General features: G+C 58.8%; 4 protein-coding genes across 15 annotated transcripts; all 4 read left to right on the forward strand.

The window, feature by feature from the left end:
* Nucleotides 1–863: 863 nt before the first annotated feature.
* On the forward strand, nt 864–5,765 carry SAXO5 (stabilizer of axonemal microtubules 5). Its single transcript, XM_070067511.2, has 8 exons — nt 864–1,578; nt 2,700–2,803; nt 2,888–2,988; nt 3,202–3,314; nt 3,394–3,503; nt 3,659–3,860; nt 4,438–4,523; nt 4,890–5,765. Exons 1-8 carry the CDS (start codon nt 1,011–1,013, stop codon nt 5,115–5,117), a joined length of 1,512 nt encoding a protein of 503 aa, XP_069923612.1. The 5' UTR covers nt 864–1,010; the 3' UTR covers nt 5,118–5,765.
* Nucleotides 5,766–13,465: 7,700 nt separating this feature from the next.
* ZNF358 (zinc finger protein 358) lies at nt 13,466–17,106 on the forward strand. 3 transcript variants are annotated; one of them, XM_070067508.1, is made up of 3 exons: nt 13,486–13,740; nt 15,053–15,137; nt 15,356–17,106. In XM_070067508.1, exons 2-3 carry the CDS (start codon nt 15,065–15,067, stop codon nt 17,032–17,034), a joined length of 1,752 nt encoding a protein of 583 aa, XP_069923609.1. In that variant the 5' UTR covers nt 13,486–13,740; nt 15,053–15,064; the 3' UTR covers nt 17,035–17,106. The 3 variants fall into 3 exon arrangements, with proteins under 3 accessions (XP_069923611.1, XP_069923609.1, XP_069923610.1); XM_070067509.1 differs by having other exon boundaries at nt 13,654–13,740; nt 14,899–15,137; XM_070067510.2 differs by lacking the exon at nt 15,053–15,137 and having other exon boundaries at nt 13,466–13,740.
* Nucleotides 17,107–18,784: 1,678 nt separating this feature from the next.
* MCOLN1 (mucolipin TRP cation channel 1) lies at nt 18,785–28,706 on the forward strand. Of its 2 annotated transcripts, none has more exons than XM_002722009.6 (14): nt 18,785–18,944; nt 21,615–21,820; nt 22,584–22,751; nt 22,829–22,994; nt 23,672–23,780; nt 24,029–24,125; nt 24,224–24,323; nt 24,602–24,708; nt 24,796–24,945; nt 25,026–25,127; nt 25,444–25,566; nt 26,167–26,382; nt 28,220–28,344; nt 28,424–28,706. In XM_002722009.6, the coding sequence occupies exons 1-14, from the start codon at nt 18,914–18,916 to the stop codon at nt 28,458–28,460; spliced, it is 1,737 nt and encodes a 578-aa protein (XP_002722055.1). In that variant the 5' UTR covers nt 18,785–18,913; the 3' UTR covers nt 28,461–28,706. The 2 variants fall into 2 exon arrangements, with proteins under 2 accessions (XP_002722055.1, XP_089172392.1); XM_089316266.1 differs by having other exon boundaries at nt 18,821–18,944; nt 22,861–22,994.
* A 201-nt stretch (nt 28,707–28,907) lies between these two features.
* Nucleotides 28,908–49,346, forward strand: PNPLA6 (patatin like domain 6, lysophospholipase). 9 transcript variants are annotated; one of them, XM_051835521.3, is made up of 34 exons: nt 28,908–29,082; nt 29,998–30,066; nt 30,403–30,490; nt 30,641–30,723; nt 30,905–31,002; nt 33,081–33,221; nt 33,307–33,466; nt 33,666–33,746; nt 33,946–34,074; nt 34,333–34,413; nt 34,492–34,654; nt 34,844–34,990; nt 35,209–35,318; nt 35,411–35,578; nt 35,667–35,744; nt 40,078–40,283; nt 40,535–40,666; nt 40,755–40,878; nt 41,114–41,227; nt 41,429–41,504; nt 42,771–42,914; nt 43,072–43,135; nt 43,396–43,564; nt 43,715–43,897; nt 44,021–44,139; nt 44,302–44,458; nt 44,719–44,835; nt 44,916–44,985; nt 45,341–45,457; nt 47,172–47,473; nt 48,146–48,262; nt 48,439–48,535; nt 48,619–48,728; nt 49,063–49,346. In XM_051835521.3, the coding sequence occupies exons 2-34, from the start codon at nt 30,040–30,042 to the stop codon at nt 49,135–49,137; spliced, it is 4,047 nt and encodes a 1,348-aa protein (XP_051691481.1). In that variant the 5' UTR covers nt 28,908–29,082; nt 29,998–30,039; the 3' UTR covers nt 49,138–49,346. The 9 variants fall into 9 exon arrangements, with proteins under 9 accessions (XP_051691481.1, XP_051691483.1, XP_051691485.1 ...); XM_051835523.3 differs by having other exon boundaries at nt 28,909–29,082; nt 34,907–34,990; XM_051835525.3 differs by having other exon boundaries at nt 28,909–29,082; nt 34,907–34,990; nt 42,774–42,914.
* The last annotated feature ends 17,032 nt before the right edge of the window (nt 49,347–66,378 follow it).

Genomic DNA, 66,378 nt, shown 5'->3' on the forward strand with positions numbered 1-66,378 from the left:
CCAGAGGTGCTGGGGGACCATTGTGACAGCATCCACAGGGAAGCCCTGGGAGTCACAGTGGGCGTGGCTAGGCCACACTTGGGCAGCGTGGAAAGCACATATGAGAGAGAGGCCAGGGTCGCAGCAAGACCCAGGGTCCTGCCTATAGCCCAGCGGGAGCTGTCAGTAGCCCTGCACTATCTCTTGAGGTGAGTGCTTGTCCCTGATGAGCAGACAGGGAAACTGAGGCTGGGAGGGGTTTAGTGACTTGTTCCCTGCTTGTAATCTCAGGTATCAGAATCTCTCATAAACCGTTTTGGAGCCATCATCTTCTTTAAAAAGATATATTTATTTAGGGGTGCTGTGGCATAGTAGGTTAAGCATCTGCCTGCGGCGCTGGCATCCCATATGGGCACTGGTTCAAGTCCCGGCTGCTCCACTTCCAGTCCAGCTCTTTGCTATGGCCTGGGAAAGCAGTCTCGTGGGAGACTGGAAGAAGATCCTGGCTCCTGGCTTCACATTGGCTCAGCTCCAGCCGTTGTAGCCATCTGGGGAGGGAACCAGCAGATGGAAGACTCTCTTCTCTCCTTCTTCCTGTCTGTAATTCTGCCTCTCAAGTAAATAAGTACATCTTTAAAAAACAAAAAAGATATATTTATTTGAAAGGCAGAGTTACCAAGAGAGAGGCAGAGACAGAGAACTTCCATCGCTGGTTCACTCCCCAAGTGGCTGCAACAGCGAGGGCTGGGCCAGGCCAAAGCCAGGAGCCAGGAGCTCCATATTGGTCACCCACATGGGTGGCAGGAGCCCAAGCAATTGGCCCATCGCCAGCTGCCTCCCAGGGGTATTAGCGGGGAGTTGGGTCGAAGTGGAGCAGCCGGGACTAGAACCAGCACCCATCTCGGGCCGTGTGTGCTAATTTCTGTGTGCTTTCCCTAGCGCAGGCGCAGACGCTGATCCAGTTTCCCACGCGATCCCCGGCTCCCAGCGCGGGCCCCGCACACAGGAAGGAGTACAAGGCGGCCTGCGCCATGGCCGCGGGCGCCCTGCCGCCATGCAGCACGTGGCTGCGGGATTTCCTCAGGGCGTCACACTTCTCCCTAGGGCCCGACCTGCGGCTGCACCGCGGCGACCTGCACTCCAGGTCGCACTACGACTTCCCGGCCTACCCGCACGCCTCCCGGGCACAGCCCAGCCCGCCGTCACCACCCTCGCCACTGCTCCACGTGGACACGCGCTGGGCGGGCGAGGTCCACGTGCCGGAGACGCGCCGCGCATTCCCGCCACCGAGCACGCCTTCCGCGCAAATGGTGCAGGAGCAGGCTCGGGAGCGTGCGCTCGCCCTGGGCGCCAGCCACGTGCGCGCTCCCGAGGGCGCGCGAGCCCGCACGGGCATCTCCACCGCGCGCGCCACCTACGGCTGGCCCGAGCCGCCCGCTAGCGCGCACGAGCAGATCCGCGGCGCGCGTCTCCTCTTCGACCGCGACTCAGTGCCGCCGGGAGACCCCGAGAAGCTGCGTTTCCCGCTCACCACGTACCGGGCGCTGTTTCCCCCCTACGACCCGTGCCTGCAGCCCCGCATGCCCTGCTACCACCTGGGTGAGCGCGGGCCCCGGCACGCACTCTGCCTTCCCCCTTACCAGAGGGACGCTTGGCCTTGTCTCGAAAAGCATTTCTGGGCCTGCGCCGTGGCTCACTAGGCTAATCCTCCTCCTTGCGGCGCCGGCACACCGGGTTCTAGTCCCGGTCGGGGCGCCGGATTCTGTCCCGGTTGCCCCTCTTCCAGGCCAGCTCTCTGCTGTGGCCAGGGAGTGCAGTGGAGGATGGCCCAAGTGTTTGGGCCCTGCACCCCATGGGAGACCAGGAGAAGCACCTGGCTCCTGCCTTCGGATCAGCGCGATGTGCCGGCCACAGCGCGCCGGCCGCGGCGACCATTGGAGGGTGAACCAACGGCAAAGGAAGACCTTTCTCTCTGTCTCTCTCTCTCTCACTGTCCACTCTGCCTGTTAAAAAATAAATAAACAAAAAGAAAAGCATTTCTGGTTGCCACCACTGTCGGGAGTGGGGTCCAAGTGCAGGCAGTGCTGCTGTGTCCTGGGGGGCGGCCCCTGCAACAGAGAATTGGCCAGTTTCAGATGGGAATCGTTCCCAACTCAGGGAGGTCCCACGCCACCCAAGCGCCCCAAGCCTCAGTCTCTCCTCATCTGTAAAGTGGGTGCAATCACAGGGCCCAGCTTCTGCATATTGTCATTTTCATGAATTTTTTTTAAATATTTATTTATTTGAAAGTCAGAGTTTCACAGAGAGAGAAGGAGAGGCAGAGAGAGAAAGAGGTCTTCCATCCGCTGGTTCACTCCCCAATTGGCCGCAACGGCCAGAGCTGTGCCGATCCGAAGCCAGGAGCTTCTTCTGGGTCTCTCATGCAGGTGCAGGCCCAAGGACTTGGGCCATCTTCCACTGTTTTCCCAGAGCATAGCAGAGAGCTGGATTGGAAGTGGAGCAGCCAGGATTCGAACCAGCGCCCATATGGGATGCCGGCGCTGCAGGTGGCGGCTTTACCCGCTCCGCCACAGCACTGGCCCCATTTTTATGAATTTCTAATGTTTCCTAAACATCAGAACACTTCCAGGCCAGGAATCAAATGCCAGGGGGCCGAAGGCCTCAAGGACTCATTCCACTGCTTGCTGTCTCTCTCTCCTCTCCCTTTGGCCCATTCCCAGGGGGCCCAAACACCCTCAAGTGGGACTACTGGAACCGAGACAAAACCACCTACCAGAGACTGTTCCAGGCCCTGCCGGGTCCCCCCGCCCTGATGTGTAAAAGGGTAAATTCAGGCTGGGCTGGGCGGCTGGGGGAGGCAGCAGTGGGGGCCGGGTGGACTGGCCTTCCTATCCTTGCCTACCCACAGGCCTCCTCCAGCGTGCAACTGGGAGACAGCAAAATCGGCTACGGACCCCTGTGTTCTGAGCAGAAAGAGTTCTACAGGCCCCAAGACCTACCCCCCGACAGGTACGGGGTGGGGGGCACTGCCACACCACCAAGATGGGACAACTGGCTTCCAGGAGCATGTGGGGAGTGCCACCTAGGGCTCCAGGCAACCCCACTTTGTGTCAGAGCTCCCACTATTGGTGCAGCCAAGGCTTGGCCAACAGGCACCCCCGCCCACCCCCCTTTCCCGTGGGCTGTGAGGGCCTGCACGGATCTTCTTGAAATCACCTGAAGGTATGACAAGGCCCAGGCGGTGGCCCACAACCAGAACGTGAGCATTCGTCCCGGAGACAGCCGCTTCCTCCGCAGGACCACCAAGGCCGAGCACTTCCGAGCCCCGGAGCCAGGTGAGCGGCGCTGCCCGCCCGGCCCCGGAGTCCGCCGCGGGGTCCGCCAGCCGCTCAGTGCCCACCATGTTGCCAGCAGAGCCTGTCGTGCTTCACCGAGATACGACTCCCGAGTCGCACATCCTGGAAGGGAACTGGCACCCTGGTCCCGGCAGCCTGGAAACCTCCACGCAGCGCTTCTATGGCCAGGTCAGTGGGCTGAGCGCAGGCCCTGAGGTGGACGCAGGAAGCTGGGCCTGGATCCGGGCAGGGCAGTCCCGTGCGGGCCTGCGCGGCACCTGCTGCCTCCCTCGCACTGGGCCCCGGGACACCAGCGCTTCCCAGGATTTCCTGTGGTCCTACAGCCGCCGCCCCCGACCCAGCCGCCCAGCCGCCACCTGAGCCATGACAGGTTGCAGGATCACGTGATCCTGGGAGACGCGAAGCTACTTGGCCACTTCTTCCAGACCACCATGGGCTCGGACTACTTGCCCTCAGATAAGGGGCGGCCAGAGAGAGCACCCAACCTCCACTTGATGAAGAGCAAAATATGGGAGAAGATCCCTGGTGAGCGCGGCCCCGCCCACCCCGGAAAGCCCCGCAGTGTTCATCTCTGACCCCGCCTCATCAGGGCTCTGGCCCCGCCTCCAACCGGTCCTGCCTCTCCCCATCACAGCTGTGGCCCCGCCCCACCCCTCACAGCTCTGAGCCCGCCCCTAGCCAGTCCAGCCCCAACAGCTCTGGGCCCACCCTCAGCCAGTCCCACCCTGGTCCATCACGGCTGTGGCCCCGCCCCATCCAGTCCCATCCCACTCCTGGCCTAACCTTGGTTCAACCTCCCAAAGGGATAAATCCTACCCCAAGAATTTTACCCAATCGTGACCATGCCTCTCACCGCACGGTGGCACCGCCCCCTTAATGGCTCCGCCTCTGACCTGGCCATAGCGGGGGGTCCTTTTCCCCCACTGCCCTTAACCAACCTTAACCCTTCCTCTTCTGTGGCTCCACCTCCTGGCCCAGCCTCCAGACTCATCCTGCTCCCCACCCCACCCAACCTGCTGCTCCTAATCCATCCTTCACCCTTGTCCCCGACCCTTAGTCTCCCACATCCCTCAACCCGGCCCCCTTCCACCCGAATTTCCAGAACCGGACTTTTTAACCACGAACCAGAAGATGATTAAGGCACACAGAGCAGCCCCAGCCTCCACCACGGAAGACATGCTGCAGCGGGTGAGGGAAGGTGGCCCCCAAGTCAGTGTAGCATTGTCTCGGGGTGACCAAACCTTCACTCAAGGTCGTAGGGAGCTGCCTTGCCCCCAGGATCCCATCAGGCTTGAGGTTCATTTAGAGTTACCTAAGATCACCCCAGCCTTGGGGTCATTCCAGGGGGCACCCCTGCTTTCTCTCCAACTTCTCGTCCAGTTCCTGGGTCAGCCCAGAGAGGGAGGGATCCCTTTTGCCCAATCCCCAGCAGAACTTGGCTGAGCCTTTCCCTGTTCTGATCCCCCCAAAGTGGTTCAGGGACCGTGGGGGTGGCCAGAGCGGGTCAGCCGCCCTCCAGGCTGCCCTGACACGCCGCCTGCCATGACCCCACAGAACAAGTACAGCCACGTGGAGCCGCCGCTGGGTGGACAGCGCTTTTTCTCAACTCAGTACACAGATGAGTTTCCCTTCAAGTACCAGGGCCCAACGGTGCTGAGACAGAGCAAGATACAAGAGAGCCATGTGCCCTTGGGCACGCCTCGCCGCTCGGGCTGCCTGGGTGAGAAGGTGGACCCTCGAGCCCCCCAGTCCCAAATGTACCCATGCCCCAGCCAGCAGTAAACGCCAGCTCAGCAGCCTCCCGCTCCTCCCTGTTAGTGAGGCACCAGACGGGAGGGGCTGGAGGAGGGCCTGCAAGGGCGAGAATGATGCCCCTGGGGAAGCCCTGCATGCCTGCACGGGTTGCTCGGTGCACTGAGACCCGTGTCACGGGGAAGAATGGAGGCTCCTGGCGCTTGATGGACACGTTCCACACCCTGCACCGTGGTCCCAGGCAAGGCGTTGGGTCTCAGTTGACTCCTCTGGGAAATGGAGCTAAGTGGTAACTCTTGGATTCGATTGTCATCTATGAGAAAGGTATGGGTGCCTCTCACTGTGTGTGGTGTGTGTTTGTGTGTGTGTGTGTGTGTGTGTGTATGGCTGGATCTGGAGGGAGAGCTTCCCTTCTGATGACGAAGGTGAGGCAGGCAGAGGAAGGAGCTCTTGGTCTAGGAGAGACCAGGTAGGGCTGAAGACGGCATCGCTGAGAAGGACCCATCGTTTTCCTCCCCCGTGGGCAGACTCAGGGAGCTGAGTGGTGCATCGACTGCTCACCAAGGTCAGAGCACCAGGCCCAGGAGCAAATCCACAAGACCCACCAGGGCATGAGCAGGTCCAATAAAAGGGGTAGGTGTTCAGGCAGCGAAAAAGCAAACAGGGTTGATAGGTGGAGGGCGGAGCAGGGCCCTGGAGCCCCTGGGTCACGGGGCTCCATGAGAACCAGGACCTTGGACAGCGTCCAGTGTTTAAGGTGTGGGATCATGTTGGGGGGGGGCGGGGATAGGCTGGGCCTCGGTGGCCACACCTAGAGTGTGCCTCCCTGTAGACTGCTGAGCATCCAGTTACAGTGAGTGAACTCGACTCTCTAGAACCTACAGTCACACCTCCAAAGACCAAAGCCCCCAGTCCCACGTCAGTTCTTCAAGGCCAGGTCATGATTGCCACAGAAGGGGCAGCTCTGGGGACAAGCTGAGCCCGTGGTTGCTCTCATGATGTCAGCTTCTGGCCACAGAACTCCTCTTCTTGCTTCCCCTAAAGATATTTAGATGGCTTAGGTATCTGGGCCCCTGCCACCCACATGGGAGACCCAGATGGAGCATGGGAGACCCGGATGGAGCTCCCAGCTTCTGGCTTCAGCCTGGCCCAGCCCTGGCTGTTGTGGGCATTTGGGTAGTGAACCAGCAGATGGAATGTCTCCCTCTTTGTCTTTTTTTTTTTTTTACAGGCAGAGTGGACAGTGAGAGAGACAGACAGAGAGAAAGGTCTTCCTTTTCCGTTGGTTCACCCTCCAATGGCCGCCGCGGCCGGCGCTCTGTGGCCAGCGCACTGCGCTGATCCGAAGCCAGGAGCCAGGTGCTTCTCCTGGTCTCCCATGGGGTGCAGGGCCCAAGCACTTGGGCCATCCTCCACTGCTCTCCCGGGCCATAGCAGAGAGCTGGCCTGGAAGAGGGGCAACCGGGACAGAATCTGGTGCCCCATCAGGACTAGAACCCGTTGTGCCGGCGCCGCAAGGCAGAGGATTAGCCTAGTGAGCCACGGCGCCAGCCTCCCTCTTTGTCTTTCAAATACAATGAAAACAAACATTTAGAGACGTCTTGCATGAGATTCTGTTGAGGTACCATGTGATAAACTAAAGATTTCTCTATCTCGGCACTAGCAACGCCTTGCAAATCTGTCCTGTGCATTGTGGGATGGTTAGCTTCATCTCTGTCCTCCATCCCATAGACATCAGTAGCATGTCTTCCTCCTGGTTGTGACAACCAGAGTGTCTCCAGATACTGACAAATGCGCCTGAAGTGGTGGGAGGGTGTGAGGTGCTGTCCTGGTAGGAAACCGGTGATGAAGCTGGCTGACCAGCCTACTAAAACAGAAAGGCTTTGCCTTCTTGCCTTGCCTGCCAGGAAGCTGAGGAAGCTTACTTTGGTGTTCAGGTCCATGTAGCTCTGGTCACAGAATTATTTGCCCTCCTGTTTTGTCCCAGGAATGATCTAAATCTCTTAGGTATACCAGATTTTAAACAATGGGTAAGAGTTAAAAAGAGCCATATTTCAGCATATATGAGAAGTAGGAAAATTACCTTCAAAAATAAACATCAGGCCGGCGCTGCAGCTCACTAGGCTAATCCTCCGCCTGTGGCGCCAGCACTCCAGGTTCTAGTCCCCGTTGGGGTGCCAGTCCTGTCCCGGTTGCTCCTCTTCCAGTCCAGCTCTCTGCTGTGGCCTGAGAGTGCAGTGGAGGATGGCCCAAGTCCTTGGGCCCTGCACCCGCATGGGAGACCTGGCTCCTGGCTTCAGATTGGTGCAGCGCGCTGGCCGTAGCAGCCATTTGGGGGGTGAACCAACGGAAGGAAGACCTTTCTCTCTCTCTCTCACTAACTCTGCCTGTCAAAATAAATAAATAAATAAATAAATAAATAAATAAATAAATAAATAAGCAAGCATCATCCAGCCGCAGAATTCAGCCCTGTCATTCACTGGTTTTCTGTCCTTTTTTTTTTTAATATATATATATAAGGTTTTTGTTGTTTTTTTTTTTTTTTAATTTGAAAGAGTTACAGAGAGAGTTAAAGCCAGAGAGCAAGAGAGGTCTTCCATCCACTGGTTCACTCCCCAAATGGCTGAAACAGCCAGAGCTGAGCTGATCCAAAGCCAGGAGCCAGGAGCTTCTTCCAGGTCTCCCACGCAGGTGTAGGGGCCCAAACACTTAGACTATCTTGTACTACTTTCCAAGACCATAGCAGAGAACTGGATTGGAAGTGGAGCAGCCGGGGCTTTAATCCACTGTGCCACAGTGCCAGCCCCCAGCTTTCTGTTCTTGACAAGCGACTTCAAGCTCCACCCTTCATTTTTCCTTATCTGTACAATGGGCATGGCCATGGTCTCTTTCGTAGAGGGAGTACAAGGATTGTTTAAATAAAATGGGCTTTTGCGTTGGAAAGGGCCCACCATTGGCGGCAGCTCAGCGAACGCTGCCCACCTGAGCTCATACCTTTGGTCATTTCTGTTGCAAAAGAGACAGAAACCAAACTCTAGCCTGCTCAAGCCAAAAGGGATGACGACTAGGTCTCGCATCAGGATTATGTCTCCCTCTACATCTCTCACTTCTGTGTCTCCCACCCCCCAACCAAACTGGAACACAGAAAGACACCAGTGGATCCAAGGAAGGAATCCCCCTCCCCCACCATATTGGAATGCAACAAACAGGCCAAGCCACGGGGCCCAGCAGAATGGGGGCCTGCGATTGGTTGGGCCGGCTCACTAGCTCGGGCTGGATTATTTGGTTTCTCCAAATTCAGCGAGACCTTTGCATCTGGGGCCCAACCTGGCAGGGTCCCGTCTCCTAGCAACAGACCTGCGTGGATCTTGCTCCCATTACAATCTTCCTAGCAAAAATAACAGTTTCGTGGTAGGCAGGGAATGTTCGGTGTTTGGGACTAGCCCAGGACCTGCCATGTGCCCTGGTTCTCCCAGGAGCCCAATCTTACCACCTCCTCCTTCTGGATTGCAGAATTCAGCTCTGGCAAACTCACAAAACCAAGCAGAAGGCAGCCACTGCTTTCCTAAGGAGCAGAGGTAAAACCTGGTGACTTTCTTGACAGGCCTGGTTGAAGGCTTCCAGCATCCTGCGCTTTTTCTCTGAAGCCCCTGCAACCATGGGCGACACCAGATCAGAGAGCTGAAACAGAACAGACCTCAATTTATTTATTTTTTTTTATTTTTTATTTTTGACAGGCAGAGTGGACAGTGAGAGAGAGAGACAGAGAGAAAGGTCTTCCTTTGCCGTTGGTTCACCCTCCAATGGCCGCCGCGGCCGGCGCGCTGCAGCCGGCACACCGCGCTGATCCGATGGCAGGAGCCAGGAGCCAGGTGCTTTTCCTGGTCTCCCATGGGGTGCAGGGCCCAAGCACCTGGGCCATCCTCCACTGCACTCCCTGGCCACAGCAGAGAGCTGGCCAGAACAGACCTCAATTTAAAGAGCGGTTTTTCTTCCACGAAACAGATTTCTAATTTCCTGGGAAAGGCGCTGCCATGTACATCCAGATAGGTCGTGCACTGCACAAATCTAGGGAGTGCCATTCATTTGATGCAAGTTCATGAATGGGGCCAGTGTTTTGGCATAGTGAGTAGAGCCACCTGTAGTGCCAGCTTCCCATGTGGGCACTGGTTCTCGTGTCCCGGCTGCTCCACTTCTGATCCAACTCCCTGCTAATGGCCTGGGAGAAGCAGCAGAGGACGGCCCAAGTGCTTGAGCCCCTACTACTCACAAGGAGACCTGGAAGAAGCTCCTGGCTTGGCCTGGACTACTCCTGGCCAATGCAACTATCTGGGAAGTGAACCAGCAGATGGAAGATATCTCTCTCTCTCTCTCTCTCTTTCTCTCTCTCTCTCTCTGTGTGTGTGTGTGTGCACCTGCATATCTCCCTCTTTCTGTAACTCTGATTTTCTTTTCTTTTTTAAAGATTTATTTGAAAGTCAGAGTTAAACACAGAGAGAAGGAGAGGCAGAGAGAGAGAGAGAGAGAGGTCTTCCATCCACCGTTTCACTCCACAATTGGCCTCAATGGCAGGGGCTGTGCTGATCCAAAGCCAAGAGCCAGGAGCTTCTTCTAGGTCTCCCATGCAGGTACAGGGGCCCAAGGACTTGGGCCATCCTCTATTGCTTCCCAGGCCATAGCAGAGAGCTGGATCAAAGTGGAGCAGATGGGACTCGAACAGGCACCCATATGGGATGCTAGCACTGCAGGTGGCGGCTTTTAACCGCTATGCCACAGCGCCAGCCTGATTTTCAAACACAAAAATTTTTTTTTTAATTCATGAATTTGATGGTCCCGGCTCTCTCTGATCTCTTAGTAAATTCTACATGTTTTTAGATATTTATTTATTTATTTGAAAGAGTTACAGAGACAGAGATCTTCCACCCATTGGTATACTCCCAAGATGGTCCCAACAGCCAGGGCTGGGCCATGTGGGTCTCCCACATGGGTGGCAGGGGCTCAGACTCTCAGACCATCTTTGCTGCTTTCCTCAGGCCATTAGCAGGAAGCTAGATCAGAAGCGGAGCAGCTGGTACACAAATTGGTGCCCATAAGGGAGGCCAGCGTCCAGACAGTGACTTTACCTGCTACATCACAGCATTGGCTCAGCCAGTTCTACATTTTAAGTTATTTTCGCCAATACCCTTCTCTTTCCATATGCTAATTTCTAAATTATTCAAGACTGCAAGGGGTAGAACCCCATGAAAACTACTTCAAACACCTAGGAGAGGGGCTCTTGTTGCGGTGTAGTGGGTTAAGCTGCCACCTGCGACACTTGCATCCCATATGAGCACCAGTTCTAGTCCCAGCTGCTCCGCTTCCAATCCAGCTCCCTGCTAATGCCCCTGTGAAGGCAATGGAGGATGACCCAAGTGGTTGGGTCCCTGCCACCCACATGGGAATCCCAGATGGCGTTCTGGGCTCCTGGCTTCAGCCTGGTCCAGCCTAAGCTGGAGTGAGCCGGGACATAGAAAACCTCTCCCCATCCCCCTCCCTCTCTCTCTTTCAATAAATAAATAAATCTTATTTTTGAGAAAAGTATAGAAGATGAATAAAGAGAAAGTTACTGATACTGATGTTGTGGCACAGGGGGTGAAGCTGCCACCTGTGGCACTGACATCCCATGTGGGTCCTGGTTCAAGTCGTGGCTGCTCCACTTCCAGTCCAGCTCCCTGCTGATGGCCTGGGAAGGCAGCAGAGGATGGCCAAAGTCCTTGGGCCCCTGCACCCACATGGGAGACCCAGAAGAAGCTCCTGGCTCCTGGCTCTGGACCAGCCCAGCTCTGGCCCTTACAGCCATTTCGGAAGTGAACCAGCAGATGAAAGACTTTTCTCTCTGTAACTCTGACTTTCAAATAAATATTTTTTTTTAAAAAAGAGGAGATTTATTGGTTCATAATCCTGGAAAGAAAGAGGGCTCTGGCTTCAGGTGTGGCTAGATCCAGGAGCTCAACCCATGTAGTCGGGCTTGCTCTCCGATCCGCCTCTACATCCCAGTGTAGACCCCTGCAGATTGGTCTTTGGAATGACTGGGGAAGGTAGCTACGGGCAGAACGACGCCCTGGGATCACGGAGGAAGACTTATCAGCCTCCAGCTTACATCCTCATCGCCCACTCAATCATTGTGCCCAGGGAACGGGCGCCAGTAAATCCAGATCCACACGGCAGCGGGGAGCTGCTCTAGACTCCGCTCCAGCTGGGAGAGTGCAGAAGGCTCCGCAAAGGGGACGCAAGGCACTGAGGCAGAGACGGAGCAGGCAGAAACAAATGTTACTCATAGCCGGCGCCGCGGCTCACTAGGCTGATCCTCCGCCTAGCGGCGCCGGCACACGGGGTTCTAGTCCCGGTCAGGGCGCCGGATTCTGTCCCGGTTGCCCCTCTTCCAGGCCAGCTCTCTGCTGTGGCCAGGGAGTGCAGTGGAGGATGGTCCAGGTGCTTGGGCCCTGCACCCCATGGGAGACCAGGAAAAGCTCCTGGCTCCTGCCATCGGATCAGCACAGTGCGCCGGCCGCAGCGCGCCAGCCGCGGCGGCCATTGAGGCCGCGCCAGCCGCGGCGGCCATTGAGGCCGCGGCGGCCATTGGAGGGCCGGCCGCGGCGGCCATTGAGGCCGCGGCGGCCATTGGAGGGTGAACCAGCGGCAAAGGAAGACCTTTCTCTCTGTCTCTCTCTCACTGTCCACTCTGCCTGTCAAAAAAAAAAAAAAAAAAAAAAAAACAAATGTTACTCATAACGAGATTGCCCTGCCGTCTGCAGGTGAGGAACCAGCGATGTCTCCAACTGAAGCCCTCTCCTGTCACTCACCTGCTGCGGGCTCCCAGAAAGGTGGACAACAGGGCTCTGGTTCTCCAGAAAGGTGGACAACAGGGCTCTGGTTGTGAGTCCAACTGGAAGATCTAGAAGGTTCCTGGAGGCCTGGTTTGTGCAGGGTGGTCTGTATGTGAGGGTAGGTGGGTGGTATTAAAACCTACCTGCCAGGGCTGGCGCTGTGGTGTAGTGGGTTAAGCTGCTGCCTACAACACAGGCATCCCATATGGGCACTGGTTCAAGTCCCAGCTGCTCTGCTTCCAATCCAGTTCCCTGCTAATGGCCGGGGAAAGCAGTGGAAGGTGGCCCAAGTACTTGGGGCCCTATACCCATGTGGGAGACCTGGATGGAGCTCCTGACACCTGGCTTTGGCTCAGTCCAGTCCTGGCCATTGGGCAGATGTGAGCTCTGTCCATTTGCCTCTCAAATAACTAATTAAAAACCACCTGTAGTTTTTTTTTTTTTTTAAGCCTACATAGCTTGTTTCACAAGGGAGATCAAATACCAGGGAGTTGGGGGCAAATGGGCTTCTTGGAGAATTCGGGTGTGTGCAGGTGTTTAGGGGAGACCTGATGCAGGTCTGGGGCATGCAAGAAGCAGGTGGGTGACTGGGATTTCGGTGGCTGTTTTAATCCGGAGCCAGGAGGTTGGCCACCAGGCTGGAACCATCCATCCGCAAGAAGCGGCAGTCACTTGTGGGAGCCAAGAGAGGGGTGTGTGTGTGTGTTCATTTTCGTGGTTGCAGTGTCCTTGTCTGTATCTCGGGGCAGGCACGGTCACAGAGAGGCCTTGTCTGATCATTGTTGATATTCCGTGACCGTTGTTTGTGTTTGGTCCAGAACATCTCGGCCTAGCTGCCAGCTGCCGGGGGCGGGGGTGGGGGCAGCTGTTCATCTGCGAGTCTCCAGGTGGGGTTGAGACAGGGCCCTGGGGTGGGGGCCCTATCTTAACTCTCCAGAAAATCCACACCGGCCTCAGGCACCTGGAGTCTTCCAGGGAACACAGCAGCCCGGGTAGGAGCCGGGAACGCTAAGGGAGAGTAACCCCTCTCCCACCTCTGTTCTGCGGCAGGTGTTACAGAGGGGTCACCCGTCATGGGGGCCGGGGGAGCTGCCACTATTTTAAAAATGGGGGGTCGGGGGAGAACTTTTGGATGAAGCAGAGAGATGCTTGGAGACCGAGCCGACTTGCAAGGCAGGTCTGCCAGAGCTATGTCGTGTGTGCTGTCTTTTGGACAAAGACACGGGCAGGAGGCAGAGACAAAGAGGGAGGGTAGAGAAAGCGCCAGGAGCAGAGGCAAAGAGGCTGAAACAGAGATGGGCAGAGATGGAGACAAGGGGGTACAGAGAAACAGACGGGACAGACAGACAGGAGCAGAGATGGAGAGACAGGGATGAGACACAGGGGCAGAGAGAGAGACAGAGAGGGGCAGAGAGGGGCAGAGCCAGGGCCCGGGCCCAGCGGCTGAGGGAGGCGCGACAGCGGCCGCGGGGCCGGCGCGGGCCGGCGGGCGCGGCGCACACAAAGGCGCGGCCGCGCGGCCGGGGCGGCCGGGCCGGGACAAAGGCTGGCCCGGGGGGCGGGGGCAGCGATGGCGACGGCCGCGGCGGGCGCGGGCGAACTACAAGTCCCAGCAGCTCCCGCTGCGGCCCTCGGCCGGCCCCTCTCGCTCCCCGGGAGCGCCTGGCGGGGCCGCTGGGCCGAGGGGGCCGCCGGCGGGGCTGGCGGGCGGGGGGCTTCCTGCGGGCCCGGGGGGCGCCGGCGGCCGGCGCGGGCGCGGCGGGCCGGGCAGGGGCGAGGGGCGCCGGGTGAGTGTCCCCGCGAGTGGACCGGGCCGGGCCGGGCGGGGGGCGGCGCGGGGGCCCCGGCGCGGGGCGCGGCGCTGGGGGCGACCTCTATTCGCCCCGGGGCCCGGCGGGCGGGGTCGCGGGCGAGCGAGGAGGGGGCTGGACGCGCCGCTCCCGCCGCTGCGGCCCGGGGGCAGAGCCCTGCGCTGGGGGCCTTCGATCGCGAGGGGCGGGGGTGGGGGGTGCCCCTCCCCAGGAAGCGATCGAGAGCCCCCTCCCCTCTTGGAATCCAGGAGCACCCCGCGTCCCGTATTGTCCCCCCCCCACCTCCAGCCTGGGGTGGGAGGAGTTCAGGCGGCCTTTTTCCCAAGGGGGAACCTCTTACCCCCAAGACTCCAGCTATTGTTCCCCACCCCCTTCAGCTTTGGGGTCTTCGTCCCGGGTGGTGACTGGGGATGCTCCCCAGGGACTCAAAAAAGACCCAGTGGTTGCAGCTGAGAAATGGGGATTTGGGGGGCCCCTTTCCCAGGAGGCAATCAGGTTTCTCTGTTCCCTCCAGGAGCCCAGGTATTGTCCTCACATCTTCCAACCCAGGAGGGTCTGGGTTGAGACCACCCAGAAACCCGGCCCTGTCAGTGGTGGGGTTGAGGTTCAGCGTGTGCCCCCTGCAAGCCAGAGTTCCTAGGAACAGGTCCGTCCTCTTTAATGCTTGTGTCCACCCCAACGTCAAGCCGGGGATGGACAGCGCAAGGCATCTCCCCCTTGGGAGCTCCCCCCACACCTCCCTGCCTACCCCTCCTCATGGGGTCAGTCACTCAGGATTCTCCCCTTCCAAGGGGATGGCCCTGGGGGTTCCCCCCAAGAATCCATGAGGGACCCCAAGAATGAGTTCCCTCCATTCTGTAGCTGGGGGGTCCAAATTCAGGGTCTTTGAGCTCACTGCTGGCCTCGTCTTGCTGGCTGTGGGGTCTCTGGGTCTCCTTGCTTCCTGTTTCCCTACCAGGAGGGGCCCCCTGTGTGGTTTCCCCATCAGCTTTCAGCCTCCTCTGTTTCAGGCAGCAAATCGCCCTCCACCAGCTCTGAGGTCTGGAATTCAGGCTGGCGCGGCCCCAGGAGGCAGCCCCAGTCCTCAAGACACTGGTTAAAAGATGTCATCTGTCCCCCATTTGTACCCCCCAGTCATAGGCTGCAGAGCTCAGGACACTCAGGAACCCCCAAACCTGCCCCCGCCACCTGTGGGCCAGGAATTCAGAAGCCCTGCCTCCCGCTTGCTACTCCACACACCCACTCCAGTCCAGGGAGCCGGAAGAACCCAAGATTCTGTCTTCCCTAGGAGGAGGCCAGGATGGAGAAGGGGGCGGAGCCGTGGAGATGGGCACTGGAGACCCCTGGTGCTGGCGCCCGTGACTTGCATCCAGGTTCGGAGCTGTCCCACCCTATCCCACTTGCTCTTTGTCTGGGGCAAGCCAGAATTTCCCTAGAACTGGGAGGATGCATATGCATGGGGTTGTAGTTTCCGAAGGCAGGGCTGCTGGGAGGTGGCTAGGTCCCCTCTCCCATCCTAGCCTCCACAAGGCACCCCTGGTTGGTTGGCCAGAACCTACCTGCAGGACCCACCCTCTGCGTGCCCCTGCAGAACCTGCCCCGGAAGCAGCGGGCACTTCCACGCCTGGGATGCGGCGGCGCTCGGTCCTGGTCAGGAACCCAGGCCACAGGGGCCTGAGGCGAGTCCGTGAAGAGCTGGATTCTGACACCGAAGACCCGGGCCCCCACCGGCAAGATCTGGACCCAGTTTCTGCAGAGCCAGGGCCTGATGCTGACGACCTCAACACTGTCTCCGGAGCCCTGGAGCCCACCACCGAGGGCCTGGACCCGGATATCCAAGCTCCAGGCTCCACGCTGGGGGACCGTGACTCGGGTCCCCAAGATCTCGACCCCATGTCTTCAAGTTTCGACCTGGATCCGGATGTCATTGGCCCTGTCCCCCTCGTCCTCGACCCTGACCATGACACCCTCAGCCCCGACGCGTCCGATGTGGACCCCCTGGCTTCCAGCCTCTCCGACAGCCCCCAGGTCCTGGCCACCAGCCCCGCCGTGCTCCCCGCCCCCGCCAGCCCGCCCCGGCCCTTCTCCTGCCCCGACTGCGGGCGAGCCTTCCGCCGCAGCTCGGGGCTGAGCCAGCACCGCCGCACCCATAGCGGGGAGAAGCCGTACCGCTGCCCCGACTGCGGCAAGTCTTTCAGCCACGGCGCCACGCTGGCGCAGCATCGCGGTATCCACACCGGCGCGCGGCCGTACCAGTGCGCGGCCTGCGGCAAAGCCTTCGGCTGGCGCTCCACGCTGCTGAAGCACCGCAGCAGCCACAGCGGGGAGAAGCCGCACCACTGCCCTGTGTGCGGCAAGGCCTTCGGCCACGGCTCGCTGCTGGCGCAGCACCTGCGCACGCACGGCGGCCCGCGGCCCCACAAGTGCCCTGTTTGCGCCAAGGGCTTCGGGCAGGGCTCGGCGTTGCTGAAGCACCTGCGCACGCACACGGGCGAGCGCCCCTACCCGTGCCCGCAGTGCGGCAAGGCGTTCGGCCAGAGCTCGGCGCTGCTGCAGCACCAGCGCACGCACACGGCCGAGCGCCCCTACCGCTGCCCGCACTGCGGCAAGGCGTTCGGCCAGAGCTCCAACCTGCAGCACCACCTGCGCATCCACACGGGCGAGCGGCCCTACGCCTGCCCGCACTGCTCCAAGGCCTTTGGGCAGAGCTCGGCGCTGCTGCAGCACCTCCACGTGCACTCCGGCGAGCGCCCCTACCGCTGCCAGCTCTGTGGCAAGGCGTTCGGCCAAGCCTCCAGCCTCACCAAGCACAAGCGGGTGCACGAAGGCGCTGCTGCAGCTGCCGCCGCCGCCGCTGCCGCTGCTGCCGCAGGCCTGAACCTGGGGCCTGGCCTGAGCCGGGCGTCCGGGACCAGGCCGGGGCAGGTCTCCCTCCTGGGTCCCGAAGCCGTCTCTGTGCTCAGCTCCAGCCTGGGTTCCAGCTCCAGCCTTGACCCTGATCTGGGCGCTGACCACAACCCCAGCTCGGAAGCCCTCCCTGGCTCCAGATCCACTCCCAGCCCTGAGCCTGTGGAATTGTCTGACCCCAAGCCTGGCCCAGATGCTGAGCCTGACCTGGTGCCCAGCCCTGACCCTAAATCTGATCCTGGTCCTGTGCCCAGCCCTGACCCCTGCTCTCCCACCCATGACACTGTCAGCCCAGCCCTCCCTTCTGGCGAGAGTCCTGAGTGGGTACAGGAGCAAGGGGCACTGCTGGGGCCTGATGGCTGAGGGGGGCGCCAGCATCCGCCGGGGGCCTGGGGAGGTCATGTGTTGTGCAGTTAGTAAAACCCTCCCACCGCCGCCCGGCTCCGAGTCGTGCCTTGCTGTTTCTTTCTCCCCTGCTGCATGGTCCCAAGCTCTGCAGATGGGAGGGTGTGGCCAGGACCAGCCATGCATCTGCAGCCTCCCCTGACCCCCTGACTTCCTCCACAAGCTCTCACACAAGTTAATCTCACTCTCTGCCCCAAACCCTGCCCTCCCACGCAGATCTGGCCACCTCCGTGGGCGGGAGACCAGCCTTGCAAATGCCCTGAGCAAGATCCTCTTGCTTTGGCTCTCCCAGGAAGGCTGGAGTTTCTGGCATGTTGACAGTCTACGGGCTGACAAAGGACACAATACCCTGCCCTCTCTGAGCCCCTTAGCTCACCCCTTGCCCTTGGAAACTCAGGAGCTCACGTTCTAGGTACAACACTGGACAAAAGGAGATAGCCCATTTTTGTGCTTAACAAATGTTGATCACGGTGGGGGGGGGGTCTCAGCAGGGCTGAAGATGGGGGGGTCTTCATCCTGACACAGCTCACACATCAAACTCACAAAAATACAGGGCAAGCGTTCGAACTTGTGATTAAGACACCAGGAAGCCCACTCTCCCTGCTGGAGTACTGGACTCCATCCCCAGCTCCGGTTCCTGATTCCAGCTTCCCGCTAAACACAGGCCCTGGGAGGCAGCGGTGAGGGCTCAAATAGCAGAGCCTCCCATGGAGTGGACCTGGGTTGAGTTCCTGGCTGCTGCCTGTGCTGGACACTTGGAGTGGACCAGAGGATGCAAGCGAACACTCTGCCTCTCAAACAAGCAATGTCAGGGAATGGTACCTTCCAGCAGAAGCATGGCAAGATTTCGGATCTGAATTTGGGGAGGCATCCCAGTACCACTCACTGAACCACCACTTCTGTTACCCAAACCCTGTGAAGTGCTCTTGCATTTTCTCATCGCATTCTCTCAGCAGGAAATGGAGTATCCTCAGTTCACAAACAAGGGAACCAAAGCTCAAGGAGTCTTACGAATTCTGGCAGCACCCCAACACAGCCAGCATTGTCTGTCCTCCAGAGCCTGTATTCTCAGCAGCTGTGCAAAGGCCCTGGGGCCACCAAGGGAGCTAGACCCCAGGGCCCTCAAAGGAGGGGATGAGGAGTAGGCTTGTCTTTCCAGAGCAATGAGGTGAACTGAGTTCTTTGAGGGTGTCCTGCTGGAAGGTGGAGAGTGAGGAGGAGGGGTGCAGAGCCGGGCTGGGGTGAGAGCTGAGCTCACTGCAAGGGCCCAGGCCGGGAGGCGGGAGAGTATGTGGTCCTACTTGGTCTATTATTCAGGAGATAGGGTTTGCTGACAGTGCCAGGAGAGAGGCAAGGCTTTCTTGGAGGAAGGCAGACCTGAGACAGGACGCACAGAGGGTGAGGGGTCAAGCTCTGGCCGTGGAAGTCATGAGCTCGGCACAGGGAGCCAGGATGGAGCCAATTCTTGCAACGCTCAGAGCCAACTCAGAGCCAGCCCATCCCCCCCCCCCCCCAGCGACCGTCGGGGCTAGGACCGCACGACCGTCTCCGACCCGCAAGCTGCCGTCGACGAATCACGCATGCGCGTTGCTCCGGCCCGGGGCGGGAGGGGGGAAGAGGGCGTGTGTCGTGGCGCCGGGGGCGTGGCTTGGATTCGATCACGTGGGAGTCCCTTGGGGGTGCCCGGATCACGTGACCGCGCAGCGCGGGTCAGCTGACCCCTCAGGGTTTGAAGCGGGGCCGCGAGGGAGCGAGGCCGCAGTGACAGCGGCGGGCGCTCGGACCCAGGCTGCCCCGCCGCGCGCGCCCGCCCGCGCCCCGCGCTCCCCGGCCCGGCATGGCAGCCCCCGCGGGCTCGCGCGGCTCAGGTGAGGGCGCGCGCGGTGTCGCCGGTCCCCGAGCGCGGGCGGCGGAGCTCCCGGTCCACGGCGCCGACCTCTCGGCGTCCGCCAGGGGCGAGGCGAAGACGGGCAAACGCCTCCGAGAGGCTGGGCGGCGGATGGGCGGCTGCCTTCCGACCTTAGGCGGCGGGGGCGCTCCCGGGCCCGTGCTGTCAGAGTTTCCGAACTCAGGCCGGGGGTCCCAGGGCTGCCACTCGCTGAACTTGGCTGGAATTCAGCTTTGCAGAAACTCAGCCCCAGCCGAGACGCCAGCGAGAGGCGGGGCAAAGGCTCAGCTTCTCCCAACTCCAGCGGAGGGCTGCTCAATTTCGGATCTCCAGACTCGGGCTGTGGGTGCCATGCCTTGGGGAGACTAGGGGAAAGCCCCCTGGTGCTGGGCTCAGCGCCGGAGCTGGCCAGGGACAGCTGATAGGCTGTGATGCCGGGGAAGGAGGCAGGGCCCGCCTTCTGGCGTCCCTTCTCCCGGCTTGTAAACAACCACTGTGGCATCCAAGCTCTGGAAGGAGGAGCTGGGCCCTTCCTGCAGACAGATGGGGAGCTGCCCCAGTGTGTCCTGACACCCTGGCCCCAGCAGGAGATGGGATGCTCCCAGCCGGGCTGCAGGGGCTGTGTCAGGCAGAGGGCAGGCTGGCCGTGACCCTCTCGGGCTGGAAGGAGATAAGCAACACTCAGACAGCTTCTGTTGGCCGCAGAGGGGCTGAGGAGCCTACCCCCGGCAGATCGGAAGTGGAGCAGCCAGGACTTGAACTGGCGCCCATATGGGATGCCAGCACTGCAGGCGGTGGCTTTACCCACTACACCACAGTGTGTGCCCACACACCCCCATCTCTCTCTTTTTTTTTTTTTTTAAACGTTTTAATGTTTGAGAGAGAGAGAGATCTTCCATTGGCTGGTTCACTTCCCAAATGCCCGCACTAGTTGGGGGTGGGGAGCCACGCCAATGTCAGGGCCCTAGAACTCCATCTGGGTCTCCCACATGGGTGTCAGGGACCCAATCCTCGAGTCATCACTGCTGTCTCCCAAGGTGCACATCGGCGGGAAGCTGGCCTGGAAGCGGACCTGGGGCTGGAACCTAAGCACTCTGATATGGGACGTGGGGGTCCCCGGTGGCGGCTCGTGCTCGTCCGCCCCCACTCCCCCAGCGTCACAGTGACTGTGGCAGTGGCAGTGACCGAGCAGGGACCCCTTCGGTGTCCTGACAACTGTTGTTGCACCTCGTGCCTCTTGGTTGTACTTGCTGGATGAAGACCTTAGGGAGGCAGGGGTGGGGACGGGTGCCACCTGCTGGGGGAGTGGCGGGTCTGGAACTTGATCCTGGGGCTCTGTGACTTCCAGGAATCCATGCTCTTAAGGAAGATGACGTGAGCTTCCAGCAAATGCGTCGCGTGGTCATTACTGCTGTTGTCAGTCACGCTCCGGCAGGCCTGTGGCTTGTGCGCGGGGCCGCCGCACGGGCCACGTTGTGATGGGGGCGAAGGTCATCCTTTGGGTATTTGTCCAGAGCAAAGTGGAATACGGGCTGCACTCTGGGCTTGTGCCTGCCGCCTGGAATTGGCACGAGCCCAGGGCTCTCGGATGCCCTGCGAGGAGCCAGGGGAAGCAGTCGTTTCCTTGTCACGAGTCCCCGGCAGGCGCGTTGAGGGGATGTTGTGACATCTGCCACGTACCAGCTCGTGCCGAACGCTGTATACGCTGTCCCGTGAGAGGTGACCATTGCCCCATTCTGCAGATGAGGAAGTGAAGGCAGAGAGAACTGGTGAGCATTGGTGCCGGGAACCAGACTGGGGCCTTCTGACGTGCACATCTGGCTCACCACCTCTGCGCAGGCCTGCTGCAGCAAGCCAGGACGTGTGGCCGGTTTTCTGGACGTCTCAAAGTGCCTCTTTATCTAGATCATCTTTGTTTAAAAAAATTATTTATTTGAAAGGCAGAATGACAGTGAGAGACAGTGAGAGAGATCTGCTGGTTCACTCCCCAAATGATCACAATAGCCAGGGCTGGGCCAGGCCAAAGCCAAGATCCTGGAACTCCATCCAGGTCTCCCACGTGGGTGGAAAAGGCCCAACTACGTGGGCCACTCCCTGCTGCTTTCCCCGGAGCACTGGCAGAGAGCTGGATTGGAAGCAGAGCAGCTGGGACTCGAACCAGCGTCTGATATGGGGTGCCCGCGTTGCAAGCATTGCTTTAATTGGCCAAGCTCCAGCATCTTGGGGAAGGGGGAAGGAGGCAGAGGAATTTGTCCAGGACTTTTTTTTTTTTCTGAAGGTTTGTTTATTTATTTGAAAGAGTTACAGAGAGAGAGGGAGAGATAAAAAGATCTTTCATCCCTTGGTTCACTCCTCAAATGCCTGCAACAGCTGGAGCCAGGCCAGACCAAAGCCCAGAGCCAGGAACTCCATCTGGGTCTCCCATGTAGGTGGCATTTACCCAAGTACTTGGGTCATCGTCGGCTGCTTCCCCAGGCACATTAGCAGGGAGCTGGATCGGAAGTGGAACAGCGGGGACTCAAACCGGTGCCCAGTCAGCCGCTTAACCCACTGCACCACAATGCCAGCCCTTTGCCCAGGTCTTGAGTTGAGCCTGTGGCAGGCGGGGCTGCCTAAGCCTGGTTTTCACTGCCCTCCCCTGTTCCCACAGAGACGGAGCGGCTCCTGACCCCCAACCCTGGGTATGGGACCCAGGCGGGGCCTCCAGTGGCCCCTCCTACCCCCCCAGAGGAGGAGGACCTGCGTCGCCGCCTCAAGTACTTTTTCATGAGTCCTTGCGACAAGTTCAGAGCCAAGGGACGCAAGCCCTGCAAGCTGATGCTGCAGGTGGTCAAGATCCTGGTGGTCACCGTGCAGGTGAGACGCGCCCCCCCCTCCCCGAAGGAGCTCCTTGGAACAGGAACCCGGTCCGCCCCCACTCCCCCAGCGTCACAGTGACTGTGGCAGTGACAAAGCAGGGACCTCCACGGTGTCCTGGCAACTGTTGCCCCTCTTGTGTGCGGTGAGGCCACTGAAGCTCAGAGAGGTTGGGGGGCTTGGATAAAGCCACATAGCGGCAGAGCCCTGGGAGCTGGGATTTGGGTCCAGACTGGGTGACGCCACACTGACCCTCACAGGGAGATCACCTGCTGGCTGTGTAGACGGCTGATTCTCCCTCCTTCGCGCTGGGCACTGGGGATGCCAGATAAATGAGACCTAGCCCACTGCCCGGAGTTCTTGCTTCCGGTACAGGCAGGGCTGTGACCTCCCCTTGGTCAAAGGGCCTTCCGTGGGCCTGGCACTGAAAGTCTGGCTTCTGCTTCCAGCGCTCACTCCTTTGATTCTGTTTTGAAGTCAAAAAGAGAAGAGGTTACTTTTGGGCTCACAGTCCTGGCCCAAGGCCAAAGGTCCACCTCTGGTCACGGCTGCCTTGCTGGCAAAGTCCCAAGGCGGCGAGAGATGGAGCCCAGCCAGTGGACAGCAAAGCCCAATCAAAACAAGGCATAGGTGCCCTGCCCCACCTTAGGAGGGCCCGGCCTGCCCCAGGGGACACCTCCTGGACCCTCCATCTCCTGGCCCTCCGCCTGGGCCCAGAGGGGTCCCCATCCCAGCGGCACCCCTCCCCCGCCCCTCTCAACAGCTCATCCTGTTCGGGCTCAGCAACCAGCTGGCTGTGACGTTCCGGGAAGAGAACACCATCGCCTTCCGACACCTCTTCCTGCTCGGCTACTCAGATGGGGCGGATGACACCTTCGCGGCATACACGCGGGAACAGCTCTACCAGGCCATCTTCTACGCCGTGGACCAGGTGCGGGTGGGCAGCACCTGGCGGCCTGTGGCCGGGCCTGGCCAGGACTCACTGGCCCTCCTCTTCTCTGCCTGCAGTACCTGATGCTGCCTGATGTGTCGCTGGGCAGGTACGCCTACGTCCGGGGTGGCGGCGGCCCCGGGGCCAACGGCTCAGCACTGGCTCTCTGCCAACGGTACTACCACCGAGGCCACGTGGACCCAGCCAACGACACCTTTGACATTGACCCGCGGGTCGTCACAGGTGAGTGGGCCCCTGTCGGCACGGCTGCTGGGAGCCAGGTCCTGGGGGTGCCTTGTGCCCCTTCTCAGATGAGGTTGCCCTGGTGTGTGCCTGGCTGATGCTCTAGGGAGGGAGGGAAAGCCCCTCCCCCCATTTTTTTTTAGACTATTGATGTATTTGAAGGAGTGACAGAGAGAGAGAAATCACCCATCTGCTGGTTCACTCCCCAAATGGCTGCAACAGCTGAGGCTGGGTCAGGCTGAAGCCAGGAGCCAGAAACTCCATCCATCCAGGTGTCCCACGTGGGTGGCAGGGACCTGAGGACTTGGGCCATCTTCGGCTGCTTTCCGAGGCGGGTTAGCAGGAGGCTGGCCTGGGAGTGGAGCAGCTGGGGCTTGAACTGGGTGTGTGTGGGTGCTCTAAGCGGCAGCTGAACCCACTGTGCCACAGTACCTGCCCTACACCCGCTGTTTCTCAGTGGCAGCATTTGCTGTACTTTTGGGGGCCCTGAGAACACTGGGCCCCAGGGTCTCTGCGGGGACTGAGACGGCCCAGGCTATACCCCGGGGTGGGGGTGGGGCACTGACAGTGACTACGGAACCACAGCACAAAGTGGGAAGTGAAGTAGGGAAATCTCCATGGAGGACTCTGGGGGAGCCAGCACCCCCTGAAGCCCCTCCCTGACTCCCTGTCCTCAGACTGCATCCAGGTGGATCCCCCCGAGAGACCCCCAGGGCCCCCCAGTGAGGATCTCGCCCTCTTGGACAGCAGCTCCAGTTACAGGAACCTCACGCTCAAATTCCACAAGTACTGGCCACTCGCCCGAGGGAGCTGCTGCAGGGCTGGATGGGGCGGGGCGGGAAGGGGGGGAGGCAGGTACCCTCACTTCCCTATTAGCGGCGGGGGGGGAGCCAGGCACATGCACCCCCAGCACGGACGCCTGCTGTACAAGCACTTCTTGAGCCAGCTGCAGCGTCAGCACGCGGCTGGGGCCCGGCCCTGGGAAGGGACAGAGCCCGCGGCGCCCCCTGCCCCTCACCCAAGCCAACCCCCAGGCTGATCAACGTGACCATCCACTTCCAACTGAAAACCATCAACCTTCAGAGCCTCATCAACAACGAGATCCCAGACTGCTACACCTTCGGCGTGCTGGTGAGGACCCCGCGCCGACCTGGGCGGTGGGGGCGCAGCTGGGTCTGGGGGCCTCGGGGCCTCCAGGGTTTATCCTGCCCTTGCCCGGCCCCCTGCAGATCACGTTTGACAACAAGGCCCACAGCGGGCGCATCCCCATCCGCCTGGAGACCCGGGCCCACATCCAGGAGTGCAAACACACCAGCGTCTTCAGGCACGGTGAGGCCCCGGCCCCACGCCCGCGCCGGCCAGTGGGCCTGACCTTTCTGAGGCGCCTGCAGCCTCAGACCGGCACTGGCCGTGGGCCTCGTCCTGCCTGGGGGCCCCTGAACTCCACAACTATCCAAGGGCCCTGATTACCCATCTCCCCGAGCAACCCGGAGTCCCCTGACCGTCAGCACCACTCGCACAGCACCCCCCAGGTCTCCAGCTTGGCCTGGGCTTCCCAGCACCCCGTACCCTCCTCGGCCCTACCCGCCACCCGCTTCTTCCCGCAGGAGACAACAGCTTCCGGCTCCTGTTTGACGTGGTCGTCATCCTCACGTGCGCCCTGTCCTTTCTGCTGTGCGCCCGCTCGCTGCTCCGCGGCTTCCTGCTGCAGAACGTGAGGCTCCAGCCCAGCCCTGGGGCCGCCGGGGCCAAGGCTTTGAGGGTCCTGGGCCCTCACCGCCCCCCTCCCACCCCCTCGCAGGAGTTCGTGGGGTTCATGTGGCGGCAGCGGGGCCGGGTCATCAGCCTGTGGGAGCGGCTGGAGTTTATCAACGGCTGGTACATCCTGCTGGTCACCAGTGACGTGCTCACCATCTCGGGCACCATCATGAAGATCGGCATCGAGGCCAAGGTGAGGCGTGCCCAGGCGCTGCCCGAGCCCAGGCCCGCACAGGGCCGGCCCACGGGGGTTGACCTGGCTCCCACCCCCAGAACCTGGCGAGCTACGATGTCTGCAGCATCCTCCTGGGTACCTCCACGCTGCTCGTCTGGGTCGGCGTCATCCGCTACCTGACCTTCTTCCACAAGTACAACGTGAGCCCCACACACGCAGCCCGGGCCTGGACCCGGGTGGCTAACCCCTGCCTCCACCCCAAATAAACCTGACACACACAGCACTCACCAGCCCTGTCCGCTGGCCTGTCGCCAGCCTCTGCTCTGTACCTGTCCACCCCAGGTATACCTGGGCAGGCCCCGGGAGCCCGCCCATTTGTCCCCAGCCAGCTGAGTCCTGCCCCCTCTAAGCACGCTCCGGCCTCTCTGCCTGCCTCACCACTCCCAGCCAAGGGCCCACAGCCTGCCTCAGGGCGCCATCCACGCCTTCACCGCAGGCCCCTCTGCCCCCCCACAGATTCTCATCGCCACGCTGCGGGTGGCACTGCCCAGCGTCATGCGCTTCTGCTGCTGCGTGGCTGTCATCTACCTGGGCTACTGCTTCTGCGGCTGGATCGTGCTGGGGCCCTACCACGTGAAGGTAGGGGCTCAGTGCACACCGTGGGGGGTCCCTGGCTCCACCCGCCCCCGGGATGGCACCCCCTGGGCCCCCCCAGCCCTGGCGTCTCTGTTGTGACACTGAATGGACTGCCTTGACCCCTGGTTCTGAACCAGCAGGTCTGTAGCAATTCTGCCATCTGTCCCTTCTGACCTGGTGACCCTGAGACCCTGACCTTGTACATTGTCAGAGTCTCAGGTTACACTACCTACAGCTTTCTCAGTCTCTCTGCCCCTTGAGGAGTCCACCCATTGACCCTATGACCTTGCCCTCATGACCCTGGCATTGCCCCTGTGACCTTGGCCTTGCCCCCCGTGACCCTGGCATTGCCCCCCATGACCGTGGCATTGCCCCCTGTGACCCTGGCCTTGCCCCTGTGACCTTTGCCTTGCCCCCTGTGTCACTGACATTGCCCCAATGACCTTGGCCTTGGCGTTGCTCCCTGTGACCTTGGGCATTGCCCCCCATGACTGTGGCCTTGCCCTTCGTGATGTGGCCTTGCCCTCTGTGACCTTGGCCTTGCCATGCTGCCCTCAGCACCCACTCCTGACGCTGTTCCTCTGCCTGCCTGCCTGCCCGCAGTTCCGCTCGCTCTCCATGGTGTCCGAGTGCCTCTTCTCGCTCATCAACGGGGACGACATGTTTGTGACGTTCGCGGCAATGCAGGCACAGCAGGGCCGCAGCAGCCTGGTGTGGCTCTTCTCCCAGCTCTACCTTTACTCCTTCATCAGCCTCTTCATCTACATGGTGCTCAGCCTCTTCATCGCGCTCATCACCGGCGCCTACGACACCATCAAGGTCAGCCGCCCGCCTGCCTCCCTGGGCTCCGCGGGCGGCCACGGGGGCGGGGAGGGCCTGGGGGACACAGTAGGGTGAGCGAGCAGAGGAGGCCTCCTGGGAGGGGGCACTGTGACTGAGGCTGGGAGTTGGGGCCCGACGCCGTCCAGTCGGGCCAGGCGGCTTCCCCAGGCTGTGAGCCGAGACACAGAGTTCCAGGAGCTGCCCGAGGTTGACCACTGAGCCACGGGCCGTCTGATGTGGAAGCTGTGGCCTGCACCTCTCTGCCCCGCCGGGTGGCCTCGGCAGCTGCTGTCTGCAATCCTGGTGGTTCTCCTCCAGGTCACGCAGGTCAGGGAAGGGGAAGGAGGCGGAGCCGGGGAGACCGGAGTCAGGCCTGTGGCAGGTGGGGCTCTGTGCCAGCCATGGAGGACACCTAGCCGTCCACCATCTGTGCAGGGCCACTGGTGACAAAACGACCTCGCTTTTAATTTTTTTAAAGGTTATTTACTTGAAAGGCAGAATGACAGAGAGGGAGAGACAGAGAGAGGTCTTCCATCCGCTGCTTCACTCCCCAGATGGCTGCCACGGCCGGGGCTGGGCCAGGCTGAAGCCGGGAGCCAGGCGCTCCATCCAGTCCCCCCATGTGGATGGCAGGGGCCCAGGGACTTGGGCCATCTTCAGCTGCTTCTCCCAGGCCATTAATTAGCAGGGAGCTGGATCGGAAATGGAGCAGCCGGGAATCATACTGGCGTCCAGATGGGATGCCAGCATTGCAGGCAGTGGCTTCATCCGCTCTGCCACAGCGCCAGGCCCATGAATGGACGGCTAACGGGCAGTGACCAACTGGTGAGAGACAGACGAAGGCGGTGTGGGTGGTCACAGAGGATCCCTGCCCAGGCTGACATGTGGATGCTCTGTCCATTACGCAACACCAGCCACGTGCCGCTATTTAAAAAAATTTTTTTAAGGATTTTATTACTTTGAACGAAAGGGAGAAGGGACAGAGAGATTTCCATCCATTGGTTCACTCCCCAAATGTTCAAAACAGACAGGACCGGGCCAGGCTGAAGCCAGGAGTTAGGAACTCCATCCGGGTCTCCCATGTGGGTGCAGGGGCCCAAGCACTTGGGCCGTTTTCCACTGCTTTCCCAGGACTGGAACCAGCGCTCCGATATGGGATGCCAACGTCGCAGGCAGTGGCTTAACCTGCCGCACTACGACGCTGGCCACCACTATTTAAATGTTGAATCGAGATGAAATCCAGTTCCAAATGCAATTCCTCACTCACACCATCCACCCCTCGAGTGCCCCAAAGCCAGGGGTGGCCAGCGACAGAGCTACTGGACAGCAAGGATGTCAGACCTTCTCATCATCTCAGACAGTCCTGGACTGAAGGGATGGGAGCCCCGCAAGCACACCGGGGGGTGGGGGTGGGGAGGAGCCAGGTCCAGCCAAAGCAGAGGCCAGCAGGAAGCTGGGGGGGGGACTTGGAGAAGCGTGGTCCTGGCTCAGCAGCAGGTGTGTGCACCCCTTGCTCCCAGCCGTCCGTGGACACATGCCTGGGCCTCGTAGTACCACTCGGATGCCACACACCTGTGGCAGCCTGGGGTGTGCAGGGTCAGGCCTTAGGCACTGGGCTCGCAGCAGCTGCCACCAGACTGACAACCATGGGCCCTGTGTGCACCTCCAGGGGCCAGCAGAGGATGTGGATGCAAACCCTGAGGAACACGAATCCAGCACGTGCAAAGGCCCTGGGGCGGGGAGGATGGGGGGCGAGGGAGAAGAATGCCTGCTCCTGGCAGGAACTGGGCCTAGGGGAGGTGTCAGGGAGAGCAGGTGCCGCTTGTCTCGCCAGCACCCGGGGGCAGGAGCCGAGAAGAGTGAGCTGCAGGCCTACATCGCGCAGTGCCAGGACAGCCCCACCTCCGGCAAGTTCCGCCGCGGGAGCGGCTCGGCCTGCAGCCTGCTCTGCTGCTGCCGGTGAGTCCCGGGCGGCTGGGGGTGGGGCAGGGGAGGAGCCCCAGGGCGCTGACGCCCCGCCTCCCGCCCCCCTCTCCAGGGACCCGTCCGAGGAGCATTCGCTGCTGGTGAATTGACCTCGACCCCGACTGCCGCTGGACCTTAAGCCCCCCGCCCCGCCACTGCGCTCCCGGACTGTAGGGGCGGACCCCCGCGTATTTATTTTAGGGTTTGCTTTTAAGGATCCGCTGCCTGCGGCGCCCTGTGAGGGCCTGGGCAGGTGCGATCAGACACTGGGGGGAGGGCGAGGACCGAAACGGGGCGGGTGTTACAATAAACGGAAAAATATCTTCAAAAAATAAATAAATACACGGGAAAACAAACTTGTGCTCTTTTCTAGCGGGCGGGGCAGCCCTGGAGGCAGCCGGCCCGCGGCCCCTTTAAGGCGCCCGCACACTCAGCTAGGAGCGCGGGGTGCGACCCTCCCAGCACGGCGGCGGGCGGGGCTGTGGCGCGCCCTGCGGCGAGTCATTTAAAGGGGCCGCGCCTGTGGCGCCGGGCGGCAGCTAGGGGTGTCGGCGCTGGGCGGACCCCGGCGGCGGCGGCGGCGGCGCCCGGGCGAGTCCGGGTTTCCGTCGGCTCCACAGGGTGTCCCTTCGAGGAGCATTAGCGCGCCTCGGCTCTCCCAGCGCCTGTCTTCTGCCGATCCCCTGCAGCCCCCACGCCCTGCCCCGCAGGTGCGGCCACCCCAGTAGCCAGGTGCGCCCTGAGGGTGGAAGGGTAGCGGTCGTTCAGGAATTTTCCAGGTAACATCCCAGGGCCCAGCGATCGCTCCCGATTTCCATTCATCAGCGGCTCCGGGAACGCCGTCAGCTTCCTTAAAAGCCCCCAATAAAATTCCAGCGTTCTCCAGATTCTTCCAGGAGCCCCGACGACCCCGGGGCCCTGCCCACCCAGTCCTGTGCTCCCCAGAATCTCTCGGTAACTTTCCCGTGCCCGCTGCCCCTACCGCCGCTAATCCCGGCGTCCCTGGTTACGCCTCCCGGCCTCGGCGCCAGCGTCGTTCCTGATCCCCGGCGATGCTCTGAGACCCCCGAGACCCTGCAGCTTTACCACGGCGTGGCCGATGGTGAACCCGCAGCACTCCGGCGCCCCACCCCACACCCCCATCACGAGCGTCCCAGGGCCGCTTCTGTGGGTCGGGAGCCGGGTGACCCGCTGTCCCTCGGGCCCTGGGTTGGCAGCTACAGGGGGTGGGGAGTGGAAGAGGGGTACTGCCGAGGTCGGTGGGTCGGGACTGGTCAGCGTCGCAGACTGCAGAGGCCGAGCAGGGAGCCACCAGCTGGCGGTGGCCGTGGCCTGCGGGGTCTTCGCCGGCAGCTGCGGACAGTGCGGATGCAGGGACTAGGGTTGGACGGCCGGGGCGTTTGATGGGAGCCAGGCGACAAGCGGGAGACCCGCCTTCAGCCTCTGGCCCCGGCCTGTTGGCGAGCACCCCCACCCCTCCGGTCCCGCGGCACCCCTCTAGCTGCGCACTGGGCAGGTGCAGGAGCCGCCCCGGCTGCACAAGCTCAGGAGGTCGGGCCTCGCGCCAAGGGGCGGGGCTCAAGGCAGGGGCGAGGCGGGTCCAGATGAGCGATTTCCACGCGTTCTCTCTGCTCCTCGATTTACCAGGACGCCAGGACACAAGACCTGCTACCCAGCCTGAAGCAACCAATGGAGGCCCCGCTGCAAACCGGAATGGTAAGGGTTGGGGGTTCGTGCGGCGCCTCGGGGACTACGACTCCCGGCATGCTCGGCGTGCATCATCGCGGCCTCGCGAGAACGAACCTGCGCGCGGTCACGCGGAACTACGTTTCCCGGCGTGCATCGCGGGCCGCCGAGTCTCAGGGAAGAGTCGCGCCCCGGGGGTGGGAGCCGCGCTGGCCCATTCTGCAGATGGGGACACCGAGTCAGAGGCCGAACGGGACCTCCTCGGGGGTAGAGGTGGCATGGGACGCGAGCCGCGCAGTCCCGGCCCTCGAGGAGGGCTCGGCGGGGCGGATATGCGGGGCGCAGCCTGTGCCGTTCGTCCCGCAGGTCCTGGGCGTGATGATCGGGGCCGGAGTGGCCGTGCTGGTCACGGCCGTGCTCATCCTGCTGGTGGTGCGGAGGCTGCGAGTGCCGAGTGAGGACCCCGGGGGTCTCCCGGGCGAGGCTGAGGGGAGGGGAGCAGAGGCGGCGGGGGGGACTGGCCGGGGTCCGCCCGCGGCTTCCCGGGCCTTGGCCGTGCTGAGGCTGTGCAGAACTGAGTGCCCCCTCCCCGCTTCATCCCCAGAAACCCCAGCCCCGGATGGCCCCCGGTATCGGTTCCGGAAGAGGGACAAAGTGCTTTTCTATGGCCGGAAGATTATGCGGAAGGTGAGTCCAAGCCCCCTGCGGCCGGCGCTGACCGCCCTGGGGCCCCGCCCCTTCCCTATTTACTCCTCAGAGTGGACACCACCCCGGGCCCCCGGATCTCCCCCCACCCCGTCCCCCTCCGGCGTCTGAGTTGGCATTCGACCTTTGACCTGTTTCCCCCTCCCCACCTTCATCGTCCCAGGTGTCGCAGTCCACTTCCTCTTTAGTGGACGCCTCTGTCTCCACCACTTCCCGGCCACGCATGAAGAAGAAACTGAAGATGCTCAACATTGCCAAGAAGTAAGACTGGGCCGCGGGTACCGCCCCGGCGCTCTGGGGGTCTGCTCAGTGCTCCACGCCCCCCAGACTGTGGGGCTGCGGCTTCTGCGAAACCCGCGGGCGCCTCAGAGGCATGGGTGTCTCGGGGCGCTGCGTCTGGCTCCCTGTCCCTCAAGAGCTGTGTCAGCGGGGTTTCTCTACCACGGGGGTGGGGGAGTGAGCCCTTGGCTGCCCAGCCAGTACCTCAGAGGTCCTGCCAGGGATTTAGGGGTCTCCCCGGGGTCTCCCCCCAGGAAAGCGTTTATTCCAGAATGCTCCAGTAGAAAGTTCTTGGGAGTTTCTATGACCTGCTCAGGGGGTTAATCCTGGCTTCTGTTCCCCGGGGGCTGTCTCAGTCATCCTACACGCAGAAGGCATCGTTGTAGCTCACCAGGATTCTTCACACACGAGGGGCTGTTCCCCAGGGGCTATCTCAGTCATCCTACATGTTGTAGCTCACCAGGATTCTTCACACACGAGGGGCTGTTCCCCGGGGGCTATCTCAGTCATCCTACATGTTGTAGCTCACCAGGATTCTTCACACACGAGTGGCTGTTCCCCGGGGGCTATCTCAGTCATCCTACATGTTGTAGCTCACCAGGATTCTTCACACACGAGGGGCTGTTCCCCGGGGGCTATCTCAGTCATCCTACACGCAGAAGGCATCGTTGTGGCTCACCAGGATTCTTCACACACGAGGGGCTGTTCCCCGGGGGCTATCTCAGTCATCCTACACACAGAAGGCATCGTTGTAGCTCACCAGGATTCTTCACACACGAGGGGCTGTTCCCCGGGGGCTATCTCAGTCATCTTCTGGTACTAGAAGGGCAGGAAGGACATCACAGGGGCCCTGTTAGCAGCAGAGGGCTATCTCAGGGTCTCTAAGGGGGCTCTCCCAGGGGTCTCTGCATGTTGGGAGCTCAGGGTCTCCTCGCATCACAGGCTCTGGGTCATCAACCGCTGTGGGTTTTCCCACTGGAGGGGAAAGCTCCATGTAGGCTCTCCACACTCACTCCAGGTTCCAGCCACTGCACAGCCTTGAGAGGCCACCCTGATGTCCTCAGGGCTGCCGAGGCCTCCTCAGAGCTCTCTGGGACCAGGGCAAGGGCTAACCTGTGCTCTTCCTGATTAGAAGAGGTGTTATAGCTGGATTTCTCTGTTTCAGGAGTCTTGACTTGAGTCTGCCTGCAGTAGAGGTCTATCTCGGGAGTCTTGTGCTCACAGTAGAGGTCTATGTCAGGATTCTTGTGCTGGCAGAGGGTCTATCTCAGGAGTCTTGTGCTGGCAGAGGGTCTATCTCAGGAGTCATGTGCTCACAGAGGATCTATCTCAGGGGTCTTGTACCAGCAGAGGGTCTATCTCAGGGGTTTTGTACTGGCAGAGGGGCTGTTTGGCAGTCCCTGAGACCTGTGGGGAAGATACCTCCATTGTACAAGAAGCAGAAGGGCTGTATCTGGATTCTCCACACGTAACAAGGTCCATCTCAGGAATCTCTGTGGCCGTCTGAGGGACTATCTCAGGGTTCTGTGAGACCTGGCAGCGAGGGCTATCTCAGGGACCTCTGACAACGAGCAGAGGCTATATCAGAGATGCTCCCATGTCAGGGGGGCTACCGCAGAGGCAGACCCACGGCAGGGCAGCCCAGGAATCTAGTCTGTGACTGCTGGGGTACTGTCAGAGCTCCCAGGACACACAGAGGTGCTGTTTCTGGGGTCTGCCTGGACCTTAGGAGCCATTATAACTGGAAGGTCCATCTCTGACACCTGTGAGTGGTAGAGGGATAGCCTCAACACTTTGCACATTTTTTTCCTGGAAAGGGTCAGAGAGTAAACATTAGCCCACACAGAGTCTCCATCATAACTGTTCCACTCTCCTGTTAGAGGACAAAGGTGGCCATGGAAGATACACCAGTGAATGAATGTGGCCCCAGGGACAATAAAACTTTATTTATAAAAATAGGTGGCAGGCCTGTCTTGGCAGCTTTCTGCGCACCAGGAGAGGAGCCGTGTAGGGGTCTCCGATCTGTCTGAGTGCCCTCCCTGCCTACCCCCTGTCCCCAGGATTCTTCGTATCCAGAAAGAAGCACCCACCCTGCAGCGGAAGGAGCCCCCGCCCTCCGTGCTGGAGGCTGACCTGACCGAGGGGGACCTGGCCAACTCCCACCTGCCCTCCGAGGTGCTCTACATGCTCAAGAACGTCAGGTCAGTGGTGGGGGGAGAGGGTGCAGGCGGTGGGGGGAGGGGGGCGCAGAGCTGGGGGCTGCCCTGACCGCTGGCCCCCTGGCAGGGTGCTGGGCCACTTTGAGAAGCCGCTCTTCCTGGAGCTGTGCCGGCACATGGTGTTCCAGCGGCTGGGCCAGGGCGACTACGTCTTCCGGCCCGGCCAGCCGGACGCCAGCATCTACGTGGTGCAGGACGGGCTCCTGGAACTCTGCCTGCCGGGCCCTGTGAGTGGGTCCCCCCAGGGAGAGGGCGGGGGCAGGCACTGCTGTTGGGCAGTCGGTGGGCGGAGGTGGAGGCAGGGGCGTGGGTGGGCTTGGGCATTTGGGTGGGCGCAGCACCTGCTGGCCAGGAGGCCGGGTGGGTTTGGGCTGGGGGCGGCGGTGTGGTCAGGCAGGCACTGGTCAGCGGCCCTGTGTGTCTCAGGACGGGAAAGAGTGTGTCGTGAAGGAAGTGGTCCCCGGGGACAGTGTCAACAGCCTTCTCAGCATCCTAGATGTCATCACCGTGAGTGGCCAGGCCCCCCGAGGGGGCGGTTTTGGGGTTTCCGGGGCAGGCGAGGTTAGAGGAGTCACTCCAGGCTCCTGGCTCTGATTTGCGCCCCCCATACTGTCTGTGGTCCCTGAAGGTCCTGGCACCGGGGAGCACTGGGGGAGCAGTGAGGACATTGGCTGTCCCTGACCGTGTCTCTCCTCCTGCCCACCAGGGTCACCAGCACCCCCAGCGGACGGTGTCCGCCCGGGCCGCCAGGGACTCCACGGTGCTGCGGCTGCCAGTGGAGGCCTTCTCCGCGGTCTTCACCAAGTACCCGGAGAGCTTGGTGCGGGTGGTGCAGGTCAGCGGCCTTCTGCCTCCCTCCCCCGCCCAGCCCAGGGGCCAGCGGGCGCTGGAGCTGTGGTCACCCGTGCTGTTATCAGTCCTGAGCAGCCGACTCCTCCCATTAACCGCCTCCGCCCCAGTTCACCAGGCTGTGGGGCTCCAGCTGGGCCCCACCCCTCCACCATAGGCCCCGCCCACTGCCCAACCCTCTCTGGCCTGGCCCTGCCTCACCCTGTGGACCCCGCCCCCATCCCTGCCCCCGCCCCCTTTGCAGATCATCATGGTGAGGCTGCAGCGAGTCACCTTCCTGGCACTGCACAACTACCTGGGGCTGACCAACGAGCTGTTCAGCCACGTGAGTTGGGGGCGAGCACAGGAGGATGGGGCGGGAGGGGGCTCCTGGGACCTGCCCCAAGCTGCTCCTTGTCCCCAGGAGATCCAGCCCCTGCGCCTGTTCCCCAGCCCTGGGCTCCCAGCCCGTACCAGCCCCGTGCGTGGCTCCAAGCGAGTGGTTAGCGCCTCAGCCGCTGACGAGCCCAGGGAGACCCCCAGCCGGCCAGCTGACCCCACCGGGGCCCCACTGCCTGGACCTGCAGGTACCTGAGGCCACCCTGCCGGGCCCCCCCGCTCCCAGGCACCCAAGACCCACCCAATCCCTCTCTCCATTCTGCAGAGCCCCCCCAGCTCCTGGCTTCAGCCTTGAGGGCTCGTGGGCAGGCTTTCCCTAGATCCCCAGTGCCCAGGGACTCCACGCTGATCCCTACCCAGGCCGCTTCGCTCCCCAGCCCCGATCCTAGCTCTGGACCTAGCAGCCCTGACCGGTCGGAGTCAGCATGTGTCTCCCCCAGGAGACCCCGTGAAGCCCACGTCCCTGGAAGCGCCCTCCGCCCCTCTGCTGAGTCGCTGTATCTCCATGCCCGTGGACATCTCAGGTTTGGAGCCGGGGAGGCCTGGGGGCTCTGCCTGCTGCTCTTGATTCTTACCACCCGTTACGTGGGAATTCGGAGCGCACTTCCTCAGGTGCCTTCTTGTGGGCGTTCAGTGAGATGCTGCTCTCCCCGCTGTGTTGAGAAGGATCTGGAGGGCCAGCAGGGCTCAGGCAGCCTGTGGCTACGGTCACCCAGCCGTGGCTCTCACTGCCCGCCCACAGGCTTGCAGGGCGGGCCCCGCTCCGACTTCGACATGGCCTACGAGCGGGGCCGGATCTCCGTGTCTCTTCAAGAAGAGGCCTCCGCGGGGCCCCTGGCAGCCCCTGCCCGGGTAAGGCTCTGCCCTCAGCCCCGGGCCGCTCAGCAGTGCCCTGAGGAAGGGAGTTAGGAAGTCACAGGCCCTGTCCCCCGCCTCCCCCGCAGACCCCCACTCAGGAGCCCCGGGAGCAGCCAGCAGGTGCCTGTGAGTACAGCTACTGTGAAGACGAGTCGGCCACCGGCGGCTGCCCCTTTGGGCCCTACCAGGGCCGCCAGACAAGCAGCATCTTCGAGGCGGCAAAGCGGGAACTGGCCAAACTGATGCGGATTGAGGTAGGCGGCAGAGCCAGGGGGTGCTGGGGCACGGAGTGAGAGTAGAGGAGGCCTGGCTGGGCCCACCTCCACCGCACTGTCTCCCCAGGACCCCTCTCTTCTGAACAGCCGCGTCTTGCTGCACCACGCCAAAGCTGGCACCATCATCGCCCGCCAGGGGGACCAGGTGAGGCTGACCCCTGGTCCCTCCCTCTGCTCCCTGACCCTGACCTCTCTTTTGCCTGGGTGACTGACACCTCCCCAACACGTTTAGACCTCTCATGCCAGGATTTCCAACTTGGAACCCTCAGGTCCTGTGACCCTCGCCTCACCCCCTTAATCCCTGTCCTTGTTCTCTGCCAACCCCCAAACCTCTCATCCCAACTCCTAGATTTCTCTCGCCTGCCCTGGCTCATCCTGTAGCTTCTGTTTTCTGGCCTTTCCAACCTCTGTTGTTCCATGTGCATCTGTCCAGCCCGGGAGCCTGTGGGGACAGCCCGGAGGCGGGGCTTCCAGGCATCCTGGCAACACCCAGCCAGGAGCTGGAGGAACCTGTGTCCTACCAGTCCTCCACCCTGTGGACAAACTGAGACCCACCAAGGGGCAAGCACAGAGGGAGGGGCTTCTGGAGTGAGCAACGTTCACTTCCAGAGTTGGCCCCAACTTCCTGTGTGACCTTGGACAGGTAATCCAGAGAGCTCGGAGCATGCTCACCTGTGCAGTGGGGCGGTGAGAGGAGACAGTTCTGAGGTGTGGAAGGCTTGCCAGGATAAGCAGCTCATGGTGGCGGGATCCAGGCTGACTGCCCAAGGCAGCAGCAAACACCAGCAGAGCCCCGAGACCCCAGCCCTGCCTCGGAGAGAAGCCTGGGTCGGGGTTGGGTGCAGGGTGGCAGGTGCAGTCCCGCCTGTGTGGCGGCTGGGGCAGGCGAGCCTCGCGCTTGGTCGGCTGGTTCTGCTGTTTCCCCGAGCTGCCCAGCGCAGGGGTGGGCCCACTCCTGGAGAGGAAGTGGAGTGAGTCCTTGCTGGTTGCTGAGAGCCCTCAGAGGAAAGGCTAAGGAGCATGACTGTGCCGTGGCTCCTGCGGGGGACCCAGACCCGCTCACCTGGGAGACCCCCGCTCAACCCAGCCAGGCCGCTCTGCTGCCCCTCGAGGGGTCTCAGGGTCCTTAGGGCTTTGTGAGGGATCACGTTTGTGTTCTGCTTCCCCTCCTGAAACTTCAGGCCACTGATCCTCAGCTGGGGGTGACTTTGCTTCCACCGTGGGGACATTTGGTGATGCCTGGACTTTGTTGATCATTGTGGCTTGGCAGCCCCTTCTGGCATTGAGTGGACAGAGGCCAGGGAGACGGCCATGCCCGGGGCAGTGCATCTGTGCCATCTACTCCAAATTACCATTTTTTTTTTTAAGAAAATACATCTTATTTGAAAGGCAGAGTGACAGAGAGAGAGAGGGTGAGACAGAAACACTGACATGGGTTCACTTCCCAATGGACCATAACAGGCAGGGTTGGGCCAGGCTGACTCACAGCCTGGAACTCCATCTGGGTCTCCCACAAGGGTGGCAGGGACCCAAGTACTTGGGCCATCTGCTGCTGCTTTCCCAGGCGCCTTAGCAGAAAGCTGGATCAGAAGTGGAGCAGCCGGGACTCAGCCCAGCACTCTAATATGGGATGCCAGCATTACAAGTGGTGGCTGAACCCACTGCCCCATGACACTGCGTGCCCAAACCGTCTTTCATGCTAAGGTTGAGGGTCTGTGCTCCATGCACCCATCTCCCTGAGTGTGTTTCAGGGAGCATCTGGAACAGGGTGAGCATCCATAAACCAGAAATCCAAAATCTGAAACTCTCGGAACACCCACGTGGCACCACAAGTGGAAAATTCCACACCTGATCTCACACTGCAGCCAAAACGCAGGCACGCACCAGAAATGCTGTTATCCAGTGACCCCAGGCCACGTGCAGGCGGTACTTGTGAGCCCTTAATGGATCGCGTTATAGACTTGGTGCTCAGACCCAAGACATCTCGTTATGTCCTCTTAAATGCACATATTCCAAAATCCAAAAACTGAAGTCTGAAACACTTCCGGTTCCAAGCATGCTGGGTAAGGGATCCTCAACCCGTGTTAACAACAAAGGGTCTGTGGTCAGGCAGGTTTGGGAAATGCTGTTTATTCAAGCCCCTGAGCAGTGCTGACAATGGTGGCTTCCTAGCAGTGACTCTCAATGCATATCCCAAGCACAGTCTGGAGTTCTGTGTTAGAAGGTTCTGGCATGTGTGGATGCATGTGCAGGGGTTTGCTGGGCGGGGCTTTGGCGCCCGATGAGTTGGACAGGGAGAGGATCTTTGCATCATCTGCAGTTTCAGTTCCTCATAAAGGGGTGGACTGGGGAGGCGTGTGGCTGGTCAGGCTAACCAGAGACAAGAGAATTGTCTGTTTACTGAGCCTCTGCCTTGTCCGGCCCCTGTGCTGCCTGCTGGACAAGAGGCAAGAAAAACCAGCGTGGCCCCTGCCCTTGGGAAGCTCACAGTTTAGACAGAAGTGACTCGAAAGATTCTCAGATCCTTGTAAGCAGAAGTGCTCAGTGCTGCTAAGGAGGAGATGCGTGTGGCTCAGGCAGGGTAGCCTCTAAGGACATGACCGCCAGCTAAGGAGGAAGGAGGGAAAAGTTAATTCCAGGCAGAGGGGCCAGCTTGTGCAAACATCTGCGGTGGGGAGAAACAGACTGATGTCCAGGAAACAAGAGGGAACAAGCAAGAGATCCAAGTGGAACACCCGAGAGAAACAGAGAATCGTGGTTGGGGCAGCGGGTGCTTTTGAGATACAGCTTGCATGCCATAAGCCCACCCACTGGGTTTTAGTACACTCTAAGGGTTATGTGACCTTGACCCCACTTTTAGATCATTCTCCTCACTTTGAAAAGAAGTCCCATTTCTCAAGCTCAGAGCCTCCTGCCGGCCATGTCCCATCCCCAGCTCTAAGCCATTGCTCCTCTGGTTTCAGCCTGTGGCTTTCACAGGAATGCAGTCGTATGCTCTGGGGCCTGTGGTGTCTGGCTTCTACCCCCGGGCACAGTGCAATCAGAGGTCGTCCGTGCTGATGCATGAATCAGTGCCTCATTCCTTCATGGCTGAATGAGCCTTTGCAGGGACGGGACATGCTGTGTTTATCCATTCATCTGCTCCTGGGGATCTGAGGCGGTGCCACCTTCTGGCTATGATGAATAATGCTGAAGAGAATATTTATGCACAAGTTTTCCCTTGGGTCTATAGCCAGGAGACTATCTGAAAGGCAGAATGAGAGACAGACAGACAGACATGGAGATGTCTCCCATCCATTGGTCTACTCCTCAAATGCCCGTAGCATCCAGGGCTGGACCAGGCCAAAGGCAGAAACCTGGAACTCAGTCTGGTCTCCCACATACGTGAGCCTCACTTGCTGCTTCCCAGGGTGCATTAGCAGGGAGCTGGATCACAAGCAGAGGAACCAGGACTCAAACCAGGCGCCCTGATGCAGGATGCCGGCATTGCTAGTAGCTTAAGTGCTTTGCCAAATGCTCACTGCTTATCTTCTTAACAGTGTTCTTTGAACTCAAAACATTTTTAATTGGAGGAAATCCAGTTCCCAATTTTTAACTTTGTTGCTTGTGCTTTCCTGCGGCATGGCTAAGAATCCATCATCAACTTCAAAGCCACAAAGATTTATCCTTCTTCTAAGGATTTCAGCTCTTACATTTATGCCTTTGGTCTACTTTGGCACAGTGTAAGAGTTCAACTGACTTTCCATGTGGCTGGCTCATTGCCCGGCACATACAAAGGACTTAAGCTCACTCAGGCCCCCTAGGAGCTTGTCCCTGCCAGCCTCTTGCTGATTGCTGAAAAGAATCAATCGATGGGCCTTACTCTGGGCTCAGAGTTTAGTGACCCATTAGCAGTGTCTGTCCTGGGTGTTGAATGAGCATACACACACACAACACACACATGTATATGTATATACATGAGTGCATATATATGTATAGACGTATATGTGTATAAAATCAGTCTGCCTACAGGTTCTGCACCTGCTAATGCAGCCAACTTAATATCAGAAGCATAATTAGACCAATGATGGTTGGGTGCATCTGTACTAAAACTACAGACTACTCCCTAGACAATACAGAAAAAAGAGCATGGGTTTACATAGCATTATATACACTCTATATATACATTGTGTATGTTATATACATTGTATGTTGTGTACATTTACATTATATACAATGTAAATAGCAGCCGTAGAGTCATATAAGAGACTTGAGAATCTGCAGATTCTGATATCTTGGGGTTCTGACCACGCCCCCTCCCAGGACCCCAAGGGAGGACTGTATGTGGCCCTTATCCAAAGTCTCTCTCCCCCTCCCCCGCTTTTAATTTTGCCTTAACCCTACCTCCTCTCATCTTCCCTGTGGGGCTGATTGACCTGACCTGGGGAAGGGGCGGGGTGCCCTGGCCCTGGCCATGAGCCTGGATGTGTGCCCCACAGGATGTGAGCCTACACTTCGTGCTCTGGGGCTGCCTGCACGTGTACCAGCGCATGATTGACAAGGCGGAGGATGTGTGCCTGTTCGTGGCGCAGCCGGGGGAGCTGGTGGGGCAGTTGGCGGTGCTCACTGGCGAGCCCCTCATCTTCACGCTGCGAGCCCAGCGCGACTGCACCTTCCTGCGCATCTCCAAGTCCGACTTCTATGAGTACGGCTGGGTCTGAGGTTGAGAGGGGAATGCCACTTGGAAGACCCCAACCCCTTTCAGCTGGGGGTGAGGCCCAGAACCCATCCCTTGCCCCCATTCCCAGGAAGAAGGGAGCACCCAGATGTGGCCTCCCTAGTTTTGAGCTCCTGTTTCACCCCCAAGCCATCCACTTTCTTGCCCCTGGGGGTGGGGAATGCGAGGTGCGTTATGGTTCTGGGGCGTCCCTGGCCCACGCACGCCCTCTCCTGCAGGATCATGCGCGCACAGCCCAGTGTGGTGCTGAGCGCCGCGCACACGGTGGCCGCGAGGATGTCGCCCTTCGTGCGCCAGATGGACTTCGCCATCGACTGGACGGCGGTGGAGGCGGGACGCGCACTGTACAGGTGCAGCCCCCGCTCCCACCGCACGGCCCAGCCCCTGCCCAGGACAAGGCTTTGACCTTGCCTGACCCCGCCGTGCCCCGCACCCCAGGCAGGGCGACCGCTCCGACTGCACCTACATCGTGCTCAACGGGCGGCTGCGCAGCGTTATCCAGCGCGGGAGCGGCAAGAAGGAGCTGGTGGGCGAGTACGGCCGCGGGGACCTCATCGGCGTGGTGAGCGCCGCGACCCCGCCCCTCCAGCTCCTAACTGCGCGACCTCAGGGGGTCGACAGTGTGCCTTCTTCACCCTTTGCCCTATCCCCGGGGTCCTAGCGGGTGGCAAGCAGCCAGGCTCGGTTACCCCCACTGCTGACGTGGGGTAGTCCCTAGGTGGGGCCCCGTCTCAGCCCGCAGGGTCGGCTTCCCCTTGCCTTTCCGGGCAGTCCCCGTCATGCACGCGGCCCCACAGGTGGAGGCGCTGACCCGGCAGCCGCGAGCCACGACGGTGCACGCGGTGCGCGACACGGAGCTGGCCAAGCTCCCCGAGGGCACCTTAGGCCACATCAAACGTCGGTACCCGCAGGTGCGCTTGCTGTGGGAGAGGGGCGGAACCCCAGAGGGGGCAGGGCCTACTGGATGGGGAGTGGCTTCGGGTGGCGGAGGAGGGGCTGTTGGGGGTGGGGTACAGGTAACGGGGACCGAGACGCCCAGGTGGAGGAGGGAAAGGAGGGACCTGCACAGTACCCCCCTAGTTCATGGTATCCCCGGCCTCCGACACCCCCAGGTGGTGACCCGCCTTATCCATCTGCTGAGCCAGAAAATTCTCGGGAATTTGCAGCAGCTCCAAGGACCTTTCCCAGGTGAGAGACAGAGCTCAGGGCATTCTGGGGGATGTAGTCCAGCTCCCAGAGCATGCTGGGAGAAGGAACGCTGTACCCAAGGGCATGCTAGGAAACAGAGTTCTGAGTATGAAACATGTTCTGGGCGGGGTTTGAGGCCGGAAGTGGGAATCTGAAATCTGGTGCATGCTGGGTAATGGAGTCCTGGACCTCGAGCGTGCGTTCAGAGTTGGGCAGGGGGCCAGTCTAAAGTGACGACTTCGCTCCGGGTGTCAGGGCTTGCTGGGACGGGTCCGCATCCGGAACGTACTGGGAAAGAGGGGTCTGAATCAGAACACGCCGGCAGAGGGAGCCCTCGGGGTGGTGTTCTGAGCTCTACCTGTTGGAAGGTGTGGATGCCTCCGTCCCCGCTGGGGTTTCTGTGAGCCAGGATCAACCAGGGAGGGGAGTCCGTGCCAGGCCTGCTAAAATGGGGCCCGACCAGATTGCACCAGGGGCTTCTACCCCGCCGCCCCTCCCCCTCTGTGTGCACAGAAAGGACAGAATTATTTTTTCGGAAATTTTTATTTATTTATTTTGAGAGGCAGAGTTACAGAGAGACAGAGAGAGAGCTTCCATCTGCTGGTTCACCCCCCAGATGGCCACAATGGCTGGAGCTAGGCCGATCTGAAGCCAGGAGCCAGGAGCTTCTTCCAGGTCTCCCATATGGGTACAGGGGCCCAAGCACTTGGGCCATCTTCCACTGCTTTCCCAGGCCACATCAGAGAGCTGGATCAGAAGCGGAGCAGCTGGGACACGAACCAGCAGCAGAGGCTTCGCTTACTGTGCCACAGCACCGCTCCAAGACAGAATTATTGAAATGAGGACCAGGGTTGGGGCGGGGGCGCATGAGGACAGGAGCATGTGGTGCAGGAGCTGGGGGCCAAGGACAGGTGTCTGAGCTTATCCTGAGGTTCCAGGGAGGGAGGATTGAACCAGCAGGAGCCGGGCCCCAGTGGAGTGGGGATGACACCAGGGCTGCGGGTGAATTGGGCGTGGTAGCGGCGTTTAGTGGGTCCCACTGGGGAGTTCAGGCCACAGTGGAGGTTGCGTGGCTAGGTATTCATGGCAGGTGAAAGTGTTAACAGTGCGTGGGGCCAGGATGGAGCCACGGCCTTCGTGCCGGTGTATTGTTTGGGGCACAGGGCCGCAGTCTGGCAGACGAGGGGCAGAAGTGGAAGAGGAGGAGGAGGAAGTGGACCCCTCTTCTCCAGGGTTACACAGCACGTCTCGCCCCCTGGGTCTCAGCAGGCTCGGGGCTGGGAGTGCCCCCCCACTCGGAGCTTACCAACCCAGCCAGCAACCTGGCCACGGTGGCGGTCCTGCCCGTGTGTGCTGAAGTGCCCATGATGGCCTTCACTCTGGAGCTGCAACACGCCCTGCAAGCCATCGGTCAGTGGGGGGCAGGGCAGTTGGTGGTCATGGGTGGGCCTTGGTGAGTGACGACACTTGGGGGGCTGTGGGGTGGGAGGGCCACAGGGGTCTTCTTTTCGGGGAGAGTCCCCCACCCTGTTGGCTCTGACTCCTGACCCTCCCCACCCACCCCTAGGCCCCACACTCTTGCTCAACAGTGACATCATCCGGGCGCGCCTGGGGGCCTCTGCGCTGGATAGGTGCGTGTGGGGTTGGGGGGGAGGGGGAAGCAGGGGAGCTTGGAGCTCCCTGGAGATTCTCTCAGATTTGGGTTTGAGCCCTAGGCTTTGGGCCAAAGGGCGTGCGACCCCCCTCATGGGTCCCTGGGATGAATCGTCCCCCTCCGGGGTACAAGTTGGGGCCTGGGGCCTGAGCTCCTCCCGGCAGTGGATCTGTGTGGTTGCTGGGGGGCACCCGGCACCAGGCCGGCCCTAGGATGATGCGGCGCCTTTCCCGCCAGCATCCAAGAATTCCGGCTGTCGGGGTGGCTGGCCCAACAGGAGGACGCACACCGCATTGTGCTCTACCAGACGGACGCGTCGCTGACGCCCTGGACTGTGCGGTGCCTGCGCCAGGCCGACTGTATCCTGATCGTGGGCCTGGGGGACCAGGAACCCACTCTGGGCCAGGTCTGAAAGCCACGCAGAGGGACCCCACCCCCCAGCCCCCAGGACCCCTCGCTGCCCTCCCGTGCCCCGGCCAACCCATTGTCCCTGGCCATGGGGCCTAGCGGCCAGGGAGGTGGACGGGAGGCGGTGACCCCGCTGTCGCTCTCGCAGCTGGAGCAGATGCTGGAGAATACCGCCGTGCGCGCCCTCAAGCAGCTCGTCCTGCTGCACCGGGAGGAGGGCCCGGGCCCCACGCGCACCGTGGAGTGGCTCAACATGCGCAGCTGGTGCTCGGGGCACCTGCACCTGCGCTGCCCTCGCCGCCTCTTCTCGCGCAGGAGCCCGGCCAAGCTGGTGAGGGCGGGACTTGGAGCGGGGCCACCCCTTCCCTCCATCAGCCCCGCTCCCCCAAGGCTGCAGAGCTCCGCCCCTGTGACTGGATCCTCACGGTCGCGCTCTCCCTCTCTCCGAGCCCAGCACGAGCTCTACGCGAAGGTGTTCTCCAGGCGTGCGGACCGGCACAGCGACTTCTCCCGCTTGGCGCGCGTGCTCACGGGAAACACCATTGCCCTGGTGCTGGGCGGGGGCGGGGCCAGGTGAGGGGCGGCGGCGTCCGGGAGGGGGCGGAGCGAGGGTGCCCAGGGATGGGGCTTATTCCCTGGGAGAGACCCTTTGAGCCCTGGCTGAGAGGGATATGGGGGGAAGGTGGCAGCAGGGAAGCCCCTGGGGCGGGACTCTGGATCCCCTCTTTGCCGCAGGGGCTGCTCGCATATCGGGGTGCTGAAGGCGTTGGAGGAGGCCGGGGTTCCCGTGGACCTGGTGGGCGGCACGTCCATTGGCTCCTTCATCGGGGCCCTGTATGCAGAGGAGCGCAGCGCCAGCCGAACCAAGCAGAGGGCTCGGGAGTGGGCCAAGGTGTGCGGGGGGAGGGGTCGCCGCCCCGAGGGGCACGGGTGACTCCACCTTGACCTGTGGGGGGGTCTGTGAGCCCTGCCCAGGCCCTCATAGATCACCCTGTGTCTCTAACCTCCTGCTGGTGACCCTGGGCCCTGGCCCTTAGTGACCGCCCAGCTAATGGCTCTGGCTGACCGCATCAGCGTCCCTGGTCACTCCTGGCTCCCACTCTTTGCCCTCGAGTGACTCCCATTTGACCCCAGCTGCCTGCTTGCCCGTAGGCCATGACGTCGGTGCTGGAACCCGTGCTGGACCTCACCTACCCCGTCACCTCCATGTTCACCGGCTCGGCCTTTAACCGCAGCGTGCACCGCGTCTTCCAGGATAAGCAGATTGAGGTGCGCCTGCGCCTGCCTACAGCACCCACACCCCTGGCAGGAGGGCTGCCCCGCCCTGACCTCCATCCCTGTCCCCACAGGACCTGTGGCTGCCCTACTTCAACGTGACCACAGACATCACGGCCTCGGCCATGCGTGTCCATAAGGATGGTGCGTGCCCCCCATCCCCGGCCATGGGACACCCTGTGTGGCCTCATGGGAGTGTGTGGGGGTGTTCTGGGGGGGCAGCTGAGTGTCTGGGATGTTGTTAACACAAGTGACCATCCACCCTGGCCTGACCACTAACCATCACCCAGTAACGCCCTAAACACCCCAGATACATGCATCCTTGGGGATCAGGTGCCTCCCACAGGCTGTGTGTGGTGCTACGTCCGGGCTAGTGCCTCCCGCTGCCCCTACCTGCCCGCACTGTGCAACCCCAAGGACCGGCACCTGCTGGTGGACGGGTGCTATGTGAACAACCTGCCCACACCATCTGAGCGGGTCTGTGTGTCCCACCGGGCAGGCTCCCTGTGGCGGTATGTGCGTGCCAGCATGACGCTGTCGGGCTACCTGCCCCCACTGTGCGACCCCAAGGACGGGCACCTCCTCATGGACGGCGGCTACACCAATAACCTGCCAGGCAAGTGGCCTTGCGCATGCGCCTGCGTCGGCATGCACGCACACAGACTGCATGAGCAGGCTTGCCGGATACACGTAGGGTGTCCTGTGCCAGGCTGCAGACACACACGTGTGCATGAATGGATGTACGAGTGTGATTGGACTTGTGCCGATGGGGGCATGCACAGGAGGGACAGGAGCGTGGGTCCAGGTACCCAAAGGCGTGCACACACATTGAGGAGCATGCACAGGAAAAGGAGACTTTTGAATTTTTTTTTTTAATTTGTTTATTTGAAAGAGTTGCACAGAGAAGGAGAGACAGAAAGAGAGAGAGAGAGGTCTTCCATCTGCTGATTCACTCCCGAATTGGCCTCAGTGGCCGTAGCTGAGCCAATCTGAAGCCAGGAACCATGAGCTTCCTCCTGGTCTCCCACACAGGTGCAGAGGCCCAAGGACTTGGGCCATCTTCTACTGCTTTCTCCGCTATGCCACAGTGCTGGCCCCAAGTTTTTCTTTTAAAGATTTGTCTGTTTATTTTTACTTGAAAGGCAGAGTTAGAGGCAGGGAGAAACAGAGTTTTTCCACTTGCTGGTTCACTCCCCAAATGGCCACAACAGCCCAGGCTGGGCCAAGTCAAAGCCAGGAGCCAGGAGCTCCATGCTGGTCTCAGCCCATTAGCAGGGAGCTAGACCTGAAATGGAGCAAGGGGGAATCGAACAGGTGCCCACATGGGATGCCGGCATTGCAGGCGGCAGCTTAACCCACTGCACCACTGGCCGGCCCACACAACGTATGCTCACCGGGTATACACACATATGTGTTGTCTCACATGCTTGTGGGGCACATACACAGTCAGACACATGCACAGATCCACACGTACCTCCGTGAAGCAGCAAGTCTGCACACCACCGTATCCAAACACGCCTTGACACTGTCACACATGCAGCCATGTGCACACACAGTGTGGGCCCACGTGCTTTCACACCTGCTGACTCTGTGCACAGACGGGAAGCAGGCAGGGATGCCCACGTGCCCAAATAGACACACACCCTCGTGGGCCCAGAGGCCGGAGGTCAGAAGTCACTTCACTTTGTGAATCACGCGTGATGCGGTGCAGTTTTGCCTGTTGTCCGAGGCTGTCCTGGAGTATAACGGCAGAGTGGAGTCTCTGGGGCGCACAGCCTGTGGCCCCCAAAGCTGGGGTCATTTTTCCCCACTCCTGCCGCTGCTGCATGCAGACTGTACAAACACACTGCCCACGGCTGCACAGGCGCGAGCAGGTGCTCAGAGAGCTGCAGGTGGACGGGCAGACTTGGACCCACAGGGAAACAGTGGTCTAGGAACAGACAGGCCCCCTGTGTGTCTGCAGAGACGCATGTTCTCACACACACACAGCCTCCCACGGGGAGCACACACACACACACACACACACACGACCGTGAAGCTTGTGAGGGAGCCGTGTGCAGAGTCTGGTGGAGACAAAGGTGCCCTCGGGGGCTGGGCCTGGCTGTCCACCCACACACACTGAGGGACCCTCCCTGGGGCACAGGGACCTGACCGCCGCCTGCCCTCTGCCCCGAGCCCTCCACGCTGACTTCCATGCTGTTTGTATGAACGCGTGTTGTTTGCATGGCTTTTTTTTCGTTGCTCACTGGGCCATGTTTGTGGGACTGGGCTGCGCATCCCTGCCCCAGGCCCCGGGGGGACAGCAGCCCACTGACCTCCTGGCCCCACAGCGGACATCGCTCGCAGCATGGGCGCCAAAACGGTCATCGCCATCGACGTGGGGAGCCAGGACGAGACGGACCTCAGCACCTACGGGGACAGCCTGTCTGGCTGGTGGCTGCTGTGGAAGCGGCTGAACCCCTGGGCGGACAAGGTGAAGGTGCCAGACATGGCGGAGATCCAGTCCCGCCTGGCCTATGTGTCCTGCGTGCGGCAGTTGGAGGTGGTCAAGTCCAGCTCCTACTGCGAGTACCTGCGCCCACCCATCGACTGCTTCAAGACCATGGACTTCGGGAAGTTCGATCAGATCTACGTGAGCGGAGGGCAGGGCGAAGGCTATCGATTGGTGATGTCTGCAGTGGGTGGGGCTGGGGCTGGGGCTCTGCACATGCTGTGGATGAGCTGTTTCCTGCTGTGTGCCAGCTACACCGCCCCAAGGACAGGGCAGCAGTTTGCTTCGGTTGGAATCACAGCAGCGATCAGTTAGTAATGTCTGCCACAGGTCTGGGAGAGGGATGTAGCAGTGTGTTTGTCATGCGTGTGCCACTGGCCTTGTGAAACGAGTCAGAGCCCATGTCACCGAAGCTGATCAGTAGCTGCTGTCCCCAGACCCTGAGCTCAAAGGTCTGATGTCCTTTCTGGGCTCACTGAGATAGCCTGCCATGCTGGATTAGCGATGCCTGCTGCAGGTGTGTGGGGGGTGGGGGTGGGGGGGCTGGCAATTTCCACAGCTCTGCATATGTGTAGCCTCCAAATCTCACTGCATGGGAAGGATGTGGAGAGGTGGATTGGTAGTGCCTGGCAGAGGCACAGACCGGGTGTGTAGAGGAGGATGCTACTTACGGCTGACTGTGAAGTAAGTTTAATCTCAAATGCCAGATCCCCCCAGAGCCTCAGGCGTTGGAGGCGCCAGAGAAGGGGCAGACAGAGTGGGGATACACAGAGCCGGGTGGCAGGCACAACCCGACGCCTTGGCTACCTGCAGGACGTGGGCTACCAGTACGGGAAGGCTGTGTTCGGAGGCTGGACCCGGGGCGACGTCATTGAGAAGATGCTCACGGACCGGCGGTCTGCGGACCTGAATGAGAGCCGTCGCGCAGACGTAAGCCAGGGGCTGCCATGGCGCCACTCGAGGTCCAGAGATCCCCCCCTCTGAGTGTCCCCACACGTCCTGGGTTATGCAGGGCCTCGCTCACTGCAGAGAGCACCCCCCTCAGAGCCCCCCACAGACACCCCAAGCCCCTGCAGCCCCCCAGGGCCTCATCACACCCACCCCAGGTGCTCGCCTTCCCAAGCTCGGGCTTCACCGACCTGGCCGAGATCGTGTCCCGGATCGAGCCCCCCACCAGCTACGTCTCTGACGGCTGCGCCGACGGTGAGGGGCCGGGGCAGGGTGGGGGTGTCTGAGCAGCATCCAGGGGGGCTGGGGTCCTCACCGTGGCCGCTCCTTGCCTGCAGGGGAGGAGTCGGACTGCCTGACCGAGTATGAGGAGGACGCGGGACCTGACTGCTCCAGGGACGAGGGGGGCTCCCCGGAGGGCGCGAGCCCCAGCACAGCCTCGGAGATAGTGAGTGCGCCTGCGGGGTCCCACAGGCCCCCCGCGGCCGGGAGCCGGAGGGAGGGCGTGTCTGCGGCCATGCGTGGTGGGTGACGTCAGGCGCACGTGTCTTGGGGCCGCCCCTCCAGGAGCCCCGGCAGTCACAGGCCTGCGCGGTAGGAGACAGACAGCACGAGGCCCGCGTGGCTGCGCCAGGCAACGGGACAGCCCGTGGTCAGGGGCCGAGGCGTCAGTCCTGTGATGCGTGGCCTTTGGCGGGGTGGGGGGGGGACGTGGCTGCTGTGCACCGTGCGGAGCGTCCCCGTCCCGTGCTGGGTGACGCGTGCGTGGCTTGTCCCCGCAGGAGGACGAGAAGTCCATCCTCCGGCACCGGCGCTGCCTGCCCGTGGAGCCTCCCTGCTCGGCGGCGGATGCCTGAGGACCTCCGCCGGGAGCCCTCACCGCCCAGGACCGGCCTGGGGGTGGCGCTCCCCTTGCTGCTGCTGCTATGACTGGGGCCCCGCTGGGCCCTCCCGCCCCCTGGGGCCCACACACTGGACTGACCTGCCCCGAGGGGAGGGGCACGACTGCACTGATGACCCTTGACCTACTAGGTCACCCGCCCAATAAACTTCGACCTCTTGGAAATGACCTTGTGTCATCTTTGGGTTTGGGAGACGGCTTGCCCCACTGTCTTTCTTCTGGTTGGCTGGGGCACGCCTGTCGCCCCACTGTGACAGCCCAAGTGTGGCCCCACCCTGTGCCAGCTGCCGTGCAGAGCCTCCCAGCACCACATGCCCTTCCCCAAGGGGCTCGAGGGTTTTTCTGGGGCTCCTCGTTTTCCCTGATAGGTTCCCTCTGCCCCTCAGTTGGTCCCACTGTGCACAAGTAGCCCATGTGTGCCATGCTGTGTGTCTACTGTGTGCACTGCTGACTCTGATTCTGCTCCCCCAAGGCACACGGACAGGGCTTGAGAATTCCCCTCTGGAGGTTCCCAGGCAGTGCCCCTACTGTGCGCTCAGCTGAGCTCACACAGAACGGCCGGGTCCCCATTGTGCTGAGACCTGGCCCATGGGCTCTCATGCAGGGTCCTGGCTGTTAGTTCAGTCTGTGGGACCAGGCTGCCCAGAGCTGGACCCTAGCCCGGCCTCTGCCAGTTCTCAGCAAGTCACTCAACTTCTCTGAGTCTTGGTTCCTGCAGCTGCAGAGCCGGGGTGGGACTGTGTGTGTCCCTCATGGGCACTGCTTCTCAGGGACATGAGCCTGAGCCCCCGTTGGTCCATTGCATGTGGACTCAGTGGAGATGTGCAAGGGACTGTCTCGAGGGCAGGGGGGGGCCTTGGAAGATCTCGTCTCTTTATGGCTGTGTCTGTTTTACTATAAAATATATACACCATAGCCCTGGTGCACAGCTCAGAAACATTAAGCGCATTCCTATGGTGGCGGCAGCCTTCATCACCAGCATCCGCCCCCAGAACTTTCCCATCTTCCCAGGCCGAAACTCTGTCCCCATAAAGCGCTCACTCCCCAGCCCTGGCACCCCCTCCGTCGCGTTCTGTGCTCTGTCTCTACGGATCTGACCTTGTGTGAGTGGACCTTCTGTGCCTGGCATATTTCACCCCATGTGAAATACTCACGCTCCATGCACACAGTAGCCTGCGTCAGAATCTGCTTCCTTTTGGTGGTTGGATGATGCTCCATTGTGTGCATGGGCTGCGCTCTGTTATCCGTCTGTCGATGGACGTTTGGGTCGCTTCTGCCTTCTGGCTGCTGTTAGGGCCTCCCTGCCAGGAGTGGCATCGCTGGGTCCTAAGATCATTCTATGTTTGAACAACCGTCAATCTCTCTTCCAAAGCAGTGGCACCGTTTTACCGCCCCACCAGCTGTCAGCACCATGGACAGAGAAGGCGCTGTCCAAGGTTCTAAGGAGCCCCCGCTATTCCCTCCCCCTGCAGACCTCTGGGTTTGTGGAGGGGCTGTTAGGCTGAAAACTCAGCCCGCAATTCCCCACCTGGTGACCTTCGCATCCTAATTGGCTTCCACGCCACACTCATCACGCTGCCATGATTACGCAGCAACCTCCTGCCCAATCTCCGCGATTCTTGGCTCCACACCCTCCACCCTTGTCCTCTGTCGGTAAGTCCGTCCTCACATGTCACATCTTCAGGCCATCTGGGGCTCCTGCCAAAAGTAGCTCCCCTGGGAATGGCGCTGTGGCATATGTAGTAGGCTAAGCCTCCACCTGTGGCGAAGTCTTTAGGCCCCTGCACCGGCATGGGAGACCCAGAAGAAGCTCCTGGATCCTGGCTTTGGATCAGCACAGCTCTGCCTGTTGTGGCCATTTGAGGTGTGAACCATTGGATGGAAGATTCTCTCTCTCTCTCTGTCTGTCTGTCTCCTCGTAACTCTGCCTTTCTAAATAATAAAATAAATAAATATTTACGAAAGTATTTACCTCATTAAAAAATTGAATGAAACATGTTTTAAAAAAAAAGAAAAAAGTAGCTTCCACTTCTCCATCTGTTCCCTGTTTCCTTGCCTTTAAATGACTTCAGTACACACAGATGTCTCACCTGTTTCTTTTCTTTTGGATGCATTTATTTATTTGAAAGGCAGAGCTAGAGAGAGAGAGAGAGAGAGAGAGACCCATCTGCTGGTTCACTCCCCAAATCGCCACAACAGCTGGGGCTGGGCCAGGCTGAAGCCAGGAGCCAGGAGCTTCTTCTGGGTTCCCCATGTGGGTGCAGGGGCCCAAGCAGTTGAGCCATCTGCTGCTGCTTTCCCAGGCAGTGAGCTGGGCAGTCTTACACAGAGGGCACCTGGCTTGTCATCTGTGCTTGGTAACTGGTGGTTGAACGAGACCAATCTGAAGACAAAGCAAGGGTCCCTGAGATGTTCTCTTCACTGTGAATTTTCTAGACACGTGATTCTCAAGTGCTTGGGCCCCTGCATCTGTGTGGGGGGTCCAGGAGAAGCTCCTGGATCCTGGCTTTGGGTCAGCACAGTTCCAAGAGTTGTGGCCAATTGGGGAGTGAACCAGCGGATGGAAGACCTCTCTGTCTCTCACTCTGTCTGTAACTCTGCCTCTCAAATAAATCTTTCAAAAGAGGGGTGGGGCATTAGGACACAGAGACAGACACAGAGAAGTGATTCGAGGACACAGGGAGTGGAGCATACAAGCCAAGGACAGACTGGAGCTACCAGAAGCTGGGAACAGACGGTCGTCCACAGCCTTCAGCAGGAGCCAGCCCTGTCCACACCACCTTGACCTCAGCCTTCAAGCCTTCAGAACTGTAAGAAACATATTTGCATGGTTCAAGGCCCCATGTCTGTGGTTCTTTGCTTTGTTGGCCCTCACAGGTTAACAGAGGGCCCTCAGCTGGGCCCAGGTGCGGAGAGGTGGATGCCTGCCTATCTGTCGGGAGGCGCTAGGGTTGTGCTGCTTCAGCAAAGGATCCCAAAGACCTCTAGCCCTAAAACCATCCAAACGCACAGCCGGGCCTCCTTCCTGTGTGCTCTGCAAATTCCTGCACTGGAAATAATCAGCAAAACATTGTGTCTGGACTGGGAATGGGCAAAGTCTCTCCCCCTCGCTACAACCACTGACAAAGCACTGATGTTCTCCCAGGTGTTAGAATCATCTAGGGGTGATTAAGGTCCTCGGGAGGGTGTGCACAGGTTCCATGTAAATATGAGACCGTGTCAAGGTCGAGACTTGTCTTTGGCATCTTGGGAGGGGGGTCCCAGGCCCAGTCCCCCTGGGGATACTGAGGGGTGACTGTCATTTCTTGCTCTACTTTGTATCTATCACGGACCATCTGGGGTATCTTTGCTGTGTGCCTCACTGCACAGTAAAGAAGCCAACCAGCCAGTGCTGCAGCTCAATAGGCTAATCCTCCGCCTTGCGGCGCCGGCACACCGGGTTCTAGTCCCGGTCAGGGTGCCGGATTCTGTCTCAGTTGCCCCTCTTCCAGGCCAGCTCTCTGCCGTGGCCCAGGAGTGCAGTGGAGGATGGCCCAAGTGCTTGGGCCCTGCACCCCATGGGAGACCAGGAGAAGCACCTGGCTCCTGGCTTTGCATCAGCGCAATGCGCCAGCCACAGCGCGCCGGCCGCGGCAGCCATTAGAAGGTGCATCAACGGCAAAAAATAAAAATAAAAAAGAAAGACCTTTCTCTCTGTCTCTCTCTCTCTCTCTCACTGTCCACTCTGCCTGTCAAAAAATAAAAAAATAATAATAAAAAAATAAAATAAAATAAAGAAGCCAACCAATGGCTGGAACACTTCCGGTCATAGGAGCAGAGGAGAGAAGTCTCTAGAAAGCCTCCTGCCAGCAGTGAGGTGCTCTGACCTGGGAATGCCGCTGCTTGTTGGCTGTAGGATCGTCAGGTTTCCTGTTGCTACAGGAAATCACCCGGGACCAGGCACACTGTGAAGAAAAGAGATTCCAGGGCGTGGCCTTGGCACCATGTTGGCCCTGGTAAGGGCCTCATGGAGGATGCGTTCATGGTGGACATTTGTGCAGGAGAGCAGGAGATCACCCGGTACACAGGAAGTCAGTGAACAGAAGGGGCCAGCCCCATTCTATTAGAACAACCAGAGTCCCAGTGGAGCTGCATTAATCCCTTCCAAAGGAAGTGCCCCCAATGACTGTCCTCTAGGCTCTGCCACTCAAAGCCCACACCACTTCTCACATCACCACCCTGGAGACCAAGAATCCAGCACTTGAACCCTTGGGGCACAAACCACATACAAACTACAAGAGGCAAGAACAAGTCCAGCGCCCCCACCGGGCCAGAAGCAGGCAGGCAAACAGCTCTACCACGTGCCTGGAGGGGAGCGCAGTGGAAGTGTTTGGTGAGCGTCCAGGTTTGGCTTGCACTGGAGCTGCAGAGTCTGTGCCTGCTCCTGGTCTGCCCAGGCAGCCTCTTTCTGGTTCCAGAGATTGAGGTTCAACCAGTGCCAAGAAATCCTGGAAGCCGGCACCGCGGCTCACTAGGCTAATCCTCTGCCTTGCGGCGCCGGCACATCGGGTTCTAGTCCCGGTCGGGGCACCGGATTCTGTCCCGGTTGCCCCTCTTCCAGGCCAGCTCTCTGCTGTGGCCCAGGGAGTGCAGTGGAGGATGGCCCAAGTGCTTGGGCCCTGCACCCCATGGGAGACCAGGAGAAGCACCTGGCTCCTGCCATCAGATCAGCGTGGTGCACCAGCCGCAGTGCACCAGCCCCAGCGCGCCAGCCGCGGCGGCCATTGGAGGGTGAACCAACGGAAAAACGGAAGACCTTTCTCTCTGTCTCTCTCTCTCACTGTCCACTCTGCCTGTCAAAAAAAATAAAAATAAAATAAAAAAAGAAATCCTGGAATTCCAGTGAGGGCCCGAGGTCAGGATCAGCCCTCAAGAGCTGCTTGAGAGGCATAAAGGCAGAGACTGAAGGAGTCTAACCCACAAGAGGGCTCCCCCCATCTTTCCTTCCTTCCTTCCTTCCCTCCCTTTCTCCCCTTCTTTCTCTTTTTTAAATATTTATTTATTTGAAAGGCAGAGTTACAGAGAGGCAGAGAGAGAGAGAGAGAGAGAGAGAGAGAGAGAATCTTCCATCCATTGGTTCACTCCTCAGATGGCCTCAACAGCTGGAGCTGCACTGATCTGAAGCCAGGAGCCAGGAGATTCATCTGGGTCTCCCACGAGGGTGCAGAGGCCCAACAACTTGGGCCATCTTCTGTTGCTTTCCCAGGCCATAGCAGAGGGCTGGATGGGAAGTGGAGTAGCCAGGACTCGAACTGGTGCCCATATGGGATGCCGGCACTGTGAGTGGTGGCTTTATCCACTATGCCATAGCGCCGGCCCCCACTATGTACTTTCAATAGGTGGCTCTGTGGTGTGGGAGAGCCGCAGACACAGCCAGGAGTGACAGGGCGGAGAACATGATCATGAAAAGCAAGCACTGGAACCTGAACTGAGTGGCAGGTTCTGCTGCTTGCCAGGTAGGGGACCCTGGACATATGCTGCCCTAGACCAAGGTAAGTCACCTGTGTATATTCTATATGGTTTAAGTTTATAGATCATTTAGTTGAAAGAGGGGACAGAGACAGAGACAGATCTTCCATCCACTGATTCACTCCCCAAATGCCCACAGCCGTCAAGGCTGAGCCGCTGGGAAAAGGGACCTAAGTACCTGAGCCATTAGCACCGCCTGCCGGGGTGAGCACCAGCAGGGAGCTGGGACAGGGAGCAGAGCTGCGACTCAAGTCCGGGCTTTCTGGTATGGAATGCAGGTGACCCAAGCAGTGCTTTTTTTTTTTTTTTTTTTTTTTCTTTCTTTAAAGTTTCATTTATTTGAAAGGCAGAGTTAGAGAGGGAGAGATCGTTCCTGCTCTGGGTCACTCCCCAAATGGCCACAACGGCCAGAGCTGGGCCCATCCGAAGCAAAGAGCCAGGAGCATCTTCCGGGTCTCCCTGCATGGGTGCAGGGCTCCAAGTACTTGGGCCAACCTCCACTGCTTTCCCAGGCGTATCAGCAGGGAGCTGGATCGGAAGTGGAGCAGCTGGGACTCAAGCCTGCGCTCTTAAGAGGGTTGCCAGCGCCGTAGGTGGTGGCCTAACCCTCTGCCCAGCAACACCAACCCATCAGAGCAACGTCCTAACCACAGCACCGAACGGGGGCCCCTCCCCTTCTTGTGAATCCTCCAAAGAATTGCTTTGCATTTTAAGTCAAAGGCATCACAGCCTGGTGCGCACGCACCTCCCTAGGACTGCCGCCAGGGGGCGATGCTGCCTCGGCGACCCCGGTTCTGGTCCAGGGCGGGACTTTGCTGCCTGGGGAGGCACGAGGGCGGACTCTTGTTTCCCTTTCATTATTATTATTATTATTATTATTAGTTCTTTAGTATAAAAAAACATCTATTGTAGGTGAGGGTAAGGGAGAGGCGTTTTTCTCGTGACAAAACCATTACAAATTATTATTTGTTTACAGCAAACTTAGCAGATGAAATATAAAGATGGAAGTAATGGGAATGCATTTGAAAATACAAGTTCATTAGCACATTTAGAAGCGCAGAGTTTAAAAAAGAAGAGGAAAATCCTCAGAATTCCACTACCCAGGTGTGGAACCTGTTAATATATTCTTCTGTTCACCCATAATCAGTTTCTCAATCTGCATTCCATCTGTTATTTTAATTGTTAATTATTGGTTTATTTTTATTTGTTTTGAAAGGCACCCCTACTGGTTCACTCCCAAAATAACCACCACAGTGGGATAGGGCCGTCTCTGAAAACCGGAGACTAGAACTCCATCCAGGTCTCCCATGGGGCAGCAGGGACCCAGGTACTTGCCCCAGGTACTTAATGACCCCTGGGTATGCATTAGCAGGGAGCTGGGTTCAGGATCTAGGAATCAAACCCAGACACTACAATGTGTCTTTTTTTAAATAAAGGATTTATTTATTTATTTGAAAGGCAGAGTTACAGAGAGGCAGAGGCAGAGAGAAAGAAAGAGAAGTCTTTCATCCACTGGTTCACTCCCCAATTGGCCACAATGGCCGGAGCTGTGCCGATCCCAAGCCAGGAGCCAGGAGCTTCTTCCAGGTCTCCCACATGGGTGCAGGGGCCCAAGGACTTGGGCCATCTTCTACTGCTTTCGCAGGCCACATCAGAGAGCTGGATGGGAAGTAGAGTGGCCAGGTCTCGAATGGTGTCCATATGAGGTGCCAACACTTCAGGCAGTGGCTTTTACTGCTATGCCACAGCACTGGCCCCCTGGACATCTTAACTCACAAGGAAAACCCCTTGTATGCGTGGTTTTCACATTTTTTTTTTTTGCACTAATATAAGCCTACCTTTTTTTTTTAGATTTTTTAAAAAGATTTTTAAAGGTTTATTTATTTGAAAGTCAGAGTTACACAAAGAGAGGAGAGGCAGAGAGAGAGAGAGAGAGAGAGAGAGAGGTCTTCCATCCACTGATTCACTCTCCAATTGGCCACAATGGCCGGAGCTGTGCCAATCTGAAGCCAGGAGTCAGGAGTTCTTCCAGGTCTCCCACACAGGTGCAGGGACCCAAGTACTTGGGCCATCTTCTGCTGCTTTCCCAGGCCACAGCAGAGAGCTGGATCGGAAGTGGAACAGCCAGGTCTTGAACTGGCGCCCATATAGGATGCTGGCTCTTCAGGCCAGGGCGTTAATCCACTGTGCCACAGTGCTGGCCCCCTTTTTATAGATTTTTAAAAATTTATTTGAAAGACAAAGTTAGAGAGAGAGAGAGATCTTTCATGTGTTAGTCCCTCCACAAATGGCTGGGGCTGGGCCAGGCTGAAGCCAGGAGCCAGGAGCTGCTTCCAGATCTTCCACATGGGTGCAGGGCCCAAGCATTTGGGCCATAGCAGGGAGCTGGATCAGAAGTGGAGCAGCCAGGACTGGAACTGGTACCTATATGGGATGCTGGTGCTGCAGGTGGTGGCTTTACTCATAAGCCTACCTTTCAATTCCATTTTCTACAAACTTCTCTATGTGTCCTCATACAGTCTAGATCCACACCAAGATTATATAAAAAGACCAAAATTATACATAGTAAATAACCAGAAACAGGAGCAGCATACTGGTGGGGGCCAGCATTGTGGCACAATGGGTTAAGCTGCATCCCATATAGAAGCACGGGTTCTGGTCCTGGCTGCTCAACTTCTGATCCAGTTCCCTGCTAATGCACCTGGCAAAGCAGCAGAGAATAGCCCAAGTGCTTGGGCTCCTACACCCATATGGGAGACCCGGATGGAACTCCCAGCTTGGCCTTGCCCTGCCCCAGCCCTAGCCATTGCAGCCACTTGGGGAGTGAACTGGCATTTGGAAGATCCTCTCCCTCTCCCTCTCCCTCTCCCTCTCCCTCTCCCTCTCCCTCTCTCTGACTCACTCTTTCTGTCACCTTGCCTTTCAAAGAAATATTTTAAAACAGTATTTTATGAAATAATTTTATTAAATATTTTATTAAAATATTTATTGAAATAAATATTTTTAAAACAGTGTGCTGGGGTGAGTGTTTAACCTAATGGTTAAGATGCAGACTAAAATGCCAGCACCCCACATTGGAGTACCTGGGATCAATTTCTGGCTCCAAAGTACTTGGGTCCCTGCCACCCATGAGGGGGACCCGGATGGAGTCCCTAGCCTTGCATTGTGGGCATTGCAGATGGTGGGCAGGGAGGGAGGGAGAACCAGTGGAGGGGAGCTCTTTCTGCTTCTCTAATAAATGTAAAATTTAAAGCAACACAACCCAGCAGGCTCAGGCTCACTAGTAATCAGAGACATGTTGGTTTCCACTTCTTCATTGGGCAAATGCTGAAAATGTGACCCTATCAAGTCTGAGTGAGAATCTTCTGGAAAATCACGCCGCCCTCCGTTGGGCTGGGAAGGCGTCAGTTCCCGGGGCATTTTTGGGAATGGAATTCTGACAGCTGTCCAACAAAACCTGCACAGCTCTCAACCCCGAGCCACACCCGTCTCCCGCCAACAATCAGCCATCTGTGCACGCGGGCGGCTTGAGTTGGTGTTCATCACGGCATTTTTGGCAAGGATGCCAGGGCTTGTGGAAACGAGGACTAGAAACCCATGCCCGGGACCAACAATGGAGGGCCGGGCTGTGGGAACGTTCTCCAGCCACGAAGGAGGAGGAGACGGCGCTCGGGTTCCCGACACAGAACAATCCCCGGGGCGGATTGGAAATAAAGAACAGGTAGTTAAATGTTCCTCTCAGACATGACTCCAGGAGTGGGAACTGGTGAGGTGGTTAAGACACTGCCTGGGACAGCCAGCCCGGGTTCAAATCCCAGCTCCAATCTCCATTCCACCTTCTTGCTGTGCACATCCCGGGAGGCTGCTGCAGTGACGGCTCAAGTGCTTGGGCTCCTGCCGTCCACGTGGAGAAGTCAGATGGAGCTCCTGGCTCCTGGCTTCAGCCTGCTCCAGCCCTGGCTGCTGTAAGCGTTTGGGGGCGCAAACCAGCAGACGGACTAGCTCTGACTCTCTGTCTCTGTGCCTTTCATATACTTAATTAATTAAATCTGGTGCCATGGGGGTGGGCGCTGGGCCCAGCAGTTAGGACGGGTGCACCCCACATCAGAGCGCCTGGGGTTTGGTTCCCAGCCTCCAGCTCCTGATTCCAACTCGCTTGCTGCTGCACACCCTGAGAGGCAGCAGTGACGGCTCAAGCGCTTGGGCCCCGCCACCCACATGCGAGAGCTGGATTGTGGGTTCAGTGAAGCTGGGAGCCATTGCAGGCTTTTGAGCACTGAACCAGCAGATAGAAGTAATCCCCCTGTCTCTCAACCTCCCCCAGTGAAGCACTCTCCCTCCTGGTTGTTTTTAACTTTTCATTGCTATAAATGAAATCAGGGTGAGTATCTTTGAATTGGAACCTGTATGTGCATCTGCAGTACTTATTTATGTCACCCCAATTCATTATTGAATGGGTAATTGGACAAGCACCTGCTTACTGCTTCTCTATTGGTATTAGTCGGAAAAAACACACTAACTGTAGGAACACTTGATCAAAACTAAATGGTTTTACCAAGATGTAGTTCTGGGGTTGCCCTGCACCACAGCACAGTAGGTGATGATAAGTAGACACAATGTTTTTCTTCTTTTTTAAATATTTATTTATTTGAAAGGCAGAGCTACAGAGAGGCAAAGGCAGAGAGAGAGAGAGAGAGAGAGAGAGAGAGAGAGAGAGAGAGTCTTCCATTCGCTGGTTCACTCCCCAGATACCCACAATGTTCTGAGCTGGGTTGATCCGAAGCCAGGAGCTTCTTCCAGGTTTCCCACGCAGGTGCAGGGGCCCAAGGCTTTGGGCCATCTTCTACTGCTTTCCCAGGTGCATCATCAGGGAGCTGCATCAGAAGTAGAGCCGCCAGGACTTGAACCAGCACCCATATGGTATGCCAGCATTGCAGGCAGAGGCTTTACCTACTATGCCACAGCACCGCACCAGTGCATAGTCTTCTAGGAAAAAAAAAATAATCGTAAATGTTTCACAACAAAAAAGATACATGTTTGCCCTCATTTGAACATTATACTATGTGTCTATGTATTGAAACATCACAGGGTACCCTGTGAACATGTACGAATTTTGTGTTATCAGCTAAAAATAAAAACTAAAAAAATAGTGGTTTTATTAAAGAGTGTTTAATGCATTTTGCCCAGTTGTTCCGGAGAAAGAAGTAACAGTTTATCCATCCCGAGCAGGAGATGCAAGGCTGTGTTTCACAGTGTACTTGAGAAGACCAGATAGGACTGCAACTTGAAATATCTATTTTTCAGAAGAGATTTCTTTTGAGAGGCAGAGTTACAGAGAGGGAGAGAGGTCTGCTGTTTGCTGGTTCACTCCCCAAATGGCTGCAATGCCCAGGGCTGAGCATGGCTGAAGCTAGGAACCTGCAACTCCAACTGGGTCTCCAACAAGGGTGCAGGGGCCCAAGCACTTGAGCCATCTGCTGATGTTCTCCCAGGTGCATTAGCAGGGAGCTGGCTCAGGAGCGGAGCAGCCGGGACTCAAACTGGCACCCATAAGGGTGTCAGCGTTGCTGGTAGCCCTACTGCAGTACTGGACACAGTTTGAAACATTGAGCAGATGAGACATCAGTTAAGCTGCCCGTGCCACATGTCAGAGTATCTGGGTTCAACTCCCAGCTCCAGCTCCTGACCCCAGCTTCCTACTGATGGAGGCCGTGGGAGGCAGCTGTGATGGCTCAAGACCTTGCGTCCCTGCCACTCATACGGGAGACCCGGATGGAGTTCCAGGCTTCCAACTTTAGCTTCCGTCCAACCGTAGCTATTGTGGGCATTTGGGGGAACAAACCAATGGATGGGAGCCCTCTCTCTGTCTCTCAAATAAATAAACAAAAATTTAAAAATGCACTGATACAATTGAAAACATCCACACAGTGATATTGTATGCCAGGCTCCATTCTAAGTGCTTCTCACTTTTCTCTTTAATCTTTACAACAGTCTTGCTTTGCTTTGCACTTTTTTGGGTAAACTGGGGTACAGGACATTGGAGTAACTTGCTCCATGGTCTGACCTTTGGAATAAGAACTGTGGGGTTGGGGCTCTTCCAGGTGGGAGGTGGCATCCTAGGCAGTGTCTTAACTGCTGCACCAGAAGCCCGCCACTCATATATTTTAAGAGATTTATTTATTGATTTGAGAGGCAGAGTTACAGACAGAGAGAGGGAGAGACAGAAAGGTCTTCCATCCACTGATTCACTCTCCAAATGGCCATAACAGCTAGAGCTGGGCCAATCAGAAGCCAGAAGGAGCTTCTTTCTGGGTCTCCCACATGGTGCAGGGGCCCAAGGACTTGGGGACATCTTCTGCTGCTTTCCCAGGTACATTAGCAGGGAGCTGGATCAGAAATGGAGCAGCCAGGACTCGAACCGGCACCCATATGGGATGCTGGCCTACACTGCAGACGGTGGCTTAACCTGCTATGCCACAGCACCAACCCCAGTGGGAAATTTTTTAAAAAGATTTATTTATTTATTTGAAAGTCAGAGTTACACACAGAGAGAGGAGAGGCAGAGAGAGAGAGGTCTTCCATTTGCTGGTTCACTCCCCAATTGGCCGCAATGGCCGGAGCTGCACCAGAACAAAGCCAGGAGCCAGGAGCTTCCTCCAGGTCTCCCACACGGGTACAGGGGCCCAAGAACTTGGGCCATCTTCTACTGCTTTCCCAGGCTATAGCAGAGAGCTGGATCGGAAGTGGAGAAGCCTGGTCTCAAACCAGCACCCATATGGGATGCCGGTGCTTGAGGCCAGGGCATTACCCGCTGTGCCACAGCACCGGCCCCTCCAGTGGGAAAATTTTTAATCACACCTTCTGCTTGTTTCCTAGACATAGGGTATTCAACATTATCTACTTCTCCCACAGGTAGCTTTAGCAGTTTTCCATCGTAAGGAACTTGTCTATGTTACCTAAGTGTCAATTTTTTCCTCCTAAAGTTGCTCAAAATTTCATCTTTGTAACAAGGATGCAACTCCTCATCCTGTGATGTCTGTAGGGACTGTAGCAATAGCTCCTCTTGGCCTAAGTGTTCACCTGCTTTGCAGACGTCTGCTTCTGTCACATTGCCTGTGGTCTCACTGGCCAGCACGCATCCCCTGGTCAAGCTCTGAGTCAGAGTGGATGGAGACAGGCAGACATGGGCAAGTCGGGAACCAGGGATCCAGTTCAGCCATCTCCTGCCCAGGCCCCTCCCCACAGCAAGTAACTGGTTCACATCGACTGCTTAGTGCTGTTGTGTGGCCAGCGTCCCTTATGTAGGTGTAGCACAAGTATTCAACACGCATGGAGACCACCGAGTTACGTGCACAACCTGCACACTTCACTTGGTATCTCTTCTCCCCGGAACACAGCATGATTATGATTTAGAATTAATGAGGTCCATGTTCCCCTGGGGCCCACAAGTTCTATAAGGCAGGAGACACTGTCTTCGTCCACCTGTGTCTCTGGCTCCTAGCACATCCTATAAGCAGACCCCAAAACACCCATGGAGGGGCGGATGTTGGTACAGCAGTCAAGACACTGCTCAAAAAAACTGCATTTCACATCAGAGTGCCTGAGTTCGAGTTCCAGCTCCCTGATGATGCACCCCCAGAAGGCAACAGGTGACGGCTCAAACACTCAGGCCCCTGCCACCCATGTGGGAGACCCAGACTGAATTCCAGGCTCCAGGCTTCAGCCTGGCCCAGCTGTGGCTGTTGCAGGCATTTGGGGAGTGAACCAGTGGATGGAAGGTCTCTCTGTCTCTCTGCATTTAAAATAAATATATTTTTAAAAAATATAATACTCACTTTTTTGGCCGGCACCACAGCTCACTTGGCTAATCCTCCACCTGCGGCGCCAGCACCCTGGGTTCTAGTCCCGGTCAGGGCGCCGGATTCTGTCCCAGTTGCTCCTCTTCCAGTCCAGCTCTCTGCTATGGCCCGGGAAAGCAGTGGAGGATGGCCCACGTCCTTGGGCCCTGCATCCACATGGGAGACCAGGAGGAAGCACCTGGCTCCTGGCTTCGGATCGGTGCAGCACACCAGCCGTAGCGGCCATTTGGTCAATGAACCAATGGAAGGAAGACCTTTCTCTCTGTCTCTGTCTCTCTCTCACTGTCTAACTCTGCAGGTCAAAATATATATATATATATATAATACTCACTTTTTTAAAAAGTTTGTGGGAGTTCAATTGAAAGATAAGTTTATATCAGTGCAAAAAGGTTCTGAGGGTCATGCATACAAAAGATCTTCAAACACTTCAGAAAAATGCATCTTATGAAAATATTATGCAGGCCGGCGCCGCGGCTCACTAGGCTAATCCTCCACCTAGCGGCGCCGGCACACCGGGTTCTAGTCCCGGTTGGGGCGCCGGATTCTGTCCCGGTTGCCCCTCTTCCAGGCCAGCCCTCTGCTGTGGCCCGGGAGTGCAGTGGAGGATGGCCCAGGTGCTTGGGCCCTGCACCCCATGGGAGACCAGGAAAAGCACCTGGCTCCTGGCTCCTGCCATCGGATCAGCGCGGTGCGCCGGCCGCATCGCGCTGGCCGCGGCGGCCATTGGAGGGTGAACCAACGGCAAAGGAAGACCTTTCTCTCTGTCTCTCTCTCTCTCACTGTCCACTCTGCCTGTCAAAAAAAAAAAAAAAAAAAGAAAAGAAAATATTATGCATGGGTTTTTTGCATCAAAATAAGCAACATTTAATTTCATCTTCCCCACAAACTTTTTGTTTTACATTTGTTTATTTATTTGAAAGGCTGGGGCTGGTGTTGTGGTATAGTAGGTAAAGCTGCCACCTGCAACACTGGCATCCCATATGGCTGTGAGTACGGGAGCTGGGCCAGGCTGAGGCCAGGAGTCAGAAGCTTCTTCACAGTCTCCCATGTGGGTGCAGGGTCTCAAGCACTTGGGCCATCTTCTGCTGATTTCCTGGGTGAATTAGCAGGGAGCTGGATCAGAAGTGGAGCAGCCGGGACTTGAACCCACACCCATATGGGATGCGGGCATCGCAGGTGGCGGCTTTATCTGCTACACCACAATGCTGGTCCAAGAAAGAATGGATGGAAGGAATGAATGGAGGGAGAGAGAGAGAAAAAAAGAGAGAGAGAGAGAAAGGCAGAGTGACAGAGTGAGAGAGAGAGAGAGTGAAAGGGAGAGCACTTCCATCTGTCCACAACAGCCAGTTTGGAGTCAGGCAGAAGCCAGGAGCCGGGAGCTTCTTCCGGGTCTCCCACGTGGGTGGCAGGGGCCCAAGGACTTGGGCCATCCTCTGCTGCTTTCCCAGGCACATCAGCAGGGAGTGGAGCAGCTGTGACTCAAACTAGTACTCTGATATATGGTGTTGGTGTTGCAAGTGGCAGCTTAACCCGCCACGCCACATCGCTGGCCATCCGCCAAACTTTTTGAAGTGAGTAGCGCACAATCTATTAATGAATATATTCTAAATGAAACCTGATGCTCGCCTCAAGTTACTCTGCATCTTGATGGTTACATTGGTGTCTAGGATGCATAATTTAGTAGAGAAGTTGAGAAGGGAGCCGAGGGAAGTGGAAGGCTGTCGGGCTAAGGGAGCCTCAGGCACTCCCTGGAGCTGGGCTGGCATTTGGCCTGGTAGTTAAGGCCCTGGCCTCCCACATCAGAGAGCCAGGGTTCGGTTCCCAATTCCAGCTCCCTGTTAATGCAGACCCTGGGAGATAGCAGTAATGGCTCAGGTACTTGGATCCCCGCCACTTGTGTGGGAGACCTGGATTGAGACTCTTATGTGGGTATTTAAGGAGTGAAGTGGTGGATGGGTGCTTCTTGTCTTTATTTCTCTGGCTCTCAAAAATTTAAAAACAAAGGCAGGCACTGTGGCATAGTAGCCTGGGCCTCTGCCTGCAGCACCAGCATCCCATATGGGTGCCAGTTCGTGTCCTGGCTGCTCCTCTTCCAATCCAGCTCTCTGCTTATTGTCTGGGAAAGCAGTGGAAGGTAGCCCAAGTACTTGGACCCATGCACCCATGTGGGAAACCTGGAAGAAGCTCCTGGCTTTGAATCAGCCCAGCAATTGGCAATCTGGGGAGTGAACCAGCCAATGGAAGAACTCTCTCTCCATCTCTCCCTCTCTCTGCTTGTAACTCCACCTCTCAAATAAATAAATCTCTAAAATGTTTAAAAACAATTATTAAAGCTCCCATAGGCAGGGAAACAGATTCCAGAAACATCCATTGAGCACCTACTGTATGCATGCTTGTATTCAAGGACTGACTGAGGGCCAGCTTCTCTCTGGAGTGAGCTCTCCCTCCATGGGAGGGGTCAAGGGTAGGCTTGGATTCTCTGAGCTCCAGATTAAGGCTTAGATTAGGTGGTGCTGAAGTTTCCTGTCCCCCTGTGAGGGTCTACGGCTCCACAGCAGGAAACTCAGGGGGAAAGATGGGAGGTAGACAGAAGCACAGAGTGAACACAGAGGGGAAGGTGGCAGGGATGGGGGTGGGCGAAGAAGCAGAGGGTTAGGAGGGGGATTCTAATGTTTTTGTAAAACAAAAATTATTTACCTATTTGAAAAGCAGAGAGAGAGAGAGAGATCTTCCATCTGCTGATTCACTCCCCAGATACCTGCAGTAGCGAGGACTGGATCAGACCAAAGCCAGTAGCCCAGACCTGAACCTGTCTGGGACCCAAGTACTTGAGCCATCACCTGCTGCCTCCCAGGGCGTGCATTAGCAGAAAGTGGAACTGGGACTCAAACCCTTGCCCTCCCGTGTGGGAGAAAGCAGCCCCAAGCGGGGGCTCGGCCACTGCGCCAAGCACCTGCCCCTCCGGGACTTCTTAGTCTGACTCCCTGCCTTGTGCCTCCCCGCACATGTGCCCGTGAGACCGCTTCCCAAGGTCACGGCAGAGCCCCTTCTGCTGTATCCAGTGAGGTTGCTCACTTATCTCTGGCACCTCCGGGCCTGCCCTGGACACGGGCAACCGCTCCCACTCTGTTCCCTGCCTTGTTTATCCTCCCACCATCTCGGGCAGCCCGGAGACTCCTCTTCCTCTCCCACCCCTCCTCCCTGCGGCTGCCACCCTGCACCCACCTGGCCTCCATGGTGTGAGAAGATTGGAAAAGTGCCCTGAGCCTTGTTCAGCTTCCCGCCCCACCCCTCACCCCGCCAGCTCCTGGGGCTCGCTGAGTCTGCCTCATTTCTGTCTGCACACAGACCTCTCACTTCCAGAGGGAGGGAGAGGAAGAAAGCGGTGGAGTGGATACACAATTCCTTCCTGCCAAGGGCGCACACGGAGGTCTCTCTCACCAGAGCACACCCATGGGAGCAAGCCTTTAGCCTAGCAGTTAAGACACTCATGTGCCCCATCAGCATGCCCGGGTTCCAGTCCCAGCGCCGGCTGCTGACTCCAGCCCTGGGAGGAGGCAATGATGGCTCAAGACACACACAGAGATCTTCCATCCACTGATTCACTTCCCGAATGGCCACAACAGCCAGTGCTAGGGCAGCCCTATGCCGGGAGCCAGGAGCTTCATCCGAGTCTCCCACATAGGTGGCAGGGACCCAAACAGTTGAGCCATCATCCTCTGCTTTTCCCAGGCCACGAGCAGGGAGCTGGATTGGAAGTGGAGCAGCTGGGACACGAACCGGTGCCCATGTGGGATGCCGGCATGGCAGGCAGTGGCTTTACCTGCTAT

This window comes from Oryctolagus cuniculus, chromosome 16, assembly GCF_051225735.1.
Source record: "Oryctolagus cuniculus isolate XC-2025 breed Fujian yellow rabbit chromosome 16, ASM5122573v1, whole genome shotgun sequence".
Taxonomy (NCBI): domain Eukaryota; kingdom Metazoa; phylum Chordata; class Mammalia; order Lagomorpha; family Leporidae; genus Oryctolagus; species Oryctolagus cuniculus.

Coding starts and splice junctions, on each gene's coding strand:
- SAXO5 (XM_070067511.2), top strand. CDS start 1,011: ATGGCCGCGGGCGCCCTGCCGCCATGCAGCACGTGGCTGCGGGATTTC. Junction 2,989..3,201: donor CAAGACCTACCCCCCGACAG/GTACGGGGTGGG, acceptor AATCACCTGAAG/GTATGACAAGGCCCAGGCGG. Junction 3,861..4,437: donor AATATGGGAGAAGATCCCTG/GTGAGCGCGGCC, acceptor CCGAATTTCCAG/AACCGGACTTTTTAACCACG.
- ZNF358 (XM_070067510.2), top strand. CDS start 13,524: ATGGCGACGGCCGCGGCGGGCGCGGGCGAACTACAAGTCCCAGCAGCT. Junction 13,741..15,355: donor GCAGGGGCGAGGGGCGCCGG/GTGAGTGTCCCC, acceptor GTGCCCCTGCAG/AACCTGCCCCGGAAGCAGCG.
- MCOLN1 (XM_002722009.6), top strand. CDS start 18,914: ATGGCAGCCCCCGCGGGCTCGCGCGGCTCAG. Junction 21,821..22,583: donor TCCTGGTGGTCACCGTGCAG/GTGAGACGCGCC, acceptor CCCTCTCAACAG/CTCATCCTGTTCGGGCTCAG. Junction 24,709..24,795: donor GCGGCTTCCTGCTGCAGAAC/GTGAGGCTCCAG, acceptor ACCCCCTCGCAG/GAGTTCGTGGGGTTCATGTG.
- PNPLA6 (XM_051835517.3), top strand. CDS start 30,262: ATGGGGACACCGAGTCAGAGGCCGAACGGGACCTCCTCGGGGGTAGAG. Junction 41,228..41,428: donor TCAAACGTCGGTACCCGCAG/GTGCGCTTGCTG, acceptor CGACACCCCCAG/GTGGTGACCCGCCTTATCCA. Junction 43,136..43,395: donor GGGGCCTCTGCGCTGGATAG/GTGCGTGTGGGG, acceptor CTTTCCCGCCAG/CATCCAAGAATTCCGGCTGT.